The 72,089-nt window shown below is 38.5% G+C and overlaps 1 protein-coding gene across 1 annotated transcript; it reads right to left on the reverse strand.

The window, feature by feature from the left end:
* Positions 1–23,024: 23,024 nt before the first annotated feature.
* Positions 23,025–51,221, reverse strand: LOC124805142. The gene is made up of 6 exons (XM_047265612.1): positions 51,119–51,221; positions 50,948–51,016; positions 50,501–50,829; positions 48,451–48,707; positions 45,834–46,035; positions 23,025–23,505 (listed from the first exon to the last, which is right to left on the reverse strand). Exons 1-6 carry the CDS (start codon positions 51,184–51,186, stop codon positions 23,327–23,329), a joined length of 1,104 nt encoding a protein of 367 aa, XP_047121568.1. The 5' UTR covers positions 51,187–51,221; the 3' UTR covers positions 23,025–23,326.
* Between the last annotated feature and the right edge of the window lie 20,868 nt (positions 51,222–72,089).

Consider the following 72,089-nt stretch of genomic DNA (forward strand, 5'->3'; position numbering starts at 1 on the left):
TGGATTATTGGAACAGCAAACTTCTTTAGAAAATTTATTCCTGGATATGCCCTAAAGGTGACACCATTAAATGAATTGCACAAGAAAGTTCAAAAGTTGGAGTTGGATGAATCACAGAGTACAACTTTCACAGCTTTGAAGCAAGCATTACATTCAGCTCCACTCCTAGCTTTGCCAGAGTTTAATAAACAATTTAAACTTCAAATTTATGCTTTATTGTTGGAAATCAGAGCAGTTTCACTACAACAAAATGAGGAGGGGAGACACACTATAGCTTACAAGAGGCCTGAATGAACTAGAAAAAAAACTATTTGGTTTATAAACTTGAAGTTTTGGTGGTGCTACTTGGTCTGGAAAAAGCATACTAATTTCCATCTAGAAATTGATAATCAAGCTCTGAGTTGGGTGTTGGTTCAACTCCAACAGACAGGATGCATTATTGAAAGGGCAGTTAAGAGTCAAGGGAATGATAATATCATGATAGATACTCTTAGTTGGATGTTTGAGCAAGAAATAGTAGCATAAAGTAGTACCCACAAGCTATCAATCTGATACTTACTGTTTCATGCCAGTTATTTAAAGGAATTAGAGAATATCAAGATATTTGTGCCATTAAGGAAAGATGAAGTAGTGAAGCCCTACTTTCTCAAAAATGGCATTTTATACTATAATGCTCAATAAGATAAAAAAAAAAAACTAAAATTGTGGTTCCTCAAAAGTTAGTATTATATATTTTCACCTACTTTCGTAAGTCACCAGAGGTGAGACAGTTAGGTGTCTTTAAAACTAGAAATACAATATGCCAAAATATGGACACAGATGATAATTACAGATTGCAACTTGTAAATATTGTGCCTAGAGGAAACTTGCACAGAATTCGAAAATCGGGTTGCTGACATTTAATCCACTAGAAAATGTCTTTGACAGGACTGCTTCCAAGATCCAAAATGATAACTTATTTTTAGTTTATACTGACGCATTATCATGTTTCACTTCATTTTATCCTACAAAAGTCCCAACCTCTATGTCCGTAACTCAAATGTTACAAACTACATTTGTGACAGTGTTGATCACAGATAATGCTACACTCTTTACCTCTCATGAGTTTGAGATCTTATGTCTTGAGATGGGTATACATAATAGTACTAAACCCCCATATTATCCTAACCCATTCTATGCTGAGAGATAAAATAACTACACACTGCTTTAATGGCATGTCGTAATAAACATCAACATTCTTGGAACCACTTGCTCCCATGGTTAATTTTGGCCTTTAACATGACCAGGCATGAAAGTCACCAGGTGTTTAAATTTAGAAGTGTGACCTGTTACCAGAAAATAGCATTAAAGCAGCTCATATTTGTGAGATGCAGCAATACAACAAAGGATGACAGCCAAACTCTTACAATGCGGGGAATAAACTTGTGGTGAAAGATTTTGGAGCTACATGTAAATGTGTTAACAGGATTACTACAAAATTTTTACCTTATTTTTGTGGCCCATGGGAAATACTAGTTCTCTTAACCACAGCTGCAATGTTACTCTTTGATCTGGAGCAAAGTCATAGTTTTAGAGTTCATGTTTCTCAGATAAAGCCAGAAAGTGGTAATAGACTTCAGTAATATTTTGTTCTCTGATTTACATTGGCTAGCAGCTAGAGGGGTGGCTCAAGTATTGGTAGGTGGTGGGTGGGGGTGGGGAGTATGTGGAGGTGATGAAGGGAGGAGATTGTGTGCCACTTTATGACACATTGTCATTCACTCAAGCTGTGTTATCTTTTGCTCCATACAGTGCTGCATGTCAAAGCTGAAGAGTGAGGCTATAGTGGCTGCATGTAGCATCAGTTGTGAGCCTATGAACAGAAAAAAAACCTGTTGTGATAACAAACTGACTGGGCAGAGGTGGCAGTATGGCAACTAATGTACTGTATATGAAAGGGGGGGGGGGGGGCTGCAGTCATCTTGACTGCTTACAACAGTACTTGCAGTGAGGAGTTGGTTTTCATCTACCCTGGAATTCAAATTAGTAGCTGGTGCTTTGTATGTTCCAAACCAAACTTCTCAATAAAAGCTTTAATTTCCAGGGAAGTGTGGGGGGGAATATATTTTTGATAGGTCCACTCAATTTGAAAAAAACATAGAATGCAAGTGATATATTCTCACTGTTATCTACTGTAGACTCAGTAAATGTAAGCTACATTTCAAGTGGGTCAACCTCTCATGACTTGTGGATTTGTAATTGCCAGTGTGTTCCAAGGGTTCATTTCTACGCTCCTAGTGTTTTGGCCTGGGCAAGTGAACTAAATCAGATCATGGCTGGTGTCATTCTCACTTGGTTATAGCCATCATGGATTGAACTAAATAGGTAGTTGGGTCAGTGATGATGGAACTTGTTACTGTTGTACGTATGGTGTATGAAAGGTACATGGTCCATTTATCAGAAACGACCTCCTGTATTAAATTTACCTAAAAATTCTGAACCACAGGATGGCCAGGAAGTCTTATATTAGTCTTTAATCTAATTTAAAACAGTGCTTGTTGTTACTATTAAATTTATGTGACAGGTTATACAATATACCGGGTGATCAAAAAGTCAGTATAAATTTGAAAACTGAATAAATCATGGAATAATGTAGATAGAGAGGTACAAATTGACACACATGCTTGGAATGACATGGGGTTTTATTAGTACCAAAAAAATACAAAAGTTCAAAAAAGTCCGACAGATGGCGGCTCATCTGATCAGAATGGCAATAATTAGCATAACAAAGTAAGACAAAGCAAAGATGATGTTCTTTCCGGGAAATGCTCAATATGTCCACCCTCATTCCTCAAGAATAGCTGTAGTCGAGGAATAATGTTCTGAACAGCACTGTGAAGCATGTCCGAAGTTATGGTGAGGCATTGGCATCGGATGTTGTCTTTCCGCATCCCTAGAGATGTCGGTCGATCACGATACACTTGCGCCTTCAGGTAACCCCAAAGCCAACAGTCACACGGTTTGAGGTCTGAGGACCTGGGAGGCCAAGCATGACGAAAGTGGCGGCTGAGCACACGATCATCACCAAACGACACATGCAAGAGATCTTTGGCGCGTCTAGCAATATGGGGTGGAGAGCCATCCTGCATAAACATCGTACATTCCGGCTGGGGATGATGTGATTCTGTAACATATTGGTGTACCTCTCACCCGTCACAGTAGCAGCTTTGCTGACCAGCACCATCTGTCAGACATTTTGTGAACTCCCTCCCCCCCCTCCCCCCTAATAAAACCCCATGTCATTCCAAGCATGTGTGTCAAATTTTATCTCTCTATCTACATTATTCTGTGGTTTATTAAGTTTTTCAAATTTATACTGACTTTTTGATCACCCGGTATGATGATGTTTTGGGGGTTTCAAAGTCAAGTGCAGCTCACATGCTAGTTATTTTATGTAACGTTATTTTCATTTCCTTCTCTTTGCTAATTAATCATTAAATTCTGAGCTAGGAGTGCGTTGTTTACAGCCATGTTGTTCTTCCAATGTTAACCTTTTATGAAGGATTAATTGGCTGTCTTTCCTTAAAATTCTGTGCCTGGATAATGTTTTTGAGATATGAATTATTCCAATTATCTGGCTATATGGAATGCTTAGTTGGCTTACATGTTATATAACCATTTATTTTGGCTAGAACTTAATGTCATTTATTTTGCAGATCATTAGAGTATCTGCTGCATATAAAATTTTGTGAGTGGTTATGAATGATTAATTATTGGCTGACTGTAACCAGTGAAGGGACGTTCTTTCAAAGGTGGGAAACAAGCCATTCATTGTAAACTAATGTTTAATTGCTTTGGCAGATAATTGTTTACATTTTGATTTTTTGCCATTGTAAGATTTTTAATTAACAAATGTTAAGCAATAATTCTGCTACCAACCAGTGGCACAGCACTAAAAGCATGTTTATCACAAGCACCAGTGTACAGCCAGAACAGAAGTGACTAACTGGATGGAGAGTGACACTGTTTGTACAAACACCGAATGTCCAGATAACTGGTATTTACACAAACACTGAATGTTTCAGAATAGACAAAAGTGCATGGCATTGTTCCCTCTGGTCACTGTTTCAGTAGTTCTCATTGGAGCTGACTACAGCATCCTGGATCTAGGTCTTGTTAATGGTTCTCTTGAGATGTGGCAGTGATATATAATGGCACTGATCTCACTCATTTCTTAGTTTGTATGTTCTGGAACCACAATAGTTGATTAAGACAAGAAAGAAGGTTAGAGCATAACGTGTGGGTGCTCTCTTTTATTTAGGATCAATTGGTGCTGGCTGCCTAGTGATCTGAGCTATGTATTGTGAGATATTTCAATTTTGATTGATTGCTGGCATCATAGTTTGCTGTAGCACACAACAACCAAATGCATCCTTTGTCTTTTGGTGTATCAGCTGACCAACCAAGAATGGCGAGTCATCGCAATGGAGGTTTAGATCGCAGTGTTGGAAAGTTTTTGGAGAGCTCGTGTAAGAAAATGAAGGACAAGAACTCAAGTTTGCGGTGCGGACACCCCTTAGCAACAAGCAAGTGGATCTATCCAAGGCCATGAAACCCAGAAAAAGAAAAGTAGTCCACTGAGAATCACCATGAATGGAAAATTAATTCAAGTAGTACTCAGAAAGGGTCTCCACTACAGGAACCAATGTAGGATACTATATTATTAAATGGGAAAATATTAATCAAGAGGCTTGTTCTGCATCACAGGAGTCCAAAAAGTTATAAATAGGCATTACAGACCATTTTATAAGAAATAACTTGACAGTTGTCAGCTGAGGCAGTATCTGTGTCAAACGGCAGTTCCATCTCAGTTGTGCAATAAACATTGTCTTTGTTAGTGTTATGTTGAGAAAGTCTGACAACATACAGTTTCCCAGGCAGTGCTTTTCATTAGTGTTGTTAAAGTATATTTTGTCGGTCACGATATTTACTGCCTCAGATAGTAGTGTAATGAACAAAACTTGTCACATAATACAGCATCATTGAACAGTGTGAATTAGCTAGCTGTATACTATCTGAGTGTTCTTAATAGATCACTGCTGATCTTGGATTGCAACAGCAGGGTTACACAATTTTAGGTGACTCATTGCAGTAGATAAAGAAAAAAATCTTGGTGTTTAGTTTTTAAATCCCGCATTAAAGATTGGCAGTGTAATTGTAATTTTATATGCGAGTAGTTATTTCGGTAAAGGGAGAAGTGTCTTGGTAACCAGAATTAGTTGTTGGTCCAAGAAGCTCTGTGAACTCTGATGAATGTCACTTGTAGCTATGAATAACTATTGTTACTATGTACACCAACCAAATTGTAGGATGTAGCTCTCAACAATATATTAAGATTTTAATAGACTAGCTTGTTATTTCACCCAACACTCCTAGAGTGTTGTTGTGTAAATGCAAAGTTTGATCGGGTTTCACAAATGAGAGTGCAGTGCACAAACAAACACATAAAAGCTAAGGACAGTAGGGCTAACAGGCTGAATATGTGCAGCTGGATTTCACCTACACAGTGTAAGAAAGTAGTCTGTTTCATACACTAGTCTTGTTTGGAAAACTTTTCCATAATAAGAGTGATAAGAGACCATCACACAGGGTACTTTGTACTTAAAAATGATGTCATCCACAAGAAACTTTGCAATTTCTGGAGTTTCAGCATAAAGATTTTAAAAGACTACTTTGTTATTTATTTGTGGTGTACCAACCCCCTGGAGTGCTGCTATGCAAATGCAAAGATTGATCAGGTTTCACATATGAGAGTGCAGCAAGGATGAGCAAATTACGAATCAAGGGAATGCTCATCATTTTTTGACACAAAAGATGTGGTTCACAGTGAATTCATTCCATAAGGACAAACAGTCAACAAGGAGTTTTATTGTGAAGTGCTCAAACAGTGGTGCAACAGGGTTCAACATGACCAATAAAAAATTCGTGACAGTTGGATCACACATCATAACAATGTGTCAAGTTACACTGTGTTCATCATCTCCAAGATGCTGGCCAAAATGTGTGTGGCAATGCTACACCAGACACTGTACAGCCCTATTTTGGCACCAGTGGACTTCTTTTTGTTGCCAAGGATTAAGACAACACTGAAAGGAACTACGCATGGAATGCTGAAAGTGGTAAAGGCAGCTTTGATGACTGTGCTGAAGGAGATTCCCTTGACTTTTGGGCCGCCTTCAGTGATTGGGTAAAGGGTTGGCAATGGTGCAGAGAAGAAAGGAGAGAATACTTAGAAAAATTCTGAAAATATTGTAAACTGATATTAAATAAATGATTTTAAAAAAATTCCAGGATCTTTTGGGAAAGGTCCTGTACAATGCTATAGCACTGGAGTGCCTCATTGAGGACAAGGAAGGATCTTTCTTGTGCCTCATTACAGGAAAATTTGATGTATCTCTACTGCAATTCTTGCACGGCATATACCTTGGTACAGAAGTCCTTCAAGAATCACTGGTAGTATTAGCACATTCCGAGAAAATTTCTCGCATCATGAATGCTTCAAGGACACAGAAAATCTGACTGCACTTATTTTCTCTGGGTCGTCACAGACTCCATCGCCATTCGCTACGTTCTCCGAGAATGTGCAGCAAAGAGTCACTGTTTTAGATTCAAGTGGAGGCCTGTAATCTGATCATACTTCAATGTGACTCTCAAGTGGCTTAAACATTCTTCAACTGTCTTCAGATAGCAAAGCCACATTGTCCATTTAAGGCATCGAAGCTGTTGTCCATCACAAGTAGTTTGAAGGCAATTTTGTTCAGTCCATGGTGATCGATGTAGAAATGTCATGTGACCCCCCCCCCCCCCCCTTTCACAAGGACCGCTTTGGAGGGTCAACAATAATCCATTGATCGGCCAGCAATACATTATGAGTGCTGGCTAATTAGTGGATGATTCTGTCCTGATATGATGTTTTACCATGGGCCATTTTGTCTGTCTTTTCTCCACACCAGATTTGGAAGCTTTGACATTTGCAAAAGAATGGTAATCACTCAATGCATTGTTTCTCAGTAATGCCTGATCCTACTGGCAGTTTACAATAACTACTTCCCCTGCATTGTCTGTAATGGTAGCGAAGTACTATTCCTTATCAATGACACTAAGCTACCTTTTCTAGACTGGTTTTGCTGTCCCTGTATAATACCTTTAGGGATGAGTTGTGACTGCTGATAACATTTTGTGATCCAAAGTTCTCCTTGCCCACCTACAATGCTTATGATTGTCACTGGTATGTAGATTTCTTTTGTGAGGTAGTGTTGTGCAGTTGACAATAGCTTCACAGTTCAACTGGGTATCTCAATTTCCCATTGGAACTCACCTTATTTATGATGACACAATAGCAATGTCTTAAATGGCAAACACTTGCCCAGAGCAGTCATTGTTGTGTGTGCTTGTTGGAACACCTTTGTCAGTCTGGAGTCCTGATTTTCAAAACTGATAGCTGCAAGAAGTCCCATTCTGTTAAAACCACAAATTTGAAGGGCAGTGTTCTGTCATTGAAAGTCAATCTTGCCATACATGTTTGTAAGATAGCATATTTTCCATTTGCAACTTTCAGCTCAATTGTTTTGGTATCACAGAACATAGTGTATTTTAGCTGACGATGACAACCATCTGACATTACAGTAACGGATGTCCCTGAGTTGACAAGCCTCCATACTGGTTGGCCATCAATGAGATTTCCTAACACTTTGTGGACTGTCACCCAAGGAGTATTTACATCTGTAGTAGCCTCACCTCCATAGACTGTCACCTTGCTCAGTTTTTCTTTAGTCATCAGCTAGGCGACCAGATAGTACCTCAGTATGGTGACAGGGAAGTGCTAGAGTGTGTTGGGTAGGGACATTGTCGAGGGTATGATGATGGCATTGTCCTGCAGGTCAACAATAATCATCTTCAGTTGACTGGTGAGAGTAGAGCCATTGTGGTGGTTGACTTCTGGCAGTATATTATCCCTCAAAAACTCAGATTCTTTTTCTTGCGGAAGGTTCATTATGTGCATGGCATACACAGTAGAACAGACTGGCGTGTTGTTGTCTATCCTGAAAATGTCTGTTTTTTATGGGCTGTTATACTTATCATAGGAGTTGATTGCATCCGTACTGGAAGGATTCTGGGTTGTCATTTGATGGCAGCAGTGTTAAGTCCATTTTTTGGGGTGCATTGGAGAAATGACAGACTTTCGCTAAATGCTGATATTTATTGGGTCAACATTCATGGCTGCTGTCTCTTGATTACACAGTCCAACAGTTCTGGTTGCCATAAATGCTGTATTTTGTCTCTCATGACCAGGTGTATGGAAGAGACGAGGTTGTGGTGGTCTTTCATAACTGCAGCTAGTGTCATTTTCTTCAATCTTTTTCTGTTGCATTTCCTTGATGGAGTGGCACCATTTGATAAATTACTCATGTTATTGTGACATCCTTTGCCAGAAGAGCTTGGTACATGTCTTCCGCAGCTGCTTTCATGAAGTGTGAAATTTTGTCAGTTTCTGTAATATTTGACTTCACAATGTGGCATAGCCCCTAAACATTCTGTATGTAGGACTGTGTCATTTCTGCATACCATTGAGTCCTATTCTACAGTAGTTGTTCTGCTAAGCAGACTTACTGCTGATTGTCGCCAAATGTATTCCTCAGGTCGGCATGGAATCTATTCCTGCTAATAAACTTCTCCTTGTTGTTCTCGAAACACTGCTGGGCTGTGCCATCTAAGTATGCATTTGTCAAATAGATCATCATCCCACCTGTTGTATTTGGCAACTTGACTGAATCCTATATCATTTAATAGGGTCTCAGAGCATCTCCATAAAATAGTGCTGGCCGCTTGATGTTGGCTTAGAATCAATTGGTCTGCTTAATATACCGACCATGGGAGTGACTTATTGCTTGTATTCTCAGTCTTGTCCATGTAGGTTATGACATTTACTCTGCCTATTTGGAGCAATAATGATGTAGTGTTCTGAGGTACATGATGTCACAATCAAACAACGGCACATCCTAACCACACTCAAGTCCAAACCTGAAAGTAGGTTTATCAATGAAATACAGCACTTAGAACTGAAAGCATGTTTATTATGAACACCAACACACAGCCAGAACAGAACTGACCTCCAGGACGTACAGTGCAGCTATTACCAAATAACAAAAAATTCCTGATGGTTGGATTTGAAATGATGACCCACATCGTGCCAGCCAGTGACACTAACCACTAAGGTGCACTACATTTACCAAAGCTCACAGGCAGTATCACTGCGTATTACATCACCTTATATTATTATTATTCATACTGACCATGCTGGTCACACACCACGACCTCCTGCCAGCTGTATTACTCAGCAAGCTGCAGTGATAATTTGGCTGTAGCAGGAACTAACACAGTCACATTCCAATCCAAGGATGCACACACTATTAACTTGCAGTGAACATAAGTGGTTGCAAAAAACAATTACGTAAGATGCCTTCACAGTAAGTCTTGACAGACTGTCATTAATTTTACTGACAGTGATAACAAGAAAAAAGTGCAGCAAACAACGTTAAGTCAGTGCTTTGCAGATTACAGTAGGAGGGACATGATGCTGACTGATATTGTTACATTTTCAGTTTCCCTTGTCCATCAAAATCTCTCTCTTCCAATACTCATCACACACATTTTTGTCACGATACATGGTCTTTGAAATATTCCAGTGTCATAATAGTGTAATACCACCACAACAGAGGCAGGGAAACATGTAATACAGTAGCAATGTTTCTGGCTAGTATACTGGCATCTAGAGTTCAATTCCCAGCAACCGCTTCAAGTTTTTTTCTGTTGGAAAGATCTGAAAGGAGGTCAATTCAGCCATTCAGCCATTCAGCCTTGCGAGGATAACTGAAAAGCTACTTCAATGGAAAACCAATGAATTTGAGGCACAAATAACCAAAGTAGAGTTACACAAGACAAGATGACCAAAGGTTATTATTTATTAGCAGAAAAGAATCAACAGAGCGGAGCTGCATTCAAGTATCTACCCCAAAGCAGAACAAGTAAACTGAACAGAACAAATATTTCATTAACATTATAGATAATATATCATTTGACAGTGATTTTTGCAATATTATGAACAATAAAATGAAAACCACCTTTGTAAAATCTTCAAACTTTATGTCACACAGAAATGGGCTTAGCACCTAGCAAAGAAACTTTGAGAAAAAACTGTTCCATCTGTGGGATTTTAGTTTAAAAGATGCCTGAATAAACAAATAATTAACTTTTTTTATATTCACTGCATTGTAAATAAATTCTGAAAAGCAACAGTGTCTGACAAGCACTGTTAAACAACAATGTCAGACAGAATTTCATTGTGGTGAATGCAGAGTTTAATTTTGCAGTCATTTCTCTACTATGACTATACCAGGAAAACGTCTGACTATAATGTAGAAAAGGGCAAAAAAAATTAAAAGTGCGGAGACAAGGGAAGCAAAATTTTGACATAATTAAGGAGCACTAACCTTCTTCTCCTTATTCCACTGACAAAATCTTGCAAGAAAGTGGTTCCCTACTTACTGCTGCCACAAAATCTTGAATTAAATTCTAACAACTGGCCTGGAATCTTGAACAGAATGGGATCTGTGGCAGTAATACGTCTGGCATATTGCACCCTAACCCAAACAAATAACAGCTTTTGCTGCTAAAAAACAAACATAGTTTGATACTTTGCTTAGTGCAAGAATTTTGGCGTAACACTACCTCAGTGCCTTGTGTGTCAATTTAGCTACTTTTATATTCAAGAAGCTTTTCAATAGCTCTCAGAAGACTGAGTGGTCCCCTGCGCAAATCTTTGCGCCAAAGAAAAATCTGAAGTACACAGGAGGATTCCAACCCAGGACCATGGTATTATAAAGCAGAACTGCTACCCCCTAGACAATGCATTCAATTGGCATTCAGCCCTATTTATTAACTTCTACAGTTATGACATAAGAAGACTTCAAACACTGTGTGGCAAGTTAAAAAGTGTGTAATGACTACTGGAGGAGAGACACTTTGATGGACAGGGAAACAGAGAACATAATAATATCGGTTGGCATAGTTACTAACAAAGATTCGGCATTATCATCTGTGATTGAAACCATAGACAATGAATCAGCAGGCACCAGTGTAGAAAATAGTTATGTCAACGTAGTTGGAGGCACGAACAATGGCAGTCAAGTTTAGGCTTGTTCTGTGTAACTATGTCATGCATACTCCAACAGCCGGTATGTGTTCAGTAGTATTCTGAGCTCTCTACTCTGAATGCCATAGTTAATGCGATCATAGTGAGATATTTAGTGAATTTATATATCATTTGTTGTGAGTTGTCATTGCTGATGGTGGTGGTAATTGATAAATACTGCATAAGCAAGCAAGAGACATAATTTGCAGGATATACGATTCCTTCAACAGGATAAAATGCACATATGCATACCGCAACTGTCGCTTGCAATCTTCAACAACGCCATTCCCGTCTGTGGCACAACATGAGCGAACTGCTATAGCTTGTGGATTGGACTATAGTGGAGGTAGACTTACAGAAACTGACTGTGAAGCATTTTGACCAGATAATGTGAGAAATCTCTATTCTGTTCTAAATGGGCACACCATTCAGCAATTTTAATAATGCCTAAAATGTGATTCCGCTCTGCTCGTTGCGAATGGAGTGTACATTATTGCTACCTCCCCTTCTTGCTTCTTGGGCATAAATATGACAGTGCTGCCATCATGTCAAATGACCAGTTTGTTCTGCTGGGTAGTAACTATAAATTAATTGAGTTACCTTAAACTGTCCTGTATCGTATGTACAAACAGCATTCAAAAATGATTTACCGGACTACATACAGTAAATAAAAAAATAATTATATATTTTTTCAAAACTCAACTGAAACAAAAATTAAGAAATTCAGACTAAGGTATTACAAAAGACACAGTGTAAACATACACAGCACAGCCAGTTTAATATCTATTAACATTGTGGAGTACACTGCCAATGATACATCCCAAACTAGTAGATAACTTTAGAAATAAATAGGTCTCTTCGATTTTTTACTGTTGATATAAAATCCATAACACTGTAAGCAAACAATGTATCAATATGTAAATTCACTTGAAAAACTACAAGATTACAAGGAGACTAAATGGCTGACAAGAACTTACATTCTGGAGGCAAATTTTTCTGTTAAGTTGACATACACACACAAAAATAAAAAAAAACTAACTCAGCTTTCAGAACTTTAGTTTCTTTCTGAGTGGAAGGTAACAGTTTAACAGTTCTGAAAGTTAGGATAGCTTCTCCCCCCCCCTCCCCCCCCCCCCTTCATTGTGTGAATCTACACTACATACAAACTCCCTTCATGGAGGTAAGGACAGCCATTAGATCTCCTTTTAATTTTAAGTAATCATGTACTATAAAATTCGGTGACTTGAGATACAATAACACACATTTATAACGTATCTTATTGATGTTCATTCTATATACCTATATTCAAAATATTTATTCTTTGATTAGGTTGCACATAACCCAAACTCTTTGAGGTAAATTTATTTATATGATAATTTTGGTAACCTTGTATGATATGTGGACAGGAAGGAATTTTCTTTTGTAGTTCTGGAAGTTGTAATATTTTATTGGAAAATGGTAAATACCAAGTATTAAAAATGGTTCAAATGGCTCTGAGCATTACGGGACTTAACTTCTGAGGTCATCAGTCCCCTAGAACTTAGAACTACTTAAACCTAACTAACCTAAGGACATCACACACATCCATGCCCAAGGCAGGATTCGAACCTGTGACCGTAGCGGTTGCGCAGTTCCAGACTGTAGCGCCTAGAACCGCACGGCCACCCCCAAGTATTAAAACTTGATGCTACATTTCTATAACATTATCAGACAAATGTGAAATTATAACAGTACTTTCATGAAACTTGTAAGAGGTCCGAGCAGATGTAATTTCGATGTATTGCTCATGCGCTGCCTGCGATATGCAAGGTCTCTGACCAGAGAGCAGTGTTGACTGCAGTAGGAACTGTGTAGCTGTAGAAGTAAGTTGTTGCTAGTCTGGAGTCTGCTCTGGTCTGGTATGGTGTATCGTGTTGGCTGGCCCGGTCGCGGTGCAGCAATGCCGGAGCCTGAGTATTATTGTATAAGGTAAAAAGCAGCCTCGCGCATATATATTAATGTTATCTCAAGTCGCATGTAAATGTTTTAAAACTCTCGTAATAATAATCTTCCTCATAAAAAGTAACTTTTAACAACCATTCATTTCAATTTAAAGAATTTACTAATTTCTCCCATCCATGATCATCCCGATTACTGCAATAGAAAAATCGGTCGCTTCCTTTCATAAATGACAGATAGGTCGGCCAGCATTGCACAGAGTTGTGCCGGAAAAATTATTTGTAAGAGCAGATATATCCAGCGACTTCAATGAGGTAAGAATTTTTGCTTTTTTTTATTCAGAATGATCTTTCAGGGTCATGACGCAGCACTGCTGTCGTCCAAAATTTACCAGGTTAAATTCACAGTGAATTATTGAAAAGTCATAAGTGAGCGACAAATTAATTGAGAGGTTAGTTACATTGTTTTATTACCAGGTTACTGAATTAAATAAATTCAGTAACCAGTAACCAATTAAATTGTCGCTCACTTATGATTTTTCAATAATTCACTGTGAATTTAACCTGGTAAATTTTGCTGGCCGACCTATCTGTCATTTATGAAAGGAAGCAACTGATTTTTCTATTGCAATAATCGGGATGATCATGGATGGGAGAAATTAGTAAATTCTTTAAATTGAAATGAATGGTTCTTAAAAGTTACTTTTTATGAGGGAGATTATTATTACGAGAGTTTTAAAACATTTACATGTGACTTGAGATAACATTAATAATTACTAATTTCTCCCATCCACCTTATACAATAATACTCAGGCTCCGACATCACTGCACCGCGATGGGCCAGCCAACACGATACACCTTACCAGACCAGAGCAGACTCCAGACTATCAACAACTTACTGCTACAGCTACACAGTTCCTACTGCAGTCAACACTGCTCTCTGGTCAGAGACCTTGCATATCACAGGCAGCGCATGAGCAATACATCAAAATTACATCTGCTCGGACCTCTTACAAACTACAAACTATGAAGATGATTTATATGAAAGCGGTACTTACCTTCAACTTGTGACAGTTGATGTGGTTCTGATTAAAGATTTTTATTTCGTTTGCAAGAACTCCCACACGTATATTTAAAAAGAGTTTAAATGAGCAAATAGGCAAAATATGGAAAAGGGCCTTTAAGCTGAAAAAAGGGGCCACTTCAGCCTTAGCAAAAAATATTTTATAGACAAGTCAAAACTTTCTTGTGCACTTGTAGGAAAATGTAATAAGAAAACAGATGTACAGCTTTATGATACGGGTAGCCACAGCCATGGAAATTCATGATAAATTGAACTTGAATAAGACCGCAAAAACAGATGTGATGAATTATTCAAAACAGATTTCACAGCATTAAAGCAGCATCTTCAAGTGGTTAATAGTGTAACATAGTTTAAGCATACGGAGCTAATAGGGTGCTGTACTTGAGTGGCAGAACATGGAACAAGTAGCAGTTTTCAGTCTCAGGTATACATAATCAGTGTATCAGTAAAGTAGAAAACTCATTACACAACAGATTAAACACAGTTAAAGAGACTTGTGCTCCATTTTCTCACAACATGGTTATGTACACTTACCTCCCTTGATTTCTAGGCACCTCATAATTTAGGCTCATACAAGAATTCTGTTAGTCTGGTTTCCTCTTGTAGCAAAGTGTGATTAAACAAATTTGACAATAGAAATATTATGATTTATTATCATATATGATTATTCAATATCAAACATAATGGACAATGTATAGAAAACTGTATATATTTATTGATATACTCTTCTCTCAAATATACAAATATAGAAACCACAGATTTTAACATTTAATGTGATATTATTCCAATAAAGCAAGTCAAGATCAAAAATTACTCTGATTATGCAAAAAACATTTGCACCATACAGTATTACAAATTTCTCAACCATTAAGGACATTTCATGTAGGCCACATCCATTAGAACTGCTGAAAATATACATCAACCAATCACCATTATGTCAGTCGTATGGTTTTCAATTACTACGAGTATTAACAAATACAGCATCTTCAACTGCATATAACAGACTTATTATCATTATTAGAATCTTTATAATTAAGAAACTTAAAAAGGCACGTAACAAAAATATATGAAAAATATATTCTGAGCCTCTGAAATGTGATGATTATGTTGGTAACTATTTGCACATGTGGAAGGCACAATTATTTTATATGGTGTCATATCAACCTTAAATCATTACACAATCTAAAACATCCAAGAGATATTCCTGAGAACACACCTGCATCCCTTAAGATATATTGACATTCATGCAAAGTGTAAAAATTAAAAACTGTAAATGTTACAGGAATATCTCACAATTCAATTAATGTACTCTGATGTTAAATCTAAAGATATGGGGCAAGAATATGACAATTTACTTCCAGCTACTGATATAAAATATCTGTGTCTGAAACTAGCAGAGAAACAGCACAGTTTATACCTCTTGATTGTATTATTTTATTCTGGAGGCTCTACATTACAATATATGGCTTTCCTTTTATCCACTGAGAAACTATATACAATATATTTCACAATATAGAAAGTATGCATTAAATTATTTCAATAAATGCTGCTTATTTATGAGAAATGTCAAGTAACAGGAAAGAAAATGGCCCTGATTTGGTTTTTACATATTTTGACATTATAAACAAATACTGTAAAATGTTAAAAATAAATATTTTAAATAAAATATATTTAATAATACTGACATTTTTCAATATGTAGTAGGAAAATCCCGACAGATCAGTTGTACTGCAACAGCCTTTTCACAAAGTCAGTGTCACATGGAATGTGGCCAGATATTATGTACAGTGATGGTTACCTCACCCTTAGAAAAGATAACAAGCAAACCACTAATGATATCCAGTTATAGTTATATGTTATCCACAGGTTTTCTGCTTCAGGCAGTAGCAGAGAAATGACTGTTTATTGACTATTGGTTATACAAATAATCTGTTCATGGCACATATTGTGGTGAAGTGATACAAATAAAAAAAAAAGTTGTGCCTCAATCTTTACTCTGTAAGTAATATATGAAGAGGATGACATAAGAAACTCTTACCTAACAAAAGCATATTTAGTGTTACTGTATGTTATATGTTTGGAGAAAGACAAATCCATTTATATACTCAATACTATATAGTAGTGGTACACATGGCAGTTTGGTGCATTCAAAAATATGATAGATGATGGGTCACACTTAATACTAACCACATTGAGGTTAGCACTTTCTTCTGCCGACCCCTTCATATAGTAGTTGTGTAACCAATTTACATGTGTACAGTGACTTTATTTTCACAAACAGCATTTTTGCTGTTGACCCATCTGGAGCATACATTGCTCTTTAGTTATTAATGACCAGCTGATAGTGTCACTTTGATAAAGGGCAATAATCCAAGAAGTGCATTGCAAAATGCCATTTTGTGTAAAATAATGGGTGATCAGTATTTTAATTTTAACAATTATATAACTCATGTTCCACATAATCTCAAATGTCCAACATTACTAAAATGTACAGAAGCTCGCAGTTGAATTTCACTATCTGTGACTTACAAGATAATTCTAAGGTATAGTACATACAAGTTTTTTTTATATAACACTTGATACCATAAACTCCACTAGATGCCAAAAACTATCTGGTTGACTTAGTCACAGGAAATCTGACTGATATAGTTTAAATGTTGTAGCATAATCAACATTATCTGCAATGGTAACAGCAGCAGGCAGTTTTCCGAAGACTGTTTTGTTTTGAATCTGATAGCAATATAAAAGCAGATGGCACCCTCCAGTTCGCAAGTGCCCAACATAGTATGATTATAATGAACAAAAGGTTTATGTAATATCAGAGCAATTTATGCCATTGAAATATCGTATGAGAACAGCGCGAACATCTGGCAGAAATCCCGATTATTCAACAAGTCACTAGATCATCAGAAAAGCCCAAAGAATTATGTCACGATTCTTAATAATCATACCAAGAGGGTTTTTTATGGTTACAAAAATATGCGAGTTCCTTGGAAAATCTGGAGATTTCAGTGTTGAATTGGCTTCTCAAGTATCTAATTCTTTTTGAAAAAGGAAGTGAAAGTAAAGTCAAATACACAACAACATGATTGCTCAGCATCAAAATACATGGCTGTAAATTGATTACCATTGAGTAGCATCTGTAAGAAAAAGTTGTAGTTAAAAATAACAAGTATTTCATACAGATGTAGTTTTTTTTCACTTATATTTTGTATTCATGATGTGCTTTTCACATCAAGGGGTACGTTCTGAAGTGCTCATACAGTATTACATAATCAACATTAATTCCAAAAAGTGAGCAGTGTAGTAGACAACAAATAAGTAGTAGTCACAGCAAATTATAAGCTACAAATCTTATAATCACAAACGTATGAATAGCTCAAAATAATGCAGGTTATAATAAGAGTGTTGTTAGACACAAAGCAGTCATATCTTAACCAAATACTTCAGAGACATAGTCAAGAAGCTCTTCATAACTATTGCTGTCTATCACACATCTGACTTACAATGTTCGAGAAACAAACATTTTTAAACAAGAATAATCAAGAAGCTGTTAATGGCTGGGTATTTTGGTAGAAAGTTGCTTTAGATATTTTCTAATCACAGATGGTACATTCTTCAAACTTCAAAATAAAATTATACTGATATGAAATGATATACTGAGCTGTTAGAAAGGTAACGGCAACAAGACAGTTAAATAATAACATACTACAAATTATATACTGCTTGTGTCTGGAGAGTGTAGTCTCATAATGTAAATGGAAACTGAATGCACACAATTATATACATGCTACAGACAACTCTGGATTTCGACAATGAATGCCAATACAATGCTCCACAATATTAAGTTGTTTAACCTGCTTTTCATGTTGTGCAGTCTATGTACTTCCAGAGAATGCACCTTTACAGTGTATCTTATTGACCTAACTGCATTTGGTTAAATGTAACTATTCATTAAAATATATTACATAATTCACAACTACAAAACAAATGATATACTAAACAAGTCTATGAACTGGCACAACAGTAAAAATGGAAATACCCTTGTAGCTTCACAGTAAGATTTAGTATTTGGCTACACTATTTACAATAACAAATCCACATTCAGATACAATGATTATGTTTTTGTCACTATATAGAGCATTGAATTTAGGAAATAAAAGGCCACAAACACACACATAAACAACCAAATAGTATAAAAATAATATTTAAAACTTACTGCTGTAACTGAAAAAAATATGTACAATAATGAAACAAGGATAAATAAAGCCCTAACCATGGTGCTGTATTTGTACTATAAACAAACTTAGCTGTGAACCATTCACCAAAAAATCAATAAAATACACCAATATTGTGCATCAACATCTAATGCAGAAAAAATGAACTTTCATAAGTACATATGTAAATGATCAGAAAATAGAATTTATTAATGTTCAGTGATAAGGAGCTCTGTGCAACACGTTTGGGAACAGCAGATAAGCTGGAGACTATTGCTGCATCTCACACTGGCTCATTAATATCTTCTACTTTTCCCCTCACATTTAGCAAACAGTGGAGTGCTTATTATGATTTTTCAGAAATAAACAGGTAATTTGTCACAGTTCTAGTCCACTTGTTCATACACAGCCTGTAGTCAAGCAATCAAAGTATATCAATGCTAATCAAAGAGACTACTTTCTTACAATTTCTTGGTGAGACAGCTACACATTATTAGTGTTTTCCAAAACTATGGCAAACATTGGCCTGTTCAGGAACAAGTCCACTTCATAAAATGACTTATCAAACAAATTTACAGCAGACAAGTCTTTCAAGATACATAGGAACAATGAAAATACTACAACCCAGACCAACAGTTAAGGCTGTCTGTAGGGTTTCTACAAGTGTATCTCTCACAAACAATGCCGCTGTCAGGTACTACATCTGCCAATACATAGCTGACCAAATGATAAACTTTATTTTGAGATGTCTGTGAAAGTCACAAGCAAGAATCTAAATGAATTAACTATATTTCAAACATTGTTAATAAGTAAAATCAGCAGAGCAGAACTGTTTTGTTAAAAACACTAGATGTAATCAAAGTTAACAAAAGTTAGACTCTGTAATTAACAAACTTTCACACATAGTATTTAAGTTAAAGTTCAAAGTATTTCCTGTGACAAGATGAAAAAGGTTCATAACCCTTTGTCTGCCATTTCAACTAGGCCACATCAAACAGATGCAGGAGACATTCTTCAGCCTCTGGCAGTCATGGTAGATTTGGAAATTAATCCTCCTGGGGCCACTTAGATTTTACTTCCGAACTTGCTGGTAGTGTGAAAGAAGCATGTATTTATATATTTCACACCTTTTTAACCTCAGAACATCAGGTAAAAGGAACAGAAAATTTCAGACACATGCAACAAATGCAGTGTCATTGCATGGCCACCTGTGTGTGACCATCATCATGACAGGCACATACTGTCTAATACTTTTGAAAATCTGAATCTGATTTGTCACCAGGCATAGCCAATAATGCCTGGTGAAAGGTTGACTGAAGACGGCATGCAAAGGATTTTAAAAGCTAGAGGAGAGCAAGGAAATAATGAAATGGACAACACAGCTGCAGTAATTCAGCAAACAGAAGCAGAGGAAAAGAATGAACTGGTAAAGCATACAGTAGAAGAAGAAAGAAGATACCCATGCAACTGGAAATGTGAAATGGATCAAATGCTGAAGACATCAGAAATCATTTGCTTTCACAGGCAAATCTGGTTTGCAAAAAGTTGTTTCAAAAACCAGTACATCATTTGATGCCCTTTCCCTGTTTGTGGGCAATGAAGTTTTAGACCTACCCATGCTTAAAACTATCAGATACATGGAGGATCTAGTTACACTTAGCAGCAGACTGTCACACCAGTTAGTAAATGGATCATAACATGTAGAGATGAGAGAAGGAGGTTTTTGGATTACTTATGTAGATGGGCTTTAACAAATTTTTAAGCCATGCAGAGTGGCCTTGCAGTTAGAGGCATCATGTCACACATTGTGCGGCCTCTACCGCCAGCGGTTCAAGTCCTCCCCTGGGCATGGGTGTGTGTGTGTGTTGTTTTTAGCGTAAGTTAGTTTAAGTAGTGAATAAGTCTAGGGGCCAATGACTTCAGCAGTTTGGTCCCTTAGGAACTCACACACATTTGAACATTTTTTGAAATGTTGCAATATTGGGGTTCCACTGGTTAACCAAATCAATTAACCACAATACACTGTCTGACATTCTGTTGCACCTGATTCACTTGGTAGATAATGAAAACAAATGCCTGATGACAGTTTGGGGAAAGTAAATCCACTTAGAGATGTACTGCACGAGAAGTTTCAGGAAGTATTTTAACACAAGGAGAAAACTTTGTTGGTGATGAACACTTGTTCCTTGGAGAGAGAGAGACTAGTAGTCCGTCAATAAATTCCCAACAAAGCTAAAATGGAATAAAACTTTGCAAACTTAATTCTTCAAAAGTAGTAAAATTTGCTGCAGCTACTCTGAGATGAACAACAAGACACAGGATTTTGCAAGGACATTACCTGAATATCAGCCACAAATATTTGTAAATGAGGGGCATCATTCTTCTTGGAAAACTTCTACTGAAGTTACAAACTGGCACTGTCCTGGTTACAATGAAAAACACAGGTTGGTGCTGCAGTGTGACTATACCATTCGATCATTCCACATTATTAAAAGCTAAAGAAATTAGATAAGGAGGTGTGACTGTAGAAGATGATAAAAATGGTATCATGGTAATGGAATGGAGTACTTTTTATGCGAGACATGCTCCTTTCAGCAAAACCTGCCCCACTGACAACAGGCAATGCAGATGTCAAAAACCAATCATCTGTGAGTAAGAAACTTACAAGAGGATCTTAAAGCCACCTGCCATATGTGACTACAACAGTAAAATATTACTGAAACCTCCAATCAAGCACTCCGAGAGACTCCTGTGGAATAGTTCTCAAAGTCAGGGATAGAATGCCTACTTGGAATGTGTGTTGTAAATACTCTCATAGTGTAAAAGGTCGCCAAAGCAAGCATGCAAAAAATTATGCTCCCAAGAAAGAGCAGCTGTTTCCAAGTAGCGGTTTTCTTACTAATTTACTCAATTAAATTTAAATGCTACAAGAATGAATAGCAATACACAGTACAATGACAGCTCATTATCAATACAGTGTACATGTGAAGTTTCTATGAAGTCTTTGTCACATGTTAATATATATTATCTTGACTCATTCCACATCCTTGAAAGTTCCACTTCTTGATGGTGTCTACAGAACACTGCTTTGGAAAACATGACCACCTCCATAGCCAAATGGTTAATGTCTTTGCCTTTGGTGTGGGAAGACCAGGATTCAATTCCCAATACCTACTCAGATTTTTTAATGAGGTAGGGAGGTATGGAGAGGGAGTTCACTCAGCCCTTGTGAGGCAAAATGACGAGCTGCTTGAACAAAGTGGCATCATATTTATCCACTGGCAATAACAGCTGAAGGGATTGGCAACATGCTGATCACATGTCCCACGATAGATCGTGATGCATACTGCCTTGAAGCTAGCAGTTGGCCATTCAGAAAAGGCCGAAGGTCTCATCTTGAGTGGTGTTTACTTGGAAAACATCATCAGCAATTTTTTTGTCCCCAGGAATCTCGGTCTTTCAGATGTAAGTAATATAGTAACAAATGTCTTATTTGCGAAGATGCATGTGGTAATTATGCCAATTTCACTTTCTGTTGTGGATTGGAGGCTGAAATGGCACAGAGGGAAGTCCCAAAGGCTCATTCCAAAATGTAAAACTATACTTGGCATTGGCCCCGATGTGAATGATATCCCCTAAAAACAAAATGTCACCCACATCTGTCTGATATAGCATAGTAGGAAACTACTGGTGTTAATCACATACAAATGCTGTGGTACCCTACACCCAATGAGTGATATGGCAGTCAATGGGTAAATAATTATGTGTATCAATTTATTAATACAAGGTATCTTGTCATAATGAAAGTGGTGGAAGAAAGCATTTATAGCAAAAGAGTTTACTGTCAATATTAACAAACTAGAGTATAGTAGACTAACAAACAATATATTTAAAAGTTTTGCCCAAGGACACATTAATTTGCTAACACCAATAAAAACTAATGGCAAATGACTTCCTGAAACCTATGAGCACCCTTAAATACAATAAAGCATGTGTAGTAAACAGAAATGACAACAATTGTCAGCTGCCAAATTCCATTAGCATTATATGTCATTTACCAGCAGTATCATTATCAACAGCTGTTCCAGGAATAAAAAATAAAATATCATCATTATAAACATTATCATGTAAAACACACTATTAACAAGTATTTGAATGTTTTTAAATGCCGTCTTCTTTCTTAATAGCTATCTGGATTTAGTTTCATAATTCTGCAAGACAAGTTTGTTAGAAAAATACAGATACTAATTTAAAAATCATATGTCCAGAAAATTTTGTCACCATTTTTACGCTGATATGAAATAGTTCTTTTGTAAGAACAACTCCACAGTAAAAATAGGATAGTAAAGTTAACATTCCTTCCCTTGTAACACACAACAAGAGCTGCATATTCTGACATATTTAAAATGTTTCAATTCGTATACACAACAAATGTTAGTTAAGACAAAAAGACAATGACGACAGAGCACTACTCCACAGAATACAAACAATCAAAAAATATAAAACAAAAAATATGTTGCTCCAGACATGTCATATCCTCACAAATAATTAAAAAGAAATTACCAGATTTCACTTTGCCAAATACAAGCCATTGTGGAGAGTCTAATAGTGAGTATTTGGAATCATGTGCCTTTTGGAAATCCATTTACTATCAAAAGCATGACAATATTAGATATTTTTACTTGGTGCTGTCATCTCACAACTGCACGACGAGCATGAGTAACAGTATGAAAGTAGAATATAATGAATGTGTGAGTTATGTGCTTTTTTCCTAAGGCAATGAAACATGTAGAAGCGGTAAACACACACTTACAGATGATGAAATGCAGACATGCATATATAATCCTGTTGTAAAGTTTCAGTTATCATCTTCTAAGTACTGATCTGCTATGTGATGTAGTATTGACTCAAGTGCTGTCGACGAGGAGCTGCCAAACACTTGACGCCACATAAATTCATTTAGAAGTATTGCTCCAGCTTTCTTTGGCAAATCTCTTACTTCTTCACAGACAGCTACTAAGGCCTGCCAGATTGTCTCTATCAGGAAAAGAAATAATTTATTATGACACTGCCATACATTTACACTTACAAACATATGAACTTATGTACATTAATAGGCTTTAAAAATTCAATATTAATATGATCCTACAATTTGACTGCAAATGCTAATACAACAAACACATAGAAATATACATAGTAGCATCTTTCTTGGTGGCAGTAGTGCCTGGTAACATAATTTAGAGGGGGGAAAAAAATACTGCTGTAAAAAAAAAATTACCTACAGACAAAAAATGCAGAATGCTGTAACGACATACAAAACTATTACCCCATTCTGCAACAACAAATAAAAATTTTATGTTAGGTGCAGACTTAACACAAAACTGCTTACAAACATAATGCATCACTAAAATTGCTCTTAATTATCAGACAATTTATATCCCAATGACTCTCATAAAACAAAATTTGAAAATAAAATGCCTGTGATACTAGCCTGGTACTTCCAGGCAAATTTTCACGCATCTGTCCCACTACACATGACAACGAAATCCTGTGATTTTTCTGCTTTTTCTATATATTTGAACAGTACTGCAACTCATTAAACACAATGAGACGCCTATTATGTTTCATTTTATTTTGCTCAACATTACACTAGCAGCATGCCACAGTGTTACTTGGGATTAAATAGCTATTTCTAAAGAAATGATAACGCCGAGACACGATTCATGCTTATGCACTACCTCAGAAGTTCTCTCTTGAAGGTATTAAGACGCGAGTCACTAACAGCCCAGCAAACAGCCCAGCAAACCAGTGACATCAGAGGGGAAGGGGGAGGGGGACAGAGAGTGGGAGTGGGGCAGGAGGACGGGGAGGAGGAGGGAGGAGGAGGGAGGAGGATGAGGGGGGGGGGGGGGGCAAGCAAATTTTGCGATGATGGGAGAAGCTGACAGAATACGAATCACCCGCAACTCATTCATTTACTTAGAGAAAACATTTTTATGTGACCGAGTAGTGAATTACAAAATGTGCCAAAAAAGAGACTAAATAGATGCAACATGCCTAACACAGAAAAAAATCACAGTTGCCTTGGTATGCATGGAGAGCCAGAAATCTACTGTAATATGATGACCATCCCCCAGAAACAGTGATATTTTTTAGAATAAAAAGGCAGTCTAGATGTTAATTCAGAGTATACAGTAGCTCCAGTCCAAAGTTCATTCAAATCCGTCCAGCAGCTTCAGCATGAAGGAGTAACAAACATACTGCTCAATGAAGAGAGAAAATAAGTGATTTCTAGTTCAGCGTATTGCTAATACTAAGATTGGGAAGTCTTTTCAGAAATGAGTTTTTCTATTTTTGGCTAAATTTTTGAATCACTATACTGAACTATAGACTTGCTGTTGGTGGGGAGGCTTGCGTGCCTCAGCGACACAGATAGCCATACCGTAGGTGCAACCACAACGGAGGGGTATCTGTTGAGATGCCAGACAAACGTATGGTTCCTGAAGAGGAGCAGCAGCCTTTTCAGTAGTTGCAGGGGCAACAGTCTGGATGACTGACTGATCTGGCCTTGTAACATTAACCAAAACGGCCTTGCTGTGCTGGTACTGGGAACAGCTGAAAGCAAGGGGAAACTACGGCCGTAATTTTTCCCGAGGCCATGCAGCTTTACTGTATGGATAAATGATGATGGCGTCCTCTTGGGTAAAATATTCCGGAGGTAAAATAGTTCCCCATTCGGATTTCCGGGAGGGGGAGGGGGGGCGGTGATGACTACTCAGGAGGACATCGTTATCACAAGAAAGGAAACTGGCATTCTACGGATCGGAGCGTGGAATGTCAGATCCCTTAATCGGGCAGGTAGGTTAGAAAATTTAAAAAGGGAAATGGATAGGTTAAAGTTAGATATAGTGGGAATTAGTGAAGTTCGGTGGCAGGAGGAACAAGACTTTTGGTCAGGTGAATACAGGGTTATAAATACAAAATCAAATAGGGGTAATGCAGGAGTAGGTTTAATAATGAATAAAAAAATAGGGGTTCGGGTAAGTTACTACAAACAACATGTTGTTGTTGTTGTTGTTGTTGTTGTTGTGGTCTTCAGTCCTGAGACTGGTTTGATGCAGCTCTCCATGCTACTCTATCCTGTGCAAACTTCTTCACCTCCCAGTACCTACTGCAACCTACATCCTTCTGAATCTGCTTAGTGTATTTATCTATTGGTCTTCCTCTATGATTTTTACCCTACACACTGCCCTCCAATACTAAATTGGCGATCCCTTGATGCCTCAGAACATGCACTACCAACCAATCCCTGCTTCTAGTCAATTGTGCCACAAACTTCTCTTCTCCCCAATTCTACTCAATACCTCCTCATTAGTTATGTGATCTACCCATCTAATCTTCAGCATTCTTCTGTAGCACCACATTTCGAAAGCTTCTATTCTCTTCTTGTCTAAACTGGTTATCGTCCATGTTTCACTTCCATACATGGCTACACTCCATACAAATACTTAGAGAAACGACTTCCTGACACCTAAATCTATACTCGATGTTAACAAATTTCTCTTCTTCAGAAACGATTTCCTTGCCATTGCCAGTCTACATTTTATATCCTCTCTACTTCGACCATCATCAGTTATTTTACTCCCCAAATAACAAAACTCCTTTACTACTTTAAGTGTCTCATTTCCTAATCTAATTCCCTCAGCATTACCCGATTTAATTCGACTACATTCCATTACCCTCGTTTTGCTTTTGTTGATGTTCATGTTATACCCTCCTTTCAAGACACTGTCCATTCCGTTCAACTGCTCTCCCAAGTCCTTTGTTGTCTCTGACAGAATTACAATGTCATCGGCGAACCTCAAAGTTTTTATTTCTTCTCCCTGTATTTTAAGACCTACTCCGAATTTTTCTTTTGTTTCCTTTACTGCTTGCTCAATATACAGAGTGAATAAGATCAGGGATAGGCTACAACCCTGTCTCACTCCCTTCCCAACAACTGCTTCCCTCTCATGCCCCTCGACTCTTATAACTGCCATCTGGTTTCTGTACAAATTGTAAACAGCCTTTCGCTCCCTGTATTTTACCCCTGCCACCTTCAGAATTTGAAAGAGAGTATTCCAGTCAACATTGTCAAAAGCTTTCTCTAAGTCTACAAATGCTAGAAACGTAGGTTTGCCTTTTCTTAATCTTTCTTCTAAGATAAGTCATAAGGTTAGTATTGCCTCACGTGTTCCAACATTTCTACGGAATCCAAACTGATCTTCCCCGAGGTCCGCTTCTACCAGTTTTTCCATTCGTCTGTAAAGAATTCGCGTTAGTATTTTGCAGCTGTGACTTATTAAAGTGATAGTTCGGTAATTTTTACACCTGTCAACACGTGCTTTCTTTGGGATTGGAATTATTATATTCTTCTTGAAGTTTGAGGGTATTTCGCCTGTCTCATACAACTTGCTCACCAGATGGTAGAGTTTTGTCATGACTGACTCTCCCAAGGCCATCAGTAGTTCTAATGGAATGTTGTCTACTCCCGGGGCCTTGTTTCGTCTCAGGTCTTTCAGTGCTCTGTCAAACTCTTCACGCAGTATCTTATCTCCCATTTCATCTTCATCTACATCCTCTTCCATTTCCGTAATATTGTCCTCATGTACATCGCCCTTGTATAAACCCTCTATATACTCCTTCCACCTTTCTGCTTTCCCTTCTTTGCTTAGAACTGGGTTGCCATCTGAGCTCTTGATATTCATACAAGTGGTTCTCTCCTCTCCAAAGGTCTCTTTAATTTTCCTGTAGGCAGTATCTATCTTACCCCTAGTGAGGTAAGCCTCTACATCCTTACATTTGTCCTCTAGCCATCCCTGCTTAGCCATTTTGCACTTCCTGTCGATCTCATTTTTGAGACGTTTGTATTCCTTTTTGCCTGCTTCATTTACTGCAATTTTATATTTTCTCCTTTCATCAATTAAATTCAATATTTCTTCTGTTACCCAAGGATTTCTATTAGCCCTCGTCTTTTTACCTACTTGATCCTCTGCTGCCTTCACTACTTCATCCCTCAGAGCTACCCATTCTTCTTCTACTGTATTTCTTTCCCCCATTCCTGTCAATTGTTCCCTTATGCTCTCCCTGAAACTCTGTAAAACCTCTGGTTCTTTCAGTTTATCCAGGTCCCATCTCCTTAAATTCCCGCCTTTTTGCAGTTTCTTCAGTTTCAATCTGCAGTTCATAACCAATAGATTGTGGTCAGAATCCACATCTGCCCCTGGAAATGTCTTACAATTTAAAACCTGGTTCCTAAACCTCTGTCTTATCATTATGTAATCTATCTGATACCTTTTATTATCTCCAGGATTCTACCAGGTATACAACCTTCTTTCATGATTCTTGAACCAAGTGTTAGCTATGATTAAGTTATGCTCTGTGCAAAATTCTACAAGGTGGTTTCCTCTGTCATTTCTTCCCCCCAATCCATATTCACCTACTATGTTTCCTTCTCTTCCTTTTCCTACTGTCGAATTCCAGTCACCCATGACTATTAAATTTTCGTCTCCCTTCACTACCTGAATAATTTCTTTTATTTTGTCATACATTTCATCAATTTCTTCATCATCTGCAGAGCTAGTTGGCATATAAACTTGTACTACTGTAGTAGGCATGGGCTTTGTGTCTATCTTGGTCACAATAATGCGTTCACTATGCTGTTTGTAGTAGCTTACCCGCATTCCTATTTTCCTATTCATTATTAAACCTACTCCTGCATTACCCCTATTTGATTTTGTATTTATAACCCTGTAATCACCTGACCAAAAGTCTTGTTCCTCCTGCCACGGAACTCACCAATTCCCTTTATATCTAACTTTAACCTATCCATTTCCCTTTTTAAATTTTCTAACCTACCTGCCCGATTAAGGGATCTGACATTCCACGCTCCGATCCGTAGAATGCCAGTTTTCTTTCTCCTGATAACGACGTCCTCCTGAGTAGTCCCCGCCCGGAGATCCGAATGGGGGACTATTTTACCTCCGGAATATTTTACCAAGAGGACGCCATCATCATTTAATCATACAGTAAAGCTGCATGTCCTCGGGAAAAATTACGGCTGTAGTTTCCCCTTGCTTTCAGCCGTTCGCAGTACCAGCACAGCAAGGCCATTTTGGTTAATGTTACAAGGCCAGATCAGTCAATCATCCAGACTGTTGCCCCTGCAACTACTGAAAAGGCTGCTGCCCCTCTTCAGGAACCACATGTTTGTCTGGCCTCTCAACCGATACCCCTCCGTTGTAGTTGCACCTACGGTACGGCCATCTGTATCGCTGAGGCACGCAAGCCTCCCCACCAACGGCAAGGTCTATAGTTCATGAGGGGGGGGGGGGGACAAACAACATAGAGAACGCATTTTTGTGGCCAAGATAGACACGAAGCCCACACCTACAACAGTAGTACAAGTTTATATGCCAACTAGCTCTGCAAATGAAGAAGAAATTGATGAAATGTATGATGAGATAAAAGAAATTATTCAGGTAGTGAAGGGAGACGAAAATTTAATAGTCATGGGTGATTGGAATTCGAGAGTAGGCAAAGGGAGAGAAGGAAACATAGTAGGTGAATATGGATTGGGGCTAAGAAATGAAAGAGGAAGCCGCCTGGTAGAATTTTGCGCACAGCATAACTTAATCATAGCGAACACTTGCTTCAAGAATCATGAAAGAAGGTTGTATACATGGAAGAACCCTGGAGATACTAGAAGATATCAGATAGAATATATAATGGTAAGACAGAGATTTAGGAACCAGGTTTTAAATTATAAGACATTTCCAGGGGCAGATGTGGACTCCGACCACAATCTATTGGTCATGAACTGTAGATTAAAACTGAAGAAACTGCAAAAAGGTGGGAATTTGAGGAGATGGGACCTGGATAAACTGAAGGAACCAGAGGTTGCAGAGAGTTTCAGGAAGAGCATAAAGGAACAATTGACAAGAATGGGGGAAAGAAATACAGTAGAAGGAGAATGGGTTGCTTTGAGGGATGAAGTAGTGAAGGCAGCAGAGGATCAAGTAGGTAAAAAGACGAGGGCTAGTAGAAATCCTTGGGTGACAGAAGAAATACTGAATTTAATTGATGAAAGGAGAAATTATAAAAATGCGGTAAATGAAGCAGGCAAAAAGGAATACAAACGTCCCAAACATGAGATCGACAGGAAGTGCAAAATGGCTAAGTAGGTGTGGCTAGAGGACAAATGTAAGGATGTAGAGGCTTACCTCACTAGGGGTAAGATAGATACTGCCTACAGGAAAATTAAAGAGACCTTTGGAGAAAAGAGAACCACTTGTGTGAATATCAAGAGCTCAGATGGCAACCCAGTTCTAAGCAAAGAAGTGAAAGCAGAAAGGTGGAAGGAGTATATAGAGGGACTATACAAGGGCGATGTTCTTGAGGACAATATTATGGAAATGGAAGAGGATACAGATGAAGATGAAATGGGAGATATGATACTGCGTGAAGAATTTGATAGGGCACTGAAAGACCTAAGTCGAAACAAGGCCCCGGGAGTAGACAACATCCCACTAGAACTACTGACAGCCTTGGGAGAGTCAGTCCTGACAAAACTCTACCATCTGGTGAGCAAGACGTATGAGACAGGCGAAATACCCTCAGACTTCAAGAAGAATATAATAATTCCAATCCCAAAGAAAGCAGGCGTCGACAGATGTGGAAATTACCAAACTATCAGTTTAATAAGTCACAGCGCAAAATACTAACACGAATTCTTTACAGACGAATGGAAAAACTGGTAGAAGCGGACCTCGGGGAAGATCAGTTTGGATTCCGTAGAAATATCGGAACACGTGAGGCAATACTGACCTTATGACTTATCTTAGAAGCTGGATTAAGAAAAGGCAAACCTACGTTTCTAGCATTTGTAGACTTAGAGAAAGCTTTTGACAATGTTGACTGGAATATGCTCTTTCAAATTCTGAAGGTGGCAGGGGTACAATACAGGGAGCGAAAGGCTATTTACAATTTGTACAGAAACCAGATAGCAATTATAAGAGTCGAGGGGCATGAAAGGGAAGCAGTGGTTGGGAAGGGAGTGAGACAGGGTTGTAGCCTCTCCCCGATATTATTCAATCTGTATATTGAGCAAGCAGTACAGGAAACAAAAGAAAAGTTCGGAGTAGGTATTAAAATTCATGGAGAAGAAATAAAAACTTTGAGTTTCGCCGATGACATAGTAATTCTGTCAGAGACAACAAAGGACTTGGAAGAGCAGCTGAACGGAATGGACAGTGTCTTGAAGGTAGGATATAAGATGAACATCAACAAAAGCAAAACGAGGATAATGGAATGTAGTCGGATTAAGTCGGGCGATGCTGAAGGAATTAGATTAGGAAATGAGACACATAAAGTAGTAAATGAGTTTTGCTATTTGGGGAGCAAAGTAACTGATGATGGTCATAGTAGAGGGGATATAAAATGTAGACTGGCAATGGCAAGGAAAGCGTTTCTGAAGAAGAGAAATTTGTTAACATCGAGTATAGATTTAAATGTCAGGAAGTCGTTTCTGAAAGCATTTGTATGGAGTGTAGCTATGTATGGAAGTGAAACATGGACGATGAATAGTTTGGACAAGAAGAGAATAGAAGCCTTTGAAATGTGGTGCTACAGAAGAATGCTGAAGATTAGATGGGTAGATCAAGTAACTAATGAAGAGGTATTGAATAGGATTGGGGAGAAGAGGAGTTTGTGGCACAACTTGACAAGAAGAAGGACTCGGTTGGTAGGACATGTTCTGAGGCATAAAGGGATCACCAATTTGGTATTGGAGGGAAGCGTGGAGGGTAAAAATCGTAGAGGGAGACCAAGAGATGAAAACACTAAGCAGATTCAGAAGGATGTAGGCTGCAGTACGTATTGGGAGATGAAGAAGCTTGCACAGGATAGAGTAGCATGGAGACCTGCATCAAACCAGTCTCAGGACTGAAGACCACAACAACAACATACTGAAAGGAGAATGTACATCATTCTTTAAGGTAACTGGAAAGCTATTTGGGACAAGTTTCTATTTCTTAGACCACAAAAACATTTATCCATTTCCAAACAATACTGAACAAGTCAATACTGAAGCTTATGTGTCAAAACTGGTGGGTATCCAATAGCTTTTTAGAGGAATGGGAGACTCCATATAACCTTTGACTTCAATGCCTGGCACATTTGTTATTTTTGATTTAAAATGCCATACTTTAAATTTTCTAACCTGAAAAAAATGTGAAATATAAATAACAACGACAACACTGATTGTAAAGTAAATAACGGAGAAACTTTTTCTGATTTTATTTCTCAGACAGAAACAGGTTTTGTACAGGGTACAAAATTATGCACAATTTAACTTTTAAAAATGGTGGCTAGTTCTTACAGTCATGGAGAGAAGACAAAAGTGCAACTTTATAATCATGTAATACTGTCATACAAACAAATTAAGGACAGACTTACTTAATTTAGAGGCTGAAATAGGATTTCAAATATATACCACAATGTGTTGTACATTGCAGTGACTGTAGGGGAAAAAAAAGAGGGGGGCGGGGGTTTGTTCACAAGTAATCACAGCACTAGCATGATGAGCTGCCAGCTCAACAATGACTTCTGTACAACTGTTTCTACCAATTATTAGCAGCACTTAACTTGTGAGAAAAACTGGGCAATGAAATTTGGAATGGGAATAAAATATTGACACATTACCAAAGAGTGATACACCCCGGCATTTTTCCAATACATGAGCCTGTTTCCTAATGAACTATGGAGTGATTCCACAATTTAAGATTAATTCGAATAACAAATCAACTTAGGACATTTTAGAACTACAATACAAGGTGAATGTTTTTATGACCGACAAGAATTTGAAGGAGGACCTTTGGCTGACTGTCCTTACACTTAACCAACATGACCATCAAGCTGTAGCCAAAGGGGTATGGCGTCAATTCCTACAAGTGATAAAATGTGTGAATGAAAAAATACCTTGAAGAGAGAGGACACACTGAACTTGTCTGTGGGCAACACATACCATACCCTTGATTTACTCCATATTAAAACTGCTAACAACAAATGGTCTCATTTTGTTAGCATCACAGTCAGTAAATAGCTTCATTTTTGTTAGCATGTAAAATGCTTTTTATATCTCCATGGCATATTCCTTATTTGCAGCAATACTGATCTCTAGAATATAACCAGATATAATAGTAGCTAAAACAATTCAGGAATAGCATTAACCCATCCACAAAGAAAAATTTTTCTCTAATATATACTCATCTACAGTAGTAGAAGGAAGTACATTTAGCACCATTAGTATATATGTAATGTGAAGACAGGAAGGATACAAAAATGTACAACCATGCCGTGACTGTACAACAATAGTGGGAACATGTTTCAATCTACTTTAATGTTTCTATTAACCATAGTTGAAGTTGTTACTATTAAGAAAATAATTCCACAATAACGAAGAACAACTTTCTGCAAGTATTAAAACAGACCACATAAACAAAAATAAATGTGCTTAAAGCTTTTTTTTCTATCAGTCTACAAGCAGCAGCATAGAAATGGACAAGTCTGAATTCCTGTAGGACAATTACACATAAGGAGTCCACAGGAAACAACAGCACATAGAAGCATCCAGACTCTTTTAACACTATCAAAATTCAACTGATGACTGGCCCACTATTACACTTTGAATTGCTGTGTTCACTACTGTACTGTTAGTGCTGATTTTGGTTTTTCATCCTGGTTGTGAATGAGTCAACAAGCTGTTCAGTTAATTTTCTGTAGATAATGCCACTTCAATCTGGCCTTGTGCTTCATCCTGATAACATAATGCCTAATAAATCAGTTACTTCCTGCATAAGATAATTTTGATGCAGTTAATTAATAACATTAATCTAGCTACAAATGATCTTGTTTGGCGACATTAATGTCATTCTTCATGTCTGACGACAGTCTGTCATTTGACTGAAAATGGTAATTTTAAGAATGAGGTGACAACTATTGTGCTAAGTTAGAATTTTTCAAAAATATTTAAAAGGTGTAAATCGTTTTCTTCTTAAAATAATATGGTAATTTATAATGAGTACGAAGTTACAACACAGCAGGCTGGACAAATGGATGCCAGTAATCCAAGAATGCAACTTCGAAATTGAGTACTTAGGAGAAAGTGGAAACAATACCAGATATTCTATCTAAAATGACATTAGGGGAAGGCAATGAATGTGCAAAGAAAACCACAAGAAAGGAAGATGGGATGAAACAAAAGGAACATTTGTTGTGAGCAAAATGAAGAAGAATTTTCACTGCCAGTAAAGAGAAAATGAATGAATATTGTTAGTAAAGTGAAAATATAGAAGTGCAGGTGAAGGGAAGATGAAATCATACTATCTGCTGTGCAATGAAATTTTATACAGACGAGTCTGTATGGAGTTAGAAGATTAGGAGTTGCACTTGTATTTTACAAATATGGTTTACACACCTAAGTAACACCCATTTCAGAGCACAAAAGTGTATAGGACATCAATAAGAACAGGCTGCATTTTCAACTACATGGTGTATATCAAGTGAGAAAGATAATTGCTGTGTGTGAATTGTGTCAGAAAATTAAGATATCTATCACAAAACATAGAGGCTATAGAGAGCTACACAAATTATGATAGTCCAAAGAATTGTTTTCTGAACACGAGAAGCAGCTAGTTTCCAGTATCTGTTGTTGTTGTTGCTGCTGCTGCTGTTATGATAACGGCTAAGCAAGGCAACAAAATTCCAGCTCCACACTCTGTTCAGTACTGTGAAGTACCAAGGTGAAATCTGTTAGTAATAATGTATATGATACTGCCCACAAATATACAAATACCAGCAACCTTTTAGTGTTATCAGCTGACATACAGACACACAACACTAAATGAACTGAGCAGAGAGGATATACAAGTACAAAGTGAAAGGCAGGGAAAGGAGGAAGAGGAGGAGGTGGCGGGGGGAGCGAGAGAGAGTGATACCGCCCAAGACAAGACTATAAGTTAAAAATAGGAGACAGAACAAGAATAATGAGACACCCTAAGTAAATTTAACAGCATTTCACCACATTATCAATCTCTGTGGAATGAAGATATTTCATTCAAGAATCAAATGCTGTATTTATAGGGTATGACACTTAAGTACATATCTGACAGCAAAGGTTACGAGAAAATCAAAGTAATAAACACAATTCAACATCTAACTTATGGCATGCCTTTCTACATTTAAAAAGATATGTTTATAAAAAGTAGAAATAAAATAAACTATGTGATCAGATGTATCTGGACACCCCAGAAACGTACATTTTTCATATTAGGTGCATTGTGCTGTCACCTTCTGCCAGGTACTTCATATCAGTGACCTCGATAGTGATTACACATCATGAGAGAGCAAAATGGGGTGCTCCACGGAACTCACGCACTTGGAACGTGCTCAGGTGATAGGGTGTCACTTGTGTCGTAAGTCTGTACACGAGATTTCCACACTCCTAAACATCCCTAGGTAAACTTTTTCTGATATGATAGTGAAGTGGAAACGTGATGGGACACATACTGCACAAAAGCGTACAGGGCAACCACATACTATGACAGTTAGACGGGAGGTGAGAAAACTTTGATTTCATGGTCAAGTGGCTGCTCATAAACCACACTTCATTCCGGTAAATACCCAACCACACCTCGCTTGGTATAAGGAGTGTAAACATTGGATGATTGAACAGTGGAAAAACACTGTGTGGAGTGACAAATCATGGTACACAAGGTGGCAAATGGATGGCAGGGTGTGAGAACGGTGAATGCCCGGTGAACATCATCTGCCAGCACGTGTAGTGCCAAAAGTAAAATTTGGAGGCGGTGGTAATATGGTGTGGTCGTGTTTTTCATGGAGGAGACTTGCACTCCTTGTGGTTTTGCATGGCACTATCACAGCAGAGGCCTACAGTGATGTTTTAAGCACCTTCTTGCTTCCCAATGTTGAAGAGCAATTCGTGGATGGCGATTGCATCTTTCAACATGATCGAGCACCTGTTCATAATGCATGGCCTGTGGTGGAGTGGTTACACAACAATAACATCCCCGTAATGGACTGGCCTGCACAGAGTCCTGACCTGAATCCTATAGAACACCTTTGGGATATTTTGGAATGCTGACTTCATGCCAGGCTCACCGACCAACATTGATACCTCTCCCCAGTGCAGCACTCTGTGAAGAATGGGCTGCCATTCCCCAAGAAACCTTCCAGCACCTGACTGAATGTATGCCTGCGAGAGTGGAAGCTGTCATTAAGGCTACGGGTGGGCCAACACAATACTGAATTCCAGCATTACCGATGGAGGGCACCACAAACTTGTAAGTCATTTTCAGCTAAGTGTCCAGATACTTTTGATCACATAGTGTATCTATAGTGCATCAGGATGGCTGGCCAGTACTTACATTCAGAAGAAAAAAATTCTAGTACGGCCAATAGTTTCTTCTTCAGGCAAGAAAGGGGGTTGGTTGGGAAATATTATAAAGGAGGGGAAGGTCATCTCACTCCTTGTTGAGAAGGGTCCACCTGTTGTGAGGATGAGACCACTCTTCTCCAATTTACCCCTACTTCCTTCCTGACGAAAAAATTTGTAAGTTTTGAAAACTAGAATAGTTTCAGCTGCTACTGTGTATACCCACTGACACAACTGAATAATGTATCTCCCGAAGATAAACACTGACCAACCATTCTGTCTCTCTGTAATTTTATAATTTACTCAAGTAAATTTTTCCTTTGATACGACTATCTATAAAGTGTCCACTCCTTTAGTACTGTCTCTACGAATCTTGCCATCACAGGAAGGTTTCGATTTTTAATCAAGCACAGCTGCCTCACACTCCTTACATTTGAGTGTGTATTGCGACAGATAAGGCATAGGAAATCAGTTTCACTGGAGATAGATCATGATTGTGTAGCAATGGGGAAACAGTAGAATTCATGCCACAAAGCCTACGATATTCTAATGTCAATAAACCACCATGTTCTCTTATAGTTATAAAAGTTATATAGGCATTCCAACCTAAAGTTGCAGATTTCAAATTATAATTAATACACATTTTATGGGCTCTTACTTTCTTATCTCATATTTTCTTACAATTGCTTCATAATTTAATGACTGTGAGAGGATAAAAGGTGACTTAGACAAAATTTCTAGTTTGTGTGATAATGGCAGCTAGCTCTAAAAGTAGGAAAATTCAAAATTAATGCAGATGAGTAAGAAAAACAAACTCATAATGTTCAAACACAGCATTAGTATTGTGCTGCTTGACACAGTCATGTTATTTAAATACCTGGGTGTGACTTTTCAGAGTGATACAAAACGGAACGAGCATGTGAGTAGTGTGGCAGAGATGGTAAATGGCTGACTTCAATTTACGAGGAGAATTTCAGAAAGTGTGGTCATCTGTGAAGGAGACTGCATATAGGACAGTAGCACAACCTGTTCTTGAGTACTACTAACAGTGTTTTGGATCTGCACAATGTCAGATTAAAGGAAGACACTGAAGAAATCACAGGTGGCCTGTAATTTTTTTGTTTTGTTTTGTTTGTTTTTTACCACCGGTAAGTCTGAACAACATGCAAGTATTACGGAGATGCTTCAGGAACTCAAATGGGAATCCATGGAGGGAAGGCATAATTCTTTTTGACGAACACTACAGAGAAAATTTAGAGAACTGTCATTTGAAGCTGAACACAGAATGATTTTACTGTTGCCAACATACATTTCAGGTAAGGATCATGAAGAAAAGATATGAGAAATCAGGGCTCATACAGAGGTATAAGCCAGTCTTTATTCCCTATATAGGAGAGGAAATAACTAGTACTGTTACAGTGTACCCTCCACCATGCACCTCACAGTGTTTTGTGGAGTATGTATGTATATGTGGATGTAAACTCACTATGTCCAGTCTGCTCATACTCCTCTTCTACACACCATTAAAGCATATTATGAATGGAAAGTTCCATCAGGAAAGTGTCGTCGTCCATGTTCACTGACTACTCTTTTTTTTAAAAAAAATAAATAAATAAATAAAAAAGACTGATTTGCAAAAACTGAAGAAATATTATCTCCCAGTCTTTATCATCATGAAGAGAATGGCCCCTCTGTCAAAGATCTATATAGCTAGTGTGCAAAGTGCAAACACCTGCAATTACATGCAGACTGAACAAAGAATTATAAGCATTTTAAAAATCAGTGACATAATGGTTCAGTTGCATTTTCAAACAGAAAATGCAAAGAATAACTTACCCCTCAGTTTTTCATCCATTCCCAAAGTCTGAAGAAAGCATACAAAAGAAGTTAAAATACTAAGTGAACATTGTTTATACAGCAATACCAAATTCAGTTTAACTGTATCATGTGAATGACATCATTAAAGTACATGTATGAATAATTTCTATGACCACTGTCAACAATCTAGTTAATTTTAGTTGTATGGAGACAAATTCCATGCCCAGTTCTTGATCATTTGCAAGCAATAATTAAAATACTAAGAATGAGTGAATCAATCATTTAACAGCCTGGTTCATATTTTTCCAGCTTTTTTTAGAAAGAGCTAATACAGATAAACACAGTGACAAAATTACATAGCCTATCAGATGTCAGCAATATGTATTCTTATTATTCAAATGAATGTGCTTCAAGTTGAAAGAGTACTGATAAACAATGTAGCTGCATTAGCAGCTACCTACATATTTAATTAAATAACACTTTAGTGCTACAATTAGCCATGAACGCTATTGCTCTGTATTTTTAATTTATAAGTATTATGAAAAGTTATGAAACTTCTGAGATTTCAACATAAATGCAGAGAAATAAGATTTATTCACACAATTAAGTACAAAACAACATGCTTCCTCTGATGGTTCTCCTCTGAAAACACACACACACACACACACACACACACACACACACACACACACACACACATATACAGAGAGAGAGAGAGTGTTTTCCAATTAGCTCCACAGACTGACATTCTCCAAAAGTTCACTAAGGTTTCCAATACTGTTTATGTGCCTATCAATTACTCATTGCCTTTGCTACGTAGCGAGTGGTTACTTTATCTACTGATACACTGAATTTAACTTTTACTTATATTTTGTTGATTTCCCTAGAAACCTTTATGTGATATATTCTAGTCATCTCCAAAATGTTTACACATTGTGTCCAATAACTAACAGCAATGTTTGTAACTATACAGCTATCATTTATTTCTGCCGAATGTTACAACCCTCATACTCTAACTTATGGTAGCCAATAGAATTGTTCATGCAATAATTCTTTGGATGCTTCCCACCACTCCATCTCCCATGCAACACTGAAAATTTTCTGTATACAATCAATAACCTTGTTTCAGAGTGGATTATCTAATAAAACCAATAACTTATTAAAAAATCAGAAGATTCCCCATGCCCATATATGTGTCTAAGGAGGTGTCACAAATTACATACTCTGTTACATTTACAGTTTTGTATGGGCATTCCACTCTACTTCTAATCACCTAGTCAATTTATGATACAGTATATAGAACACTCTTGTCATATGCCATCACTCTGACAACTCTTCCACATCACAAGTCATTCTGACCTGATGCTACTGACTTCTTCTTCTTCTTCTTCTTCTTCTTCTTTAAGCAGCCCTATGTCTTTTTTGCTCAACCCCACCAAAAGGATCTGTGCTAGATTTAGGCCCAACTGAAACCAGTGTTCACACTATTATGTTTATCAAATTCCCAATTACAGACAACATTTGACAATACTGACAATCACAATATGTAGATGTGAGTACAAAAAATCCACATACATAGTTCTGGTATCATTGCACAGACGAATCTATCAAACTGTGACAATGTGGGTCATTCCACGTCAAATCACGCAGATAATGTCACCCATCATCTCAGATTTTCATGAAACTTTGCACATTTGCTTATCTTTCTGCTCTCACTCAAAGTTTTTTCTATATTGAATTTTGAATGTAGTGATATTCTGATAACTGAGCTCTGCAGGAATGTCAATGCAAAATGTACTTGTATACACAAATGCCCATAACTCAGGTGTTCATGAAGCTTTTAATTTGGAATTTTTTTCATAAGTTAAGAGAAGCACTTACTTAACAGATATGGAATTATTGAAGCAGTAAAGTTACAAAGAACAATGCAAAAAAACTAAATATGTGTTAATTTCCAATTTCTGGAAAAACTGCAGCCACATTGAAAAATGCTTATATCACATTTCTGCTACCTGGTGGGAACTCATAATTGGTCTTAAATAATCCCCAAAACAGTACACATTGTAATAAAATAAAATTATTAATGGGTTTTCTACAAATGGACTCACAAATAAATCTGAAATCATTATGTTGTGATGAAAAAATTATAATAATTCTAAGTAAGATCATCCATAGCTGACACACACTGATTCAGAGATTCACAAAACTTTTTCTACTAGTTACTTTCTGCATGGCAATAGTCAATGTGAAATTTCTCCACATACTTTATATAGTTAGAGGGGAAAAAATGGAAATTTTTTGCAAATGTAAATGCTGCAACTTAAGTTTGTTATTTTGATTGCATTACTTCAGACAGTAATAATAATAATAATAATAACAGAACATATCTTATTTTCAACACATCACTGTCATATTTCTCCACACATCACAGAAGGGATGTATCTTTATTGGTAAAAAAGTTAATAACTATTCTTGCCTTATGGGAATACAGAAAATCAAGCTACTGTGGCCCAAACAATGATTTTTAAATATGTATAACACTTTCTGACAGCTGATGCAAGATTTATTTTTATCGAAACTCTGGTATTATTTTTTAAAAAAGAAAAAAGAAGCAGCATCCTGAGTTTTGATAGATACTGGATATTCATTTAACATGTCACATCACTGTTCAGGTCATTCAAATCAGATTATGTAAACTGACAACCTATAATAAGGCTGCCTCATGAAAGTACAGAGCCAAAGTTATAAATTTAATTGAAACATTTTCATTACACAGGTTAACTTTATTTAGGGTGACAAATTAAGATCTTTAAACAACAATTATTATAGACACAATAATGTTAATTTAAAATGTACATGTTCAGTAGTGATGATCCCTGAAACTATCAATGAAACTCCTTAAGAGCATCTCTGTTTTTAATCCACTGTGACCAATTATATTCTGTTAACTTCATACCTTTTTCATTAAAGTAATACAGTCTGCCTAATGTTGATTTAGGAACACCAACAGCACATAAAATGTTTTCCAAAGGCACAAAACAAGAGTCTTCCCTCTCAGGCCAAAAGAATGACACTGCTTGTCCAGGAGCATGAAGAAAAAGTAGTTCTGACAAAGGCAAAGTAGCACCTGTCATCATATACAGTTGATACATAAGAATTTTGTCGAGGACAAGTGTGTGTCCACTGTGGGGCATTTTCATTGATTGAAAAATAATCAAGGACAGCTTTTCAGAAGAAGTTCTCTCCTAATCTATAAGGAAACACAAGAAAGTGGTTTGTAATGGTGAAAATTACTGGTACCAGGTACTGTGCGGGTTGTCGAAAATCTCTTCTCAAGGTTCTTGCATAGGAAATCTACACAGACTTTCTCTATTAAAAAACCATTTATCATTATTAGCTTTGCAGAAATCGTAAACACCAGATGCAGTTGTTATTTGTGCATCATTCGTTAGTTGAACACTAACTCTTCTCAATATATGTTTTATAGTTCCTCCCAAAGCATTGCACACAGATTTACCATGGTTAGCAGCAAAAAGAGAATGCTCAGCGTCAATAGAAAAATCATTTTTGTGCTCACACAAATTTTTAAATCTTTTTCTATTCTTACATTGAGCAGCACATCTGTCAGTGAAATAATGCATTTTCTTCACTTGTGGGTAATTCTCTACCAGCCACTTATCGATTTCTTCCTGGACAGCATTCACAAATCCTACATCATGTTCCATATCATAACTTATAAAGCAGTGGTTCACTATTACCAATTTAGTTTCTTCATTTACCACATAAACACACATGGGATGGATTGTACAGATGCTTCTTGTCCAGTTGTAACTCTGAATTGCATTCTGAATTACAAAACTAAAGTTTTCAGCAAAGTCCATTAACAGAACTGCTTTTGCTGAGGTTAGATTTTCTTTCAATTTTTTCAATGATTTTGACTGACACTTAGATCTAAATGAGTGTTTTTTAAGTGCCTGTAATTTTGTTACCACCAAGTCCACGTATTCACCAACAGTTGCAGACTGCTTTACCAATTCTGCCCAATGATCTGTGTTTACCCACTGGCTGAACTCTATTTCAACATCAGCATCTTTGTAAGCTAATTTCTTTTTAAATAATTCTGACAGTCATCACTGGGGACAATTATCATAGTGATTAGGCATGCAGATGCAGTTTTTAGAGTCACGTACAATAAATTTTATAAGTTCTTTGTATGTTTCTTCAATGTGTTCTGCATCTGAAATCAGTTTTGCATTTTGATGGATACCACACACACACACACACACACACACACACACACACTCTCTCTCTCTCTCTCTCTCTCTCTCTCTCTCTCTCTGAATGAGTGCAGGCACTTCAGCTAAAATAAATCACTTCGATCTCAGTGAACAAAATTTCGAAAGACCAATGTTAATGTTTGGATTCTTTCATTTAAAACATAAGTATAGTTCCCTTAAGTGGCAAAGGGTGTCTTTTTTGCATATACACATTCTTATGAATGCTAACTTTGTCTTTTGCTTCTGGTAACATTCAAGTATATTCAGCATATTGGTAGACATTAGTGACAACCTTTACCACTTAGCAGCAATAACTTTCCCCCTGCTTGATTTAGGAATTGATAAAACACCAATTAATGTTTTCAGTTTCCTTGCTTGCTTTTGATCAAGTGGGTGGAGCTAACCCTCAAAATCTTTGGCTTTCTTAATAATTTCATCATCAACTTTTTCTTCTCTATGGTCAGAAACTTCAATACTGCAGTCTAATGCCTGGCACAATTTTCTTTCAAAAACATGCTTCACTTTTTCTACCCACTTTTTGCCATTGAAGCCTTCCTATGATTTGGAATGGAGTGAAGTTTTAAGAAGAGCACCCCAAATCATGTAAAGCTTTACTTGCATCCTCAATACTTTTACTTTTTAGTACTGATTAATGATATATCACCTCCGGGTCATCTGCATCACTCTCATTTCTATCACTGATGTCAATTTTCTGTCCACAAATCTTATGACATGTTGTGCGCAGTTTTTGGCCTGGTTTTACATAAATTCTTTTAGCAGTTAATTTTGTAGACAAAGACAAGTAACCTGGTCTCAAAGATGTCTTAACTGCTTGTGTTTTTTGAAAGGATCACAACAAGTTCTTTGATGACTTCCAAAAAATTAAATAATAGTATCTGTGATGTCCACATATAGTAGTACTTTCTTGATCTTGAGGAATACTTATATTGGATCGCAGTAATATCAAATCTCGTTGGTATTCACTTAGCTCTTCTAATTTTTGGAGTTTTTACTAAGGTATAGGTTGCTAAATGACATGGAGTTTTTAGTAATATTCCAACAGTGCAAGAATTCACATTTTCCTTTACAATTAAGTGAGCACTAATTCACTTAAAACATACTTTATACAAATGGAATGATAGGGCTGCACCACAAACAGATATGGCCTGTCTCACAGAAAGAAAAAAAGCAACTGAGCCCAAACAGACTAATTGTTGCATGCCAGTTATTCTCAACAATGAATTTCTGCAATTGTTGCATTGTTTCAATGCCTATAAAGGTTTCAAACAAGCTACTGCTGCCTAAGAACACTTTTTATCGCTGTGAGTAGGTGACTGGCTGAACACACAACTTACATAAGTACTGAATTAGTCAAATGAAAGAAAATAAATTTACACCCTTAAAGTTAACTTGCCAGCTTGGAATGAGTTATACTTAAATATGCTAATTTGATACCCTTGCATCTGAGACAGTGAGTGGACGAACTTATTTAAAATGACCTTCTCCTTCACAGCAAAAAACAGTTTGATTTCAGATGTGTGTGTCAACTGGTGGAAGACCCCCTAAAATTTTTATTTTATTAGGAAGCTTACAATCTAAGGTATTATTTAAGACCAAAAACAGGTTCCCAGCAGGTTGGAGAAACGTGATATAAACATTTTTCCACATCCTAGTATTTTTTCCGAAATCGAAAATTGAATATACGTTAATATTTTTTTTAAATTTTCTATGTAACTTTACTGTTTCAAAACTGATATCTGTTAATTATATTTGCTTATGCTTATATACTTATAAGTACCCATTCCCAACTATATAGTTGGAACCAACTCCCCCTGAAACGAATTGCCCTTCTTTCCACAACTAATTTAGTATCATATTTGGCTTCTGAAAAATATCTTGTGTGGTTTGATATTTCTTATTTCAAAATATAGTCTCTCTACTAACTTTAGGCACAATATGAAGAAACCTTTCCTTTATAGCTTGTCTTCATCTTTCTATACTTCTAAAGTATTTTCTTTCTTTCTTTCTCTGTTTCCTTATACAAACCTCCAGTCCTACGACAACTAAATTTAGTGCAGTTATCTAGCATTCTGCAGTTAGCAAAAACAAAACTATCCCAATTTAGGTGAGTGTAGCCACTTTAATATTCTACCATGGCTGGTAAAAGATTTTGTTCTAAAGAACTATTATATACTGAGAAGTGGTTATACAGGGTGAACATCAGAAAAAACTGACGAACTGCAGGGATGAATTCCTGACTGGAAACGGAGGAAAATAGATCCCATGAACATGTATCTGCAAATGAAACTTCCTCTGACCACATGCCACGTGTTTCGCTTGTGTTGCAGACTGTGAAATTGACGCAGTGTACTGTAACCAGCAGAATGGTCTGGTATTCATGTCGAGAACACGTCAAAATGGTATTTGTGTACCACCAAGAAGAAGGACATGGTCGAGAGGCAACTAGACTATACCAAAACAAATACGCTCACAGACACCAATCACATCAAACAACATTTCAAGCTCTTTTTGTATGTATGTGTGATCACAAGTTCTTTCAGACAAACACTTTTTCGTACTTTGGCTGACACCATATGGCAGACCACTTGACTGAAGCTTCTACTTGTCTCAATATCCTGTAGAGCCTGGTCCTCCAAATCTGGTGTATGCATAGTCCACTGCCTCCCTGTACATTCCTGTGTCTGAAAGAACCCATGATCACAAAAATGCCCAAAAAGGGCTTGAAACATCGTGTGATGTGGTTGGTGTCTGTGATTGTATTTGTTTTGGAATAGCCATGCTGCCTCTTGACTGTTCCTCTCTGCTTGGTCATACACAAACACCATCCTGACATGAATATCAGACCATTCTGCTGCTTACAGTATGCTGTATCCATCACACAGCCTGTAATACACAAGGAACACATGGTACATGGTCAGAGGAAGTTTCATTCATCAGCACCATCTGGCATGGCAATTATGCATTTCCAGGTACATGTTCACAGGACCTTTTTTCCTCCATTTGCAGTCAAGAATCCGCCCCTGCAGTTTGTCAGTTTCATTAATGTTCACCCTCAGTGTTAATAATCCAACTATTTAATTACTTAATGATATCAATATAATGGAAGGAAACATTCCACGTGAGAAAAATTATATATAAAAAAACAAAGATGAGGTGACTTACTGAACAAAAGCGCTGGCAGGTCGATAGACACACAAACAAACACAAACATACACACAAAATTCAAGCTTTCGCAACAAACTGTTGCCTCATCAGGAAAGAGGGAAGGAGAGGGGAAGACGAAAGGAAGTGGGTTTTAAAGGAGAGGGTAAGGAGTCATTCCAATCCCGGGAGCGGAAAGACTTACCTTAGGGGGAAAAAAGGACAGGTATACACTCGCACACACGCACATATCCATCCACACATACAGACAGAGAAGGTAAGGAGTAATTCCAATCCCGGGAGCGGAAAGACTTACCTTAGGGGGAAAAAAAGGGCAGGTATACACTCGCACACACGCACATATCCATCCACACATACAGACACAAGCAGACATTTCCTGATGAGGCAACAGTTTGTTGCGAAAGCTTGAATTTTGTGTGTATGTTTGTGTTTGTTTGTGTGTCTATCGACCTGCCAGCGCTTTTGTTCGGTAAGTCACCTCATCTTTGTTTTTTTATATATAATATTTAATTACTTAGCTAGAGACTGCACAACCCACATTTGTTAACAAAGATAGTAATGAAAAAATAAGTCCAAGTATGTTCATTAAGACTCACCTAAATTCTCCTGCACTCTCCGAGTACCTGGAAGATCTAGTTCCATAAGTGTCTCAACACTTATAATACTGGGATAGCCTTTTAACTGGCAGATAGCACTGTATGGACATGCATGTGCTCTTTCATTTGCCACTAGAGTTGATCCTGGTCGTATTTGCTGTGTAACATACATTAGAGCTTCTTCAACTGCTCCTTGATGTTCCTGTCACGCAAAGGAAAGACTTCTTAAAATTTAAAGAATTATGAGCTATTTAGTAACGGTAAGGGAGTCCCTCATAACAAGTTTTATTCTCTCAAAAAGAAAATGCGAAATGCAACAAGGCAATTAAATTTTGTGTAAAACTTGATAATAAAATTCATCTGTTGTTTTTCCATCAGTATTTTTACTATGCCAATATACATTTATAAATCACAGATACATCATCAAGACTGCAGTTATCATGTAAGGACCTAACTGCAATGTCAGCACACCAGAAACACCTATCTACAATTGTGTTGAATTTTTTGTACATGACACCACAATGAAGTCTCTCCCTCACGTTTAATCACTTACATCAACAAATACAGTTGATACGATAGTATACACAGGACTGCTGCCAAATATCTACATTCGGTTTGGACTCACCAGCAAGAACAGTGAGCGGAGGCACAACATACTTTGACAGAAAAGCTCGAAACTCATCCAGAACTTCATTTGCAGAATCATTTCCAGTTACAACATAAAAAGCAAATGAAAATCATTCCAATGGAGAAGTCACTATTGCCTGGCCTAGAAAGTGGTCATTACATAAATACAACAAGACAATGTCAACTCTTTTTTTAATGTGAGAATGACAATATTTTGAAATACATAGCTTGAAAAAAATGATCCTTTTCTATATTTTCAAAGTGTGCAGAGGTTTGCAGCAGCCAACATACCTTCGAATAGGTTAAGTTACTGGAATATCAGTCCAAATAGAGGAAGAACCGGCGAGAGAACTGCTTTTGGTATATATGGAATAATTTGATATTTGTATAAAGCAATTCAGAAGAACCCTAAAAAACCTAAATAAGTGAGCCTGTCCACCTGGATTGATGATGCCATAATTAAGTTTGATATTTCTGCAAAACAGCTGGTCATTTTTATCACTTGCTGTGAGTAAATGTGTTTCTGAAGGCTTCAGCCAGATTGTGAGGTACTGTTAGTAATCCATTTATATCTGATTTCAACACATGGAGATCATTCAGTCAACATTCAATGAAATGTACATCTGTACGCATTTTCAAATAATGATTGGGTGGTTTGCAAGATCTTAATAAACCAAGTACTGAATCTCAATTTTTGCATAAATTGAAACCTTGATAACTGCCAAGGCAGCAAGTGTCATTAATGCTTTTAAAATATGTTTTGTGTGCCTGCTAACATAGTTCATGTGGTAATAACTAGATGGCCATGTGGTACTTCGTCTTAGCTACGTCCTGCAAACTTTTAATTTTTTACATTTACTGAGCATCTCTGCATGTGTGTACACACCGGATTTTTTACAGATGAAGTAAATGGGCATGTTAACTGACTATGACAAACTACTGACAGGAACTGAACCTGGAATTGCTGAGTTTTTGCTCCAATTGGTAAAGTTATTCTGAAACATACATTTTCACATGATCAAGAAGAAAGAGGTGATAACTCTTTTCTAAAAACATTCACATTGTGCCTAACAGCAGATAGCATGAAACATTGAATTTCCATGTAAGCACTAGTAATTGACTGAACTCCTTTTGATAACAAAATGGTGGAGTTAACCTGAAAATTTACCATGGAAGGTTGGTAGAACATAATTAAATACTGGAAAATAAATTTAAAAATCGTGTCTTGGAAAGTGGTCACCAATTGTTCTTGAGGAGGTGTAAACTGCATCAAAACAGAAAAGTGGGTCTGAGGTCACATTATAAAAAAGAAAAGACTACAAACATTACAGATGCAAAACTTGACTTACATTAGTATCAGTTCTATATAAGTAAAGCGATCCACACTAAATGACAAAAAATAGCCAGGACTGACTAATGACTCAATGCGGACCTTTAGATTTGTAGCCTGGAAAAAAGAAACTTCTTACCTCTTTAATTTAATCACATTAACACTGTTCACAACACCAGAAAAATCTGTGTGGTTTCCAGTGTTTATGCTAGTCATCAGGGCACAATCACTTCAGTTACAATGCAGAAGTGGTTAAGTGACATGCAAAAGTCTCGCCTGAAGACTTATTTATATGATCACAAAAATCTGGATTCAACTAAGTTACTGCTCTTATCATACCTCTTCGCATGGTTATACTATGTGCAGTATACACCAACATCTGCTTGGTTGTTTCAGTGAGCTGTGCCGATCACATTCCTTACACCTTCCCTCAACTGCCTTGGTGTAAAACATGCCACATTCGGACAGAATTTTGCATGAACTGTGTGTTTGGTGGCCTTTACTACATTTAATATTCCACATGGAGATTAAATTGGCTCAGCACAGGATAGATAAGTATTACTTGCTTATAGTATCTGTACTAATAAGACTCTTAAATCAATTGGAAACAACTAAACCCTCAGTAAAATACTGTTTGGAAACATAAGCTAAATGGCACACCTGTTCCAAGATCCTTGCCCATATTCGAGCAGGCATTTGGCTTGTGTCAGCTATACATAAGACCTTCTTGGTGTTTTTTTTGCCAGCGCAATCAATTACGGCTGGATTAGACGTCATGTAACCATCAGGGAATATATCAATAACTACTACAGCATTGTCACCACCAAGAAGCCAAGCATGGTTGTGGTCTTCCACATACTTGCTTGCCACTTCACTGCAACGGTCGTAGATTCGTTTAACTACATGATCTTTAATACCTGAAATAAGAATCAGAGGCATATTTAAATATATATATGTATATACATAACTGAGAATGGTTAGGATATTAACAAAACTTCTCAACAAAATTACTTTTTACCAAGAACGAAGTGCACACAGTTTAATACATCGTCAATGTAATTATCATAAAAGCAGGGCGAAAGCTCGACTAGCCAGAAACAAGGAAGAGCAGCAGTGCTGACCTTTTTTAATGACACATTCTAACACTTCTCTAAAGTGTTTTAGCAAAACCAAATTTCCAAGATTAAGCCAGATGTTACAGTCTAATTGAAATTAATTGTTAGCTCACAACCATCATGTGCCACTACAGTGTTTCCACAACAGCTGCCACCTGCCACGTGTGTAAAACTTTGTCAAACAGATGCCTGCTAAAACAGAATGCAACACCTTCTGCTGTGGTCAGCGACATCTTAATAGCCAGTTGCCAGGTCTCAATATTTGCACTGTTAATAACTGCCTATTCTGAATGTATTGGATGCTGCTTACTATTATTAACACTCCAAGAGAGTTGACATTTTGTTCTAGGCCACTGTCAACAGCAGGCACTATGTGCATGACACTACAAGCTCAGACTGGAGGAACTCGGTTCCTAGGTGTTCAATGTCAACAAACAGTTAATTTTAATCAGGTTAGAGTAACATTAATGCAATTATAAAATAAAGAGTGTATTGTGTTTATGTTGAAGAGAAATTGTGTAAATTATCTTATTAATACACCACTCTCACACAAACATTGATACTCTGAAATAAGTAAGAATGAACGCACTTCTTCAAAGCAAACAGTGTAAGTTACTCATTTTTCAACACTTGTGTGCTGTTAATACCACTATGTTGCTTGGAGGACTTGTATGTTAGTGATATCATAGAACATGTGACCTCACTGATAAAAGCCGCTGAGCATGGACAATGATGAAATAAATTTTTCAAAACAGTAAAGATGTTGCTGAAAGTGATAAATTTCAAACAAATACTTAATGCAACGGCAAGTGTATGACAATCATAATGCCACTGTACATTTTGAACACTGAATCTCAATAAGGATTACATATTTTAAATTTGTTAAATGTAATGTGGAAGTTAAACAATGAATGGAGTATCAAATATTTCAGATCCACTCTCAACTCAGAATTAGGGAAAGAAATCTCTATTGCAATATTTCTCAAATTTCATACTTCAACTGTCTTCTACATCTAGTATTTTAACCACTGATTCGAAAACACACACTCAGCAAACTAAAAGGGTCGTTTACCACTCCCTTGAGCAAGTAACAATCACAATAAAAATGCCAAAAATGAATTCACTCCTTGTAATACCACTAAGGAGCTTAGAAAGTATATTTGTTACTGATGATCAGTCAAAAAGCACATAATCTCAGATTTTATCAAGCTAACTTATTACAAGTATGTATGGACATAGGCATAAGTTGGATATAACCGAATAAGGTAATGCATTTGTGAAGACACTGGGCTTCAATTCAGTTAGATGGAGAATCAATTCAAGGAAAAGCTGGGACGATTTGTTAGAGAATGTTACAGCCAACCAATTGCACTTTCATTAAACATATGTGTGAATATAAATACGTCTAAGTATTTGACATTAGGTTTTCCTTATTATTAGGCTGATAAATGCTACATCATTGTACAATGAACTTTGTACATATAAATTGCTAATAGAAATGCACTGAACACAATTCTTAAAGCAAAATATGACAGTTACTTATATTTCTGATACAGAGGTAGGCTTACATGAAAACAACCTCTCTGCAAACTTACCTAAAGTAGCTGAAGCTTGGGCTACAGGAGTTTGTTCACACCAACATAGAATTGCTTGGAAAATCTGTTTCAATTCACATTTTATGTGTATAAAAAATGACCCTTCTCTTATTGATAACTTCTTAGAACAGTTCGGGCACGCCCAGTTATATTTGTCAACAACACGAGCTTTATTCCACGTCATGTATCCATTTACGCCTTTACAGTCCTCATTTGTACATCTCCAGGTTCTTCGAAGTAAACCCATTTCCTTCATCCATTCGCACAGTTCACCCTCATGACCGGGTGTTAGCATAGGTCTAATAACCATGTGAAAATATTCGCAATGCCTGAAAATTGTCGAACACAGTGGAGGATAAGGCCAGCGAAACACGATGTCGCATTGACTGTCATATGACATTATTAATTTGTATTTGTTTTCTAGACCGAATGAATTTTTTTAGATACCTCGTAAATTCCTTTGGCGACGAATCATCTGTTCTGGGCTCGTCATTCTCCGCGCCCTGATCCATCGTGCTAATCAATAAATACATAATATGTTAACCTGTTATATACAAATACAGAAAAATAAGGAGACTGTACGTAATAAAATTAACCAAACTGTCTTTTACAAGTTACCTTGTAAAATCGTGCGAAGACGGTTCTTCTGTTTTCATCTCTATACTTTCTACTGCCTGTTCCATCATTTTATTTGAAAAAATATGGAAAACGTAACACTGACACAAACAAACAGAATATAAATAAAGGAACGATACCTAATAAAATTAATCAAGTTGCCATTACTGTGTCAAAGAGTGTAAACAAATACTGCGTGGCAATCGCGTCAGTCGATAGTCCTCGTACGTTGCTGCATGACTTGTAATATATTAGGAATTTGCCAGTATAAAAAGCTGATATAATAACGAAATATGTGATTTATAAATCAAAATTTACGGCGTTTTATTTTTAATAAAGACGGAATTAGATTTTTGTTTGACAGAACTAAATTGTTGGTGTAACTGATGCTCTTTAAATCGAAAGACACAATCGATAAGTAACGTATGGAAAATTTATAACGTATAAACCTGTTCTGTCACTGTCTTTTTAAGTTTTCAACAGTTGGTCCCGTTACTTCCGGATACAGCCCAAGAAGCACGGCGGAATGAACGTAGAAGTGAGGTTGTGGTTAGGCAAGTATTGTGTGTGGTTCACAATGAGGCCTTACAAATTTACATAGCAAAATCTAACCCTTTTTTTCTTTCGGCAGAACAGCATTGTTCTTTATCATTTCCCCCTCTGCAGTACAAAACCCAAGTCAGGATATACCAGGAAATGCTTTCTCGTAAAAAACACCTTCAGAAACGAGTGCTATGTAGTATCAGCAAAAGGATGTAGAATGTTATAATGACACATTTTATTGTTATTGTACCTGTATGACAGAAATAGATATACATCCACAAACAGATGGGAAAAATACACGTTCCTACTTATTTGTTTCATAACAAAGACGAGAACATTTTTCGCTAGGTGTTACACATCCTAGTCATATGAAAACGGTCACTACAAGAATAATATGTGTGGTGTCATATGTATGAGGCAGCGTAATAGTCATTAATAATGGCGTTACGTCTATTGCTGTTTAAAATTATTAGGCGTAATTAAAAATGTATTAACATTTTTGTCTAGTAGGAAGTATAATTCTTCCTTTGAGGCCTAGTGTGTAGAGACTGGTTACAAACTCATTTTAAAACGTCTACATAAATTTATTCGTCTTTAACGCTGCCAACAAATACGAGTTATCTAACCGAGTGTCGAGACTATTGCCCCTCCTTCGTACCCAAGGCGCAGTGGTAAGCAACGAACTTATATTCAAGCGTGGTAGCAAATGCCCTGCCATTCATCTATTTTGTATGTTACTTCGGGCGAATGCTGTGATGGTTCTTTAACATAGTTCATGGCTGACAGTGAGTTTCTTTCCTCTTCATTGTCATTTCTGTAGTGCGACTTTTACTTCCAAACGTTTAGTATTTTCCTCGCGTAGTATGAATCAAATTTTAATCTCTTCTATTTGACCATGGACTGAGCACACAGTTTTATAATCCGTCGTTAAAACGGACAGTCAACCAACCAATCGTGAGTGAAGTTTTCAATGGTGACCTTGAAGAGGAGTCATGTGAGAGCTGCACATACGGGATGACGAAAAACAGACAGATAGCTCCCATGAAAGGATCCGATTTCGATTCCCATTACCGCCAAGGACTTTCCTTTGGGGGCGCGGAAGGGATGAGAATTAGTACGGGGTTCACTCGTGGTGTCAACTGGTGAGGTACTTGGAGTTTCTTGAACGAGATGTAGTTCTCCGCGGTCTGGAAAGTAGACAAAACGGCCGGGAGAGCTGACCACATGCGTCAACATACGGTATCCGCACGACGGCGAACGACAGAGAATGAGACGGCAGCCAGCCTTCAGGGGCTGAATTGGAGCTCTATATTCAAATGTACACCCTCCGTCGTATTTGTGTATCTGCCATCTGATATGAGAAGTTTCACTAGGTGCAATGAACATGTCAGTTGATCGTTTGATGACTGGGAAAAAGTCATTTAGGGTTTTAAATTAAATGTTCGACCCACTTTCTATTACACGGTGATTTCACCCAACTCTGGAGGATTGCGTAACAATTTAATTTTCTTAATGGTTCTAGTAGCATCTCGTTTTTGGCTTCATGAATTATTTTTAAAAAAAAAAAAAAAACGCATCCTAGGCTTTATGCTGCGAAGAAAATCTTTAATGGTTATCAGGATTCGCAGCAGAGACCCTCCGATGTTAGCCGGCGATGCTTACCGCTTGTTATTTAGGCTCTACCGGCATATCATATTATTTTTTTTACTAACAGTGAACGTTTCCCGATTGTTAAAACACATTAAATTCCTCTCGCTTAGTATGATAATGCAGTTTCATGGTCCTGTTGAGGGTTTCATAGGCTGTGTTGCGGCCGCTGGGCCTTCGAAGCGCTTCCAGCTTGCATTTACTTCTATAAAAAATTGCGTGCTGGTATTTCAAATCTACGCAACCTTACCACAATATAATATTGTAAACACATTATTCAATTTCCGTGTGAAGTCTTTCGTGTCATGGTATTCTCCCTCATATGCTTCGTATTTCTGCTAATGATCGTTCCGTTTGTTACAGGTATTCGAGGTGACGCCAAACTTTGGAAGCTAATGAGGATTTATTCCTGAATGTTTTGATATAAGGAACACTAGTTCTCCAGTAGCCAGTTAAAGAGTAATTCGTCCGGTTTATTATAATAATTATGTTTGTTATGAAACATATCACATATCAAACACGTATCTCACACACACTGATCTCTCTTTCGTACGATTTAGTTTTATATTCCTTACACATTCGTGAAAGGAAACGTCGTCTTTCCAAGAACTACGCATACCTCATATTCTCAATGTCTGTCACGTATGTGTTTTTAATATTAAGTTTCATAACGAAGAACAAGCGCTCTGCAGAAGTGCTAGAAGTTGCGGTTCGCACTGGAAAGTAGCTCCGTGGGGGGTGACAAAGACTTGATAGGTTCTGGAACACTAGTTGTAAAGATATTATTTTTTTCTCGTTTAATTCCTGACAAGGCATCGGCAACTGAGAAGGTCAATGTCAGAGAGCATCGACAGGTTTCGCCAAGAAATCGATACATGTCGAAAAACCATGAATTGTGTATCAGATCTTTTTGCTCTTTTAGACACACCAAACTGGTTAAAACCGCAGAAGCTGAGCTTCCCGCGATTGTAAAAAGTTAAGTTGCCAGTTATGAGATTTCTGAAGACGGTGTCCTTGCAAAAAGCTCACGCCTAAGATGATTTCTGCAAGCTTACAAAGTTCCAAGAGAAGATCCTCTTAGTTGGCGTATTTAAGATTCTTACAATTCGTGGCTGATTATGCTCGTAAACTAAGTTTGTGTGCTTCGGTACCACCATGCGAGAGGTGTTTTCCAAAACTCTTAACAGTTATCTTGGGTCCACTATAAGTCAAGCATGACCCGCTAGTTTGTCTGTTTGTAAACTGAAAGTGGTGATGCCAAAAGTATCGATTTTGATGACGAATTTCAAAATTTCTGGCAGAAAAAGTTAGAAGAAAGAGATTCTAACCTCCTTGTTAATCATCTATCACTAAGACGACTTTGGTTATTTGTACTGCTTCATTAATTAGCACTCTACTTTGCTTATTTAACGACTTGTAGCAAAAAAATTACTGCACAGAAAAAATTTATTTTTTCTTTTTGTGGGAATGATGACGGTAGGGATGGGTGACAAGTTAAAACACAGCACCGGGTGCTGTCCGATGTTGGTGGCACTGCTATGAAGAACAATAGCCAACCGACTGATATGTGTCAATGGTGTAGTTTAACACTGTTTACAGTTCAGGACACATTGTCGAAGATGAACTTTAACCCATACAGGAATTTCCAGATACAAATTTAATGTGCAGAAATCTGATCTACGAAGTGCTAGAAGTACAGAATCAGTTATAGTACAATTTTTTTAGTGCAATTTGATAAATATGTGTCATAGGCCTAATTTTAGATGTTTCCGAGACTTTAGATACTGTTGTCCATAAGGTTCTACTAAATAGGCTGGAAGCATTAGGAACAAAGCATAGCTAATATATATATATATATCAAATAAGTCTCAATTTTAAGTAAAACGCTAATCAGAGCCAAATTGCATTAACATAGGAGTTCATCAGGGTACATATTATTGCCTTACGATGTATTTTAAGTATATTGTCTTCTGTGATTTTTAGCAAGGCAGCGATTTGCATTTTTACTCTCTGGATTTTGAATTGTCTTCCTCTCTGCAGATAATATCAGAGAGTAGTTCTGGTTCATTCACGTTCATTAGTCAAATGAGTTAGAAGATTTTTCAGAAAGCTCCAGTTTCCCCATTTAGCCACCATTTTGTCAAAGCATAGTTTAATGAAAGATTATTGCGGCATATGAAGTATTTGTTGGAAGTTAACATCTGCGGTGCTCAAAAATAGTTAAACAATAATGCCAACATCTACATCTGCATCTACATATATACTCCGCAAGCCACCAAGCAGTGTGCGGCGGTGGGCACAATTCGCGCGAAACTCATATTCCCCCTCCCCCCCCCCCCCTTTCCCCCGTGGATCGCACGAGGGGAAAACGTCTGTCCGAACGCCCTAGTACGAGCTCCAATTTCCCTTATCTTTGATTGATGATCATTGCACGATTTGAAAGTTAGTAGTAATAATATACGCTCTACATCCTCGGCGAGGATCGGATTTCGGAATTTAGTGGGCAGCCCCTTCCGTTTAGCGCGTCGTCTATCTGCAAGTGTGTCCCGCTTCAAACTGTCTACGAGATTTGTAACGCTCTCGCGATGGCTAAATGTACCAGTCACGAATCTTGCCTTTTTTTTTTGGTCCTTCTTAATCTCTTGGGAGAAGAAAATTGAAAAACAAGAACACTGAAGATGCAAGAAAGATATACCGAAGGTTAAATAATGAACTATGAAGAGAAACAGAGCAGGATAGGAAAAAATGGCTAAAAGAGGAATGTGATGAAATTGAAGAACTGGACAGGAACGGAAGATACGACTTACTATACAACAGAGTAAAGACTATGACATGGGAACAAAACAGAGGAAGTGCTACTACGGAAATTTTGAGTAAAGACGAAGAGGTAGTATACAAAGATCATGACGATGTCCTCCAGAGATGGGAAGAAAATCTGAAAGAGCTATATGACAGAAATAGCAAACCAGAAACTCTAGAACTTGAATCACACAACAGTGTAAGTGATGACGAGAAAGGACCAACCATCATAATGGAAGAAGTAAAGTCTGCCATAGCTGCAATGAAAAATGGCAAAGCGGTAGGTACAGATGCGATACCGGGAGAAATATTAAAATGCTTGAACCAAGATGGAATAAGAGAAATATTGAGGTTATATAATAAAATATGACAGTGGTGAATCGCCTGAAGGCTTTCTGACAACAGTAATGATTCCATTGCCGAAAAAACAAGGAACCAAGAAATGCAGCGAGCACAGGACAATCAGCCTCATTTCACATGCAGCCAAAGTGATGTTAAGAATAATTAATAAAAGACTTGAAAAGTAATGGAGGATAATCTTGGCGAGGAATAGTTTGGCTTTAGACAGAATACAGGCAATAGGGCTTCTACGAATCTTGAGAGAAAGGTTTACTGAAAAAGGAAGAGACCTATATATGTGCTTCATCGATCTAGAAAAGGCATTTGACAATGTGGTTTGGTACAAGCTGGCGACTATAATGAGGGAAAAGAGAGTGGACTGGAAAACCAGAAGACTTATAAACTCATTATATCTTAATCAAAAAGTTTCAATTAAAGTGAGAGGAGAAAGTACAAACTGGATCAGACTAGGAAAAGGAGTAAGACAAGGATGCTGTCTATCACCTACTCTTTTCTACCTCTACTTGGAAAATATGATTGACCAATGCTCATTAGATGACAAGATGGAGGAAGAAGAGTAGGGTGTTTGAAGTTTGCTGATGACATGGTCCTTCTAGCCACAGGGGAAAAAGAATTACAGGATTTGGTGGACACCATTGCAACTAACGGAAAAAAGTATGGAATGAAAATTAACACAAGTAAAACAGAAGTATTGGCACTAGGAGGAAATAAGGAAATAAAAATTATGCTGAATGGAGAAATACTACAACAGGTGCAAAATTTTAAGTATCTTGGAAGCAGGATAGACACCGACTGGAAGTGCACACAGAAATTAAAACGAGGATAGCAATGGCAAAAGAGGCGTTTTATAAGAAAAGGAGAATGTTCTGCAGCGGTCTGGACAGAGAACGCAGGAAGAGACTCATAAAATGTCTTGTATGGAGTGTTCTTCTATATGGCGCTGAAACATGGACTATGAGGAAGAAAGGCTGGAGGCTTTTGAGATCTGGACATGGCGGAGGATGGAAAGAGTTAGTTGGATGGACAGAGTAAAAAATGAAGAGGTACTGAGAAGAGTGGAAGAGAAAAGATGTAATAAAGAGAAGAAAAAGAAATTGGATTGGGCATATATTAAGAAAGAATGACGGACTGATAAAAACAATTTTAGAAGGTTATGTAGCAGGGAAAAGGAAACGAGGAACGAAGAGATTCCAGATACTGGATGACATGATGGACGGTACAACATACAGCAGCCTTAAGAGGGAAGCAATGGATCGCAGAAAATGGAGAGGCAAAGGACCTGCTAATATAGCAGATAACTGATGATGTAGAATATCTTGAATCAGACCCAACTGGTGAGGGTCCCATACAGACGAACAATACTCTAAGACTGGACGAACTAATGTATTGTAAGCGATTTCATTTGTTGAAGGACTGCATCGCTTCAGAATTCTACCAACAAACCGCAATCTAGAGTTCACCTTGCCCGTTACTTGTGTAATCTGATCATTCCATTTGTGATCATTTCGAACAGTCACACCCAGATACGTGACGGATGAAACCGCTTCCAAAAACTGGGCATTTGTTTTGTATTCGTACATTAATGGGGATTTTCGCCTTGTTATACGCAGTAGGTTACACTTACTAATATAGAGAGACAACTGTCAGTCATTACACCACGCATGTATTTTCCGCAAATCCTCATTGATTTGTTCACAACTTTCGTGCGATACTACTTTCCTGTAGACTACAGCATCATCGGCAAACAGTCTAATGCCGCTGTCAGTACCATCAAGCAGATCGTTTATGTAAATTGTAAAAAGCAGCGGACCTATTACGTTGCACTGGGGCACACCTGAAGTTACGCTTGTTTCTGTTGAAGTCACCCCATTCAGGACGACATACTGCTCTCTGTCTGTTAGAAAACTTTCTATCCAACCGCATATGTCATTGGATAGACCGTAAGCGCGCACTTTTTGGATCAAGCGACAGTGCGAAACTGGGTCGAACGCCTTTCCAAAGTCGCGAAATATGGCATAAACGTGGGAGCCGGTATCTAGAGCCTGTTGTAAATCATGCACAAAGAGGGCCACCTGTGTCTCGCAGGACCGCTGTTTCCTAAAACCGTACTGGTTTCTGCAGATGGTTCAAATGGCTCCAAGCACTATGGGACTTAACATCTGACGTCACCAGTCCACTAGACTTAGAACTACTTAAACCCAACTAATCTAAGGACATCACACACATCCACGCCCGAGGCAGGATTCGAAACTGCGACGGTAGCAGCCGCTTGGTTCCGGACTGAAGCGCGTAGAACCGGTAGAACCGCTCGGCCACAGCGGCCGGCTTCTGCAGATGAGCTGCTCAGAGTCTAGAAAGGTCTCTATGTCTGACCACAAAATATGTTCCATGATTCTACAAGAAATCAATGTCAGTGAAATTGGCCGGTAATTATGTGCATCCGATTTTCTACCCTTTTTATAGATTGCTATGACCTTCTTCCAGTCCCGTGGACTGGCAGTGGGTTCATCGAATGACCTCCAAGATATTTCTCTACCATTCCACTCTCAAACAGCGCGGGAGAAAAACGAGCATTTAAATATTTCCATGCGAGCTGTGATATACCCTGCTGTATTATGAAGATCATTTCCCCCATGTTGGTGGGCGCTACCAAAATATTCTCGCATTCGGTGGAGAAATTTGGCGACTGAAATTTCATGAGATGCTGCCGCAAAGAAAAATGCCTCCTTTTTAATTATTACCACTCTGAGTTTTCTCGATGCCCTCGGTCGATCCCATCTGATGCGGATCTTACAACGCGCAGCAATTCACCAGAAGAGGCTGGACAAGCATAGTGCAGGCAGTCTGTTTAGTAAACCTGTTCAATTTTTCTGAGAGTTATGCCAATAAACTGCAGTCTTTGATTCGCTTTACCCCCCCCCCCCCCCACCCAAATTGTCTACATGATCGTTCCAATCTAAGTTATTCGCAATGGTAGTCCCTAAGTACTTAGTTGAATTCACAGCCATCAGATATGTGTAATTTATCGTGTACCCGAAATTCAGCGGATATCTTTAAGTACTGATATGGATGACCTCACACTTTTCATTATTTAGAGTCAGTTGCCACTTTTACCACCGTACAGATATCTTGTACGAATGAATGCTTTCGCGGCGATATCCGTTAGTAAACCCGAGAACGTTTTATTATACAGATATCATGTCTAAAACATTTTGCAATTGGTTTTGAACATCTGATGACATCACCGGCAATGAGTCTAAGACGGCTGCTCAGATTTTCTCCTAATCGTTTATAACCACAAAGCACATTACGTTTTGGAATTAAAAATAAATAAAGTATTGGAAATTTTTTTATTATATACAGATGAAAGCCACACTTAAATACTACTTTTCTACATAGTTGCCATTTAAATTAAGGCAATTATCGTAGCAATGGACGAGCTTGGAAATTCCTTCGTCGTAAAATTCGGCCGCCTGCGCCTTCAACCACGTGGTTACCTCTTCTTGGAGCTGTGCGTCGTCATCAAAACGCTGCATAGCCAACCACTTCTTCATTGCTGGGAATAAGTGGAAGTCGCTCGGTGCCAGGTCGGGACTGTACGGCGGATGAGGAAACAACTCCCACTTAAAAGATTCGAGAACTTCACGAGTGGCATTTGCCGTGTGGGGCCGGGTGTTGTCGTGAATCAGCAAGATCTTTGAGCCCAACTTTCCCCTGCGCTTGTTTTGTGTTGCTCTTCTGAGGTTGTGTAGAGTTTGGCAATACCTTTGAGAGTTAATTGTAGTGCTTCTTTCCAGGAAATCCACAAAAATCACAGCTTTTCTGTCCCAAAAGACAGTTATTACGTGGTTGAAGGCGCAGGCGGCCGAATTTTACGACGAAGGAATTTCCAAGCTCGTCCATCGCTACGATAAGTGCCTTAATTTCAATGGCAACTATGTAGAAAAGTAGTATTTAAGTGTGGCTTTCATATGTATATAATAAAAATATTTTCTAATACTTTATTTATTTTTAATTCCAAAACGTAATGTACTTTGTGGATAGCCCTCGTAGATCAGGAACAGCAGAGAGCCTGCAACACTTACTTGAGAAACGCCAGACATTACTTCTGTTTTACTCGCCGACTTTCCGTCAGTTACTGTGAAATGCTAACCATTCTGACAGGAACTCACTAATCCAGTAGCAACACAGACGATATACCCTAGCCACACAATTTGATTAGAAGTCGCTTGTGAGGAGCGGTGTCAGAAACCTTCTGAAAAGTTAAAAATGTGCAATCAGTTTGACATTCTGTCGATAGCACTCATTATTTTGCGAGAATACAGATATCTGTGTTTTACAAAAAAGATATTTTTTGAATCTGTATTGGCTATTTGTCAATAAATCGTTGTCTTCGAAGTAATTCATAATATTTGAACACAGTATAAGTTCCAAAATCGTACTGTAAATGGACGTTAGAGAAACGCGTCTGTAATTCAGAGGATTACTACACTACTGGCCATTAAAATTGCTACACCACGAAGATGACTTGCTACAGACGCGAAATTTAACCGACAGGAAGAAGATGCTGTGATATGGAAATGATTAGCTTTTCAGAGCATTCACGCAAGGTTGGCGCCGGTGGCGACACCTACAACGTGCTGACATTAGGAAAGTTTCCAACCGATTTATCATACACAAACAGCACGGCGTTGCCTGGTGAAACGTTGTTGTGATGCCTCGTGTAAGGAGGAGAAATGCGTACCATCACGTTTCCGACTTTGATAAAGGTCGGATTGTAGCCTATCACGATTGCGGTTTATCGTATCGCAACATTGCTGCTCGCGTTGGTCGAGATCCAATGACTGTTAGCAGAATATGGAATCGGTGGGTTCAGGAGGGTAATACGGAACGCCATGCTGGATCCCAACGGCCTCGTATCACTAGCAGTCGTGATGACAGGCATCTTATCCGCATGGCTGTAACGAATCGTGCAGCCACGTCTCGATCCCTGAGTCACCAGATGGGGGCGTTTGCAAGACAACAACCATTTGCACGAACAGTTCGACGACGTTTGCAGCAGCATGGACTATCAGCTCGGAGACTTTGGCTGCGGTTACCCTTGACGCTGCATCACAGACGGGAGCGCCTGCAATGGTGTACTCGACGACGAACCTGAGTGCACGAATGGCAAAACGTCATTTTTTCGGATGAATCCAGGTTCTGTTTACAGCATCATGATGGTCGCATCCGTGTTTGGCGACATCGCCGTGAACGCACATTGGAAGCGTGTATTCGTCATCGCCATATTGGCATATCACCTGGCATGATGGGGTGTTATTGGTTACACGTCTCGGTCACCTCTTGTTCGCATTGACGGCACTTTGAGCAGTGGACGTTACATTTCAGTATGTTACGACCCGTGGCTCTACCCTTCATTCGATCCCTACGAAACCCCACATTTCAGCAGGATAATGCACGACCGCATGTTGCAGGTCCTATACGGGCCTTTCTAAATACAGAAAATGTTCGACTGCTGCCCTTGCCAGCACATTCTCCAGATCTCTCACCAATTGAAAACGTCTGGTCAATGGTGGCCGAGCAACTGGCTCGTCACAATACGCCAGTCACTACTCTTGATGAACTGTGGTATCGTGTTTAAGCTGCATGGGCAGCTGTACCTGTACACGCCATCCAAGCTCTGTTTGACTCAATGCCCAGGCGTATCGAGGCCGTTATTACGGTCAAAGAGGGTTGTTCTGGGTACTGATTTCTCAGGATCTATGCACCCAAATTGCGTGAAAATGTAATCACATGTCAGTTCTAGTATAATATATTTTTCCAATGAATACCCGTTCGTCATCTGCATTTCTTCTTGGTGTAGCAATTTTAATGGCCAGTAGTGTATTTGCTTTCTTCGGTATTTGTGTGACATGTGCAACATTTCAATCTTTAGGTACAGATCTTTCGACTAGCGAGCGGTTGTATATGATTACTAAATATGAAATTATTGTATCAGCATACTTTGAAAGGAACCTAACTGGTATACAACCTGGACCGAAGGTCTTGCCTTTATTAAGTAATTTGCGCTGCCTCGCTACACCCAGGATTTCTTCTAAATTGCTCATGTTGGCAGTTGTTCTTGCTTCGAATCCCTGAATATATACTTCTGCTTCTTTGGTGAAGGAATTTCGGAAAACCGTGTTTAGTAACCCTGCTTTAGTGACACTATCATCAGTAACATTATCATTGCTACCGCACAGTCAAGGTATCGATTGCGTCTTGTTGCTTGTGTAACTATGATACGACCACAGTTTTGGTGCTCTACCAGATTTCTAGATAGAGTTTCGTTGTGGAAACTATTAAAGCATCTCACACTGAAGATCACACTGAATTTCGAGCTTCTGCAAATCTTGGGGATTTTGCGCTGTTTTACTTATAAATTTGACCTGCTTTTTTCATTACTTCTGCAACAGTGTTCTGACCTGTTTTGTGTACCATGGGGGATCAGTACCATCTCTTAATAATTTATTTGGTGTATATTTTTCAACTGCCATCCATGCTGTTTCTTTGAAGTTAAACTACGTCTGATCTACACTTGCATAGGAGATTGGAAGTAGCGGAGACTGTCTCTTAGGAGGGGGTCAAGCGAATTTTTATATCTTTTTTAGTGGATATTTTGCGTTTATTTTTGGTGATTTGGACGTTACGATATTCAGTCTTGCTGCAATGACCTTGCGGTCAGTAATCCTGTATCCGTCATTATGCTCCGTATTTACCCAGGATTATTTGTTACAAGGAGGTCAAGTACGTTTTCGCAACTATTTACCCTTCGAGTGGGCTCCTGAACTAAATGTACAAAATAATTTTCGTAGAAAGCATCGAGTACGATTTCGGGTGACGTTTTATGCCTACACCTACTTTGAACATGTATTTTCGCCAACATATTGAGGGCAGATTGAAGTCACCAATAACTATAATTGTATGAGTGGGGATCGTATTTTAAATGCGACTCAAGTTTTCTCTCGACGTACTATTATATGTGTCATGTCTGTCTTTTGGACATGTACGATAGAAAATACACCACACATTCATGATTCCACAGCCGTATGTATAGAGCCCATATGATGAAAGAGAAATACTGACGTCAGCGGCATGAGAGCACTGATATAATTCGGTGGTGACAAATGAAAACCTGTACTGGACCGGGGCTCGAAGTGGGGAAATTCGGGTTCGAGGCCCGGCCGGCGCAGGTTCTCATCTATCATCACTGAATTATTTCGATGCCCGCGTACTGCTGACGGTTGGTATTTCTCTTCTTTGAAATGTTTAGCTATTGTCTCATCTGAGTTGGGGGATCGGTAAAAGGAACCTATTATTAATTTAGTCTAGCTGTCAAGTATAACTTCTACCCATACTAACTCACAGGAACTATCCACTTCAGTTTCACTGCAGGTAAACTACCTCGAAAAAAAAACTTCACCACCACCATTGTATTCAATCTATCCTTTCTGAACATGGCTATGTCCTTTGTAAAAATTTAGGCTGAACTTATCTCCAGCCTTACCCAGGTTTCTGCACCTTTAACGATTTGAGCTTCAGTATTTTCTATTAGCACTTGGAGCTCCGGTTCTTTCCCAATACAGCTACAACTGTTTACAGTATTGATTGTTGCTAAATCTACCCTCTTCCTGTGTCCGTCCTGCTCCCTTCGAATCTGAAGCCCTTCCTGGACTTTCCCAAGATCTTCTAACCTAAAAACTCGCCTAGTCCTCTCCATACTCACTATCCATGCAACCGCTTCATGTGTGTAGTGGATCCATGACTGATTAAGCGGAACCTGTAAACCCATCACTCTACGGCGCAAGTCGAGGAATCTGCAGCCTACACGGTCGTAGAACTGTCTGAGTCTTTAATCTAGACCCTCCACTCCTCTCTGTACCAAAGATCCGCAGCCAGTCCTGTCGACAATGCTACAGATGATGAGCACAACCTCCATCTTGCCGTGAAACAGGGCAAGCAACTGGATCTTGCTGATTATGTGTATCAGACACAGACAATAACTCAAACCTGTTCCTTTGCCGAACTGTCAGCCCCCTCACATTCCAGAAAGTCTTTCGCTGCCTGCCACATCTTGAAATGACCTCTCACTTGACCACAAGTAAGGGGTCAATCGCGGTAAGGGTAATACCCGGTGCGACCACGGTAGTGAACCAATTGGTGGTCACATGGGACGACAGTGATGTCAACTGATAACAGCATGAAGCTGTGTGACCAAAGCCAACCAAGCCTGGAGCTGTGAACGAAGGGTTGCCAATTCAGCTCACACCCGAACACCGCAATGACAGTTTCTACCATTCTAAAAACAGTGGAAACATACTCTAGACAGTTATTAAAACGTGCAAATGAATCTCATAAATACATAAACAAGCAGGAAATTTAGGACTTTTATCTAAAGAGCAAATAGAAAATTCAAAGAAAGTCGCTTCTTATGAGGAGCTGTGTCACCTCACAAATGACACAGTGTACTTAACTCTATACTTCGATGCACTGCTGCGATAACAAAAGCTACCACTCAACAACTAAGTACAAACTTCCCTCTTTCGTCATTTACAGTAACTACTAGTTCTTCAGAAATTTATATTGACACAGCTAGCTGCCGAGCAGTGATTGAAAATCAGAGATAAAATAACAAAAATTTCATCTCTCCTACATGGTGTCTACAAAAGACAAAATATTAATTATTACCCATTTAAATTTTGAAGATGTATTCCTTCTCTGCCTTCCCGTAAAGGTTTTACCCTCTACAGCTCCGTCTAGAACCACGGTTCCCTGATGTCTTAAAAGACGTCCTATCATCCTGCCCCTTATTCTTGTCAATGTTTTCCGTATATTCCTTTCCTCCTCGTTTCTTATCTTATCAGTCCACCTAATTTCCAACATTTTTCTGCAGCACCACGTCACAGATTCTTCGATTCTTTTCTGTTTCTGTTTTCCCCACAGTCCATGTGTCACTACCATACAATGCTCTGCTCCAAACGCAGATTCTCAGAAATTTCTTCCTCTAACTAAGACCTATGTTTGACACTAGTAGATTTTCCTTTACTGGAATGCCCTTTTTGCCAAAGCTAGTCTGCTTTTTGTGCCCTCCTTGGTCCATCTGTCATGGGTTATTTTACTACCTAGGTAGCATAATTCCTTACCTTCGCGATCCCCAATTCCATTGCTAAGTTTCTCGCTGTTCTTTTTTCTGCTACTTCTCATTACCTTCGTCTTTCTTTGATTTACTCTCAAACCATATCCTATACTCATTAGACCGTTCATTCCATTCAACAGATCCTGTAATTCTTCTTCAGTTTCACTGAGGATAACAATGTCGTCAGTGAATCTTATCATAGATATAGTTTCACCTTGAATTTCAATCCCACTCTTAAATCTTTCTTTTATTTTCGTCGTTGCTTTTTCGACGTATAGATTGACAGTGGGGCGAAAGACTACTCACTGTCTTAACATCCTTTTTAATCCGAGCACTTCCTTCTTGGTCTTCCGCTCTAATTGTTCCCTCTCTGTTCTTCTACATATTGTATATTACGCATCTTGGCTTATAGCTTACCCATATTTTTCTCAGACTTTTGTACATTTTGCACCATTTGACATTGTCGAACGGATTTTCCAGGTCGACAGTTCCTGTGAACATGTCTTGATTAATCTTCAGTCTTGCATCCATTAACAACCGCAACGTCATTTTATATCGATACGAGATGTTCGTGATATGCATCTGTGACTCTTCCAGTAGTGTTCGTCACAGAGAAAAATTCTCGTGCTGATGACGGCAATATTATAGTCACTGAAGAAACAAAGAACTCCTTGCACAGAAAGTAAATAGGCCCTCAAGGAAGCTTACAATTGGTCAGTATACAGTAAAGTGAAATTGAATGTAAAGAAAAAAGTGCTCTGAATTACAGTTCGAAGATGGAAAATGCCACTGTTAAACTGAATATAGATGGAACATCTGCATAATGCGTGAGAAACACAAAATTTATACGGATGAATATTGATTCTCAAGTCTGATTCTCAAGTCAGTTGAAGTGGTGTGATCACACAAAGACACCTGCGAACAGAATGTCCTCAGCATGTTATTCCCTTAGAGTCCTTTTATCAGTATCTAACAGCCAGTGTCTTTTAGTTGTATACTATTCATATGTACGAGGGGCGTTTGTAAAGTCCGTGCAAAGTCCGAGAGCTGGCACCACCGGCGCGTATCGAGGTCATGTTTAGTTAGTAGCATCTTTGGAAAGAACGCACTCCAAGTTTGAGCCATACAGGACTATTTCTTTGTGTTTGACATTCGTGTGAATCGAGGAAGTCGAGTGATTGTCAAAAAATGGACGAAAAAGAATTTCGTGTAGTGATTAAACATTACTTTATGAAAGGCAAAACGCCTCAGGAGACTAAAGAGAAGCTTGATAAACATTACGGTGACTCTGAACCTTCGATTAGAACAATTTATAAGTGGTTTGAAAATTTTCGGAGTGGTCATATGGGTACAAGTGATGCTGAACATTGTGGACGCCCTGTGGAGGTTACGACTCCAGAAATCATTGATAAAATCCATGATATGGTGATGGATGACAGAAGAGTTAAGGTGCGTGAGATTGCTAGTGCTGTGGGTATCTCAAATGAACGTGTACATAATATTTTGCATAAACATTTGGACATGAGAAAGCTATCTGCAAGATGGGTTTCGCGATTGCTCACGCTTGACCAAAAACGGAATCGTGTCAAGTGTTGCAAGGATTGTTAGCAGCTGTTCAGGAAGAATCCGCAGGACTTTAAGCGTCGTTTCGTCACTATGTATGAAACATGGATACATTACTATACTACTGAGACCAAAAAACAATCTAAACAAAGGGTTACGGAGGGAGAATATTCACCAAAAAAGGCGAAGACCATTCCTTCGGCTGGAAAGGTTATGGCAACCGTCTTTTGGGATTCGCAAGGGATAATCCTCGTCGACTGTCTGGAAAAGTGTAAAACTATTACAGGTGCATATTATTCATCGTTATTGGACCGTTTGAAAACCGAGCTGCAAGAAAAACGCCGGCGATTGCACCGCAAAAAAGTCCTTTTTCGTCACGACAATGCACGAGTACACACCTCAGCAGTTGTGGTCGCAAAATTAATAGAAATAGGATTCCAACTCGTTTCGCATCCCCCCCTGTTCTCCATACTTGGCTCCCTCGGACTACTATCTGTTCCCCAATTTGAAGAAATGGCTGGTGGGACAAAGATTTTATTCAAACGAAGAGATGAGTGCAGCAACTAATAGCTATTTTGCAGACTTGGACAATTCTATTATTCGCAAGGGATCAACGAATTAGAACAGCGTTGGAGGAAGTGTATAAGTCTAAGAGGAGACTACGTCGAAAAATTAAAAAGGTTTACGCCAAACACTTAAGTAGTTTTTATTTTTGCACGGACTTTTCAAACGCCCCTCATACACTCAAATCTTCTGCGCTTACATCTGCATATACAGGGTGAGTCACCTAACATTACCGCTGGATATATTTCGTAAACCACATCAAATACTGACGAATCGATTCCACAGACCGAACGTGAGGAGAGGGGCTAGTGTAACTGGTTAATACAAACCATACAAAAATGCACGGAAGTATGTTTTTTAACACAAACCTACGTTTTTTAAATGGAACCCCGTTAGTTTTGTTAGCACATCTGAACATATAAACAAATACGTAATCAGTGCCGTTTGTTGCATTGTAAAATGTTAATTACATCCGGAGATATTGTAACCTAAAGTTGACGCTTGAGTACCACTCCGCTGTTCGATCGTGTGTATCGGAGAGCACCGAATTACGTAGGGATCCAAAGGGAACGGTGATGGACCTTAGGTACAGAAGAGACTGGAACAGCACATTACGCCCACATGCTAACACCTTTTTATTGGTCTTTTTCACTGACGTACATGTACATTACCATGAGGGGTGAGGTACACGTACACACGTAGTTTCCGTTTTCAATTACGGAGTGGAATTGAGTGTGTCCCTACATGTCAGGCCAATAGATGTTCAATGTGGTGGCAATCATTTGCTGCACACAATTGCAATCTCTGGCGTAATGAATGTCGTACACGCCGCAGTACATCTGGTGTAACGTCGCTGCAGGCTGCCACAATACGTTGTTTCATATCCTCTGGGGTTGTAGGCACATCACGGTACACATTCTCCTTTAACGTACCCCACAGAAAGAAGTCCAGAGGTGTAAGATCAGGAGAACGGGCTGGCCAATTTATGCGTCCTCCACGTCCTATGAAACGCCCGTCGAACATCCTGTCAATGGTCAGCCTAGTGTTAATTGCGGAATGTGCAGGTGCACCATCATGCTGATCCACATACGTCGACGCGTTTCCAGTGGGACTTTTTCGAGCAACGTTGGCAGATCATTCTGTAGAAACGCAATGTATGTTGCAGCTGTTTGGGCCCCTGCAATGAAGTGAGGACCAATGAGGTGGTCGCGAATGATTTCGCACCATAAATTTACAGTCCACGGTCGCTGTCGTTCTACCTGTCTGAGCCAGCGAGGATTGTCCACGGAACAGTAATGCATGTTCCGTAGATTCACTGCCCCGTGGTTTGTGAAACCCGCTTCATCGGCAAACAGGTAGAACTGCAACGCATTCTCTGTTAATGCCCATTGACAGAATTGCACTCGATGATTAAAGTCATCACCATGTAAGTGCTGGTGTAGCGACACATGAAACGGGTGAAAGCGGTGACGATGCAGTATGCGCATACCACTACTTTGACTCAGTCCACCGGCTCTCGCAACGTCCCGTGTACTCATGTGTGGGTTCATGGCAACAGCAGTCAACACACCAACTGCACCCGCTTCTCCTGTGACGGGCCTGTTACGGACCCGTTTACGTGCTACGACCATACCTGTTGCATACAGTTGGCCGTAGATGTTTTGCGATGTGCGGCACGTTGGATGCTCTCTGTCGGGTACCGTTCTGCATACACCCTGCGGGCTTCAGCTGCATTTCGTCGACACCCGCCATAGATGAGTATCATCTCCGCCTTTTCAGAGTTCGAATACACCATGGTCACAGTTCCTACAACACTACACTATCACAGACATCTGGTAACACGGTGTACTACAGTTGGTCTGCGTGCGGAGACGAATGCAGAATAACAATAGCAGCAAGCGCTACATGCGGACACTGCGACAGCTAGACCAAACCACAACAGTGCACTACAGCCACACTCGTAAACACGGTCGGCATCGTAAACATGTCCCTGCAGATGCTGCTCGCCGACCGTGGCCCGTGTTCGTTACAACACGCAACTGAACGTCGGAGGTTTGAAGCGTCAACTTTAGGTTACCATATCTCCGGATGTAATTAACATTTTACAATGCAACAAACGGCACTGATTACGTATTTGTTTATATGTTCAGATGTGCTAACAAAACTAACGTGGTTCCATTTAAAAAACGTAGGTTTGTGTTAAAAAACATACTTCCGTGCATTTTTGTATGGTTTGTATTAACCAGTTACACTAGCCCCTCTCCTCACGTTCGGTCTGTGGAATCGATTCGTCAGTATTTGATGTGGTTTACGAAATATATCCAGCGGTAATGTTAGGTGACTCACCCTGTATACTCCGCAAACCACCGTACGGTGCGCAGCAGGAGGTACTCTGTACCACCACAAGTCATTTCCTTTCCTGTTCCACTCGCAAATATAGCGAGGGAAAAACTTCTGTGTGAGCTTAATTTCTCGTACCTTATCTTCGTCCACCTTAAGCGAAATGTATGTTGGCGGCAGTAAAATCGTCCTGCAGTCAGCTTCAAATGCTGGCTCTCTAAATTTTATCACTAGTGTTCCTCGAAAACAACGTCGCCTTCCCTCTAGGGATTCTCATTTGATTCCCGATACATCTCTGTACTGCTTGCGTCTTGTTCGAACGTACTGATAACAAATCTAGCAGCCCGCCTTCGAATTGCTTCGACGTCTTCCTTTAACCCAGCATGGTGCGGATCCCAAACACGCTAGCAGCACTCAAGAATGGGTCACACTAGCGTCCTATATGTGGTCTCCTTAACAGATGAACTGCACTTTTCTTAAAATTCTCTCAATAAACAGAAGTCGACCATTCGCCTTCCCTACTACATTCTTCTCAAGCTCGTTCCATATCGCTTTGAAACGCTATGCCCAGATATTTAAACAACGTGATTGTGCCAAGAAGGACACCATTAATACTCTGTTCGAAGAGTATGGGACTGTTTTTCCTACTCATCCGTATTAACGTACATTTTTCTTCATCTAGAGCTAGCTGCCGTTGATTACACCAACTAGGTATTTTGTCTAAGCCACCTTGTATCCTCCTACAGTTACTCAACTTCGGCGTCTTCCCATACACCACAGTATCGTTAGCAAACAACCGCACACTGGTGCTCACGCTGTCCGCCAGATCACTTATGTATACAGAAAACAATACCGGTCCCATCACACTTCCCGGGGGCAGCGGGGAATAGAGATAGTAGTAAAGAAGTAAGAAATTAAAAAATTATACCTGATGTGGCAGGTTATCGCATATTTCACTGATTATGAAGTTATACCTCGTGAACTATATGTCGTGATATGATATAATTTTGTACACACACTAAGTGGCATATGTGGATATTGTCTGCAAAATGTTTTGTGAATAGAGTTAATAGTATAGAAGTAATAAATTATCCTTGTCTCTGATGAACACTCGCCGTCGAGTACAACATACTGGTTTCTATTACTTAAGAAGTCTTCGAGCCATTCACATATCTGGAAACCTGTCCCATATGCTCGTACCTTCGTTAACGGTTTGCGTTGGGACACTGTATCAAATGCTTTTCGGAAATTTAGAAATATGGACTCTGCGCGTCACCATTCATCCCTATGGTGCAGTATATCATGTGAGAAAAGGGCAAGTTGAGGTTCACAAGAGCGACGCTTTCTAAAACCGTGTTGCTTCGTGGGCATAAACTTTTCAGCCTCTAGGAAATGTACCATATTCGAATTGAGAATACGTTCAAGAATTCTGCAGCAAACCGATGTTAAGGATATTGGCTGTAATTTTGCCAGTCTATTAATTTACTCTTCTTGTATGCAGGAGTCATATACGCTTTTTTCCAGTCGCTTGGAACTTTACACTGGTCAAGAGATTCGCAATAAATGCAAGCTAAGAAAGGGAGTTCTCTTTGTAAAACAATGTTGAGGTTCCATGCGGACGTGGCGCCTTATTTATTTTGAACTCTTTCGGGTGTTTCTCTACGCCAGGGATGCTTATTACTATGTCGTCCACATGGGACTCTGTGCGCTGGGCAAACGTTGGTATGTGTGTACGAGTCTCCTGCGTGAACGATTTCTTAAACGCGAAATTTGAAACTTCGACTTCCCTTTCGCTTTCTTGTGCTGCCACATCAGATTGGTCAACGAGTCAGTAGATAGAAGCCTTAGACCTGCTTAGCGATTTCACATACAACCACAATTTACTCGCGTTATCGGCCAGAAATTTTAGCAATGGAATTATTTTCTGGGGAACAAATGCACAAAATATGAACACAAAATAGTAAAGATCTGTTCAAAATACTG

This window comes from Schistocerca piceifrons, chromosome 1, assembly GCF_021461385.2.
Source record: "Schistocerca piceifrons isolate TAMUIC-IGC-003096 chromosome 1, iqSchPice1.1, whole genome shotgun sequence".
Taxonomy (NCBI): Eukaryota; Metazoa; Arthropoda; class Insecta; order Orthoptera; family Acrididae; genus Schistocerca; species Schistocerca piceifrons.

What these genes read in the sequence shown, in the direction of transcription:
- LOC124805142 (XM_047265612.1), bottom strand. Translation starts at nt 51,186, where the DNA reads ATGATGGAACAGGCAGTAGAAAGTATAGAGATGAAAACAGAAGAACCG. An exon ending in TCGCCAAAGGAATTTACGAG is followed by an intron (nt 50,830 to 50,947) that starts GTATCTAAAAAA and finishes GACAATTTTCAG; the next exon opens with GCATTGCGAATATTTTCACA. An exon ending in GAGAGTGCAGGAGAATTTAG is followed by an intron (nt 23,506 to 45,833) that starts GTGAGTCTTAAT and finishes TTTTCCTGATAG; the next exon opens with AGACAATCTGGCAGGCCTTA.